This window comes from Peromyscus eremicus, chromosome 3 (genome assembly GCF_949786415.1).
Source record: "Peromyscus eremicus chromosome 3, PerEre_H2_v1, whole genome shotgun sequence".
NCBI lineage: Eukaryota > Metazoa > Chordata > Mammalia > Rodentia > Cricetidae > Peromyscus > Peromyscus eremicus.
The window spans coordinates 37,298,598-37,370,686 of record NC_081418.1 but is presented as its reverse complement, the minus strand read 5'-3'; the positions used below and the strand labels follow the sequence as shown (position 1 = coordinate 37,370,686).

At 38.3% G+C, this 72,089-nt stretch overlaps 1 protein-coding gene across 1 annotated transcript; it reads left to right on the top strand.

Annotated features, from left to right (window-relative positions):
• Positions 1 to 33,844: 33,844 nt before the first annotated feature.
• Gpr37 (G protein-coupled receptor 37) lies at positions 33,845 to 56,198 on the top strand. Its single transcript, XM_059256537.1, has 2 exons — positions 33,845 to 35,275; positions 54,852 to 56,198. The coding sequence occupies exons 1-2, from the start codon at positions 34,274 to 34,276 to the stop codon at positions 55,668 to 55,670; spliced, it is 1,821 nt and encodes a 606-aa protein (XP_059112520.1). The 5' UTR covers positions 33,845 to 34,273; the 3' UTR covers positions 55,671 to 56,198.
• The last annotated feature ends 15,891 nt before the right edge of the window (positions 56,199 to 72,089 follow it).

The window sequence follows — 72,089 nt, the reverse complement described above, 5'->3', positions numbered from 1 at the left end:
AAAATGTAAAACTAAAGAGAATGGGTACAGAGGGAAGTCAGAAGGTTCTGTCAGGGGAAATGTGTGCCACAGTACAGTGTGGTGATGATACTTTATGACAACTCATCTTTTTCTTATGCACAAGTAGATGAAAGGAGTCCAAGGCTCCAAACATGAAATTATAAACATCTACAGCTGCTAATTATCTTGATTTGATCATTACATTTTGCAGAAGTGAACTAAATTATCATGGTTTATACTATAGACATGTACACTTACTATGCGTTGTTCAAGAAATGAAATTGGAAGTGGAATGGCAGATAATATTGGGGACAAAAATGGCAAATGTCAGATAATATAGTTAAAAAGAGACATCTGAAGAACAACAAACAATGAAGATGCTTAAAACACCAAGAGATTACCTGCAGGGGAAAAAAACCCCAACAAATCAAAAACGATATAGAAACAAGGAACAGAAAATTATGAAGGAAGCAAGCTCACTGTACACAGTAGAAGGAGAGATGAGCTAGAAACCTAAGAAAGGAAGGAAGCACACACAGTACAATCAGGTATGTCTTTGTCTCTTGTTTAGCTGGGAGGCTGGAGATGCAAGACTCCGAGGAAATGATTTCCAGCCCTTGGGCACATACTAATTACTGCCCACAGGGAGCCTCTATGTTTCTTTCTTACTAACATAGAACAAGGTACAAAGATAGCAATGTTCCTGTGATCTGGGAAATCAACCTTCATTGCCAATGTTTGCTTGTAATAGTTTAGGTTTTTTTTTTTTTTTTTTTTTTTTTTTAATGGCATTTGACTTTCTCCTGAAAAATTTTAAGAAGATTTAAAAAAAACAAGATATCTTGAATGGAATATAATTTTAATAAATAGCCAAAGACCAGTTTTCCTACTCTTCTTTAGACTCAGCCGGAGGTACCCACTACACTGAGATCCTTAAACAAGAAGTTCAGATGATTTTCAGCTACATTTACAATGCAAGAAGATCTCAGAGTGCTTGTGCCACAGCAGTGGAGTTCCCAGTGCACAGTCTGATTCTAGCATTGACAAAGTGCACACTCAGGAGCATTGTGATATGTATATGTTCTGTGTTTGCAAATTGAGATGATTTCTCACAAGTAGTTCTTAGTTTTGAAAGAATTAGATTTAAATTCTTGAAGATACATGAAGATGGACCTCCAAAAGTCACTTAGATTTATGTTGATAACATCAACATCCGTCTGATTTCTTTCATGTAGATTTCCAGTGAATTACTCAACATCGATCCTGCCAAAATCACATGAAAAGGAAGAGCCCCTTCACCAGTACAGTTATATAAGGACTAGTGACAGTATTTTCCAGAAGCACCGAAATTCCTACTGCATCTGGAGCAAACAGAAGAAAATAAAGGAAGGGCAGACGTGATCTGGCACCTCATAGCAAGCATATCTGGGGAGGAGTGCTATTGCTGTACTTGGCATCATCAGCGTTTCCCAAATGCCAGTGTGTTAAAGCCATGATCCCATGATGATGCTATTGAGAGACTGTGTTGGTCTGGGCGTTACACAAATATTGAGGATGAGGCCACCAAAGTTAGATGAGTAGAAGCAACTTTATTCCATCATCGCAGGATATAAAATCTTCTAACTAGTTACAGCCACAGGCAGGTATCTGGCTCTGTGACCCCGAGAAGGGGCCATAAGCATCTTTTTTATAGCAGAAGACTGTGGGACCTTGGTCGCCTTCTTCTGTTCCCTAGATCATGATGTAAGCAATTTCCACTCTGCCAAGCATTCCTGCCAGGATGTGACTCAACACCACAGACTCAAATCAACAGAACAAGTTGGTTATGGATTGGAACCCCAACCATTAAGAGCCCAAATTCACTTTTTGTGTTCATTATCCTAGGTATTTTCTTATACCAATGAAACACTATTCTTAAAGAAATCTTTGGTGATGTGTGCATGGATAATCTAGGATCTTATCTGGAACCAAAGCTATAGTAAGTATTTTCATATGCCATATTTAATTATGTGGGACATAACTGTAAATCAGACAGAAACATTAGGATCATTTATATGAAGGAACATGAAGATCTTGGTTTACAATTAAGTGCTTACATTAATACAGTACTACAAATGTAACAATAAATAAGATATACTCATATTTGATTGTATGTACACATATATGCACATGTGTGTGCACACAACTTCATCCTAATTAATTTCTGGCTACAATAAAAGAAAATGCACTTCCAAAGAAAACATGTTCACTCCCTCACTTTCTCTAGCCATCTTCTCTTTAGGTTGGTTAAATAAATGTACAAACTAATTTATCCCCTTCCTCTTCTTTTGGATCACAAAGATTCAGACAGGGATGTTACAATGTCTAGCAGGCCCTACTAATAAGGCTTCTTTATATGGTGAAATGAACAGAAACAGAAGAGGTCATTATCAAATATACAAAAGTGTCTTCTAATTTGCAAGCAAAACACAAATATTAGCCTATTAAAATGAGTGCACTGAACAGCGGGGAAATTTAGAAAATATTTTCTATTTAATTCAAAAAATATGTGAGATATTGTAACCAGAAGCATCATAAAGAGTATTTCTAGTTTAGCAAACAAATGACATCTCTTCAGAGTAATCTAAATATCTATCTCTATTTTCTCCTTTCCCATCTAAGCTTAAATATGTGGCAGCCAGCAATCACAAGATGTTGCTTCTAGTTTGGGCTCTTCTGTCAGCTAAATGTTATCTGAAATGTGCTTGCCATTCTAATTTATAAAAATGAGAGAAAGTATTCTATGAAACGTTTGGATCAGTTAATGTGAAGCTTACACAGAGTGTCCTATATGAAAATGTCTACTTCGTGGAAGAGTCTAACCACATTTTAGTTTCTTTTCTTTCATTTCCCTCTGATTTTTCCCTGTACATTCTCTTCTCTTTGTCTATTTTCATTTTTCCCTACTTCATAGCTACATTTCTGTAACATGCATGCTTTATTTTCTCATTGTAATTCCATTCTCTACTTCACACTGCAGTAGCTCACTGAAGCCCTATCGCTTGTTAAATTATTCTCTGCCCAGATCACTTTTCTTTCCTCCTTCTTTTTCTTCTTTTGTCTGATGAGACAGGAGCTCACGTATCGCTATGGTTGGCCTTGATGTTGTAGAGCTGGTTCCACCTCAGAGACCTTGTTTCGGCATACCCAGTTTCAGGTTACTCCTCCTCCCTTTTGAGTTTTCATTATTTGTAATATCAAGATAGTCTTTGTCCTTAAGGAAGTCGTTATTGTGGAGAGGGAGTGCTTGTGGGTGCTACTGTAAACTGCAACATCACACTCATAAACCATTCATCTTCCAAGAAAATGGCAAGGAAGTGTGGAGAAAGCAAGTGTGAAAAGAAAGTGAATGATTCCCTCTGAAACAGGTTTCACATAGTGTTTCTTCCCGTGGGGTCTGGAGCCCCACCTGGTTTACAAACAGGGCTCTCTACTTTCAGGCACTCTGAGGTTGACCAGGTTCATTCTCTTAACCTCAGTTTGTCACATTTTCTAGAAATATTGAGATTTAAAGAGGATAATGGATCTGAGACAATTAGCATAATGCCTAATTGGGCTTCTGAGGCAATGCTAATTCATGTTGCTTTCAGGATCTCCCAAAGGAGTGATGGGAATTAAAAAGCCCAACTGATGGATACAACTGAAAATTCCTTCCATTACCTATATACTTACCTTTTATCTCAGGCTTCTTCACAACTCTTTTCCTTCCTTAGGAACCTTGTGAAGTTCCTAACAAAGGTGATATGAACTTCCCTTTTGGCATTCAGAAACTGTAGTACATTTTAACATATTTATGAAGAGAAAATAATTCAGGATGGTCATTTAAGCAGACTCATTTTAATTCTGAATACATGTCTAAAATCTTTAGTTACTGAAATGAATAACATACCAGCATCTTGCGAATAGAGGTGACAGCTGAGGTTTGGAGCCCAAGAGTGAGGACTGAGTTCATGTTGCACCTGTTATCAACAAGGAAAATGTATTAATCTGGTAACTATTCATTAAATTTTTATTTCAGTGTTTCTGCGAGTAAGGCAGCTTTTCTCTGTAGTATGTATTTTTTCATTGCAAGACTAATGCCTTAAATTTTGATATTTAGTATTTTTACATATGTCAAAATGCGTTCTAAATGATATAGAAACATATCATTTACATGCTGATTAACTGTCACAATTTTCTCTTAATGAGCTCATAACTGAAAGTGCACATAAATTAACAACTACACAGATTTCTACTCATACCCAAAGTTAATGTAAAATAATAATTTTTTTCTGAAGAAAATCTTAGCCAGTGTGCAAGTTACACATTTTGTTTAAACATGCAATTTATAATGAATGTTCAGTTGTGAATTTATTTATACACAGATCTTGGACTGTCAGATGAAGACTAAATACAGAAAGTTCCAGGCAATCTGAAGTGCCAACTCAGTGTCATCAAATCAAACACTTTGGAAGCCTAAAGCTAGAAAGCTCACTGTGGCATTACCGACACTGAGGCAGGTGAGGGAGCTCTTTCTCACAGGATTCTGAACTGATCTAGAAATAAATGGAAAGTGAGACAGCAGGCATCAGCTCACAAACTCTATCAGCAACTCTGCAAACGTGTGTTCAGAGACCTCCAGAAACTTAACTGGCTCTGTCACAGCTGCTGGTGTCCAAGCCCATTCTAATCCCCTGCACAGTTTCAGAGACTCCAAAAAGTTCTGGAGGAATGCTATAATTACAGTGTCCTCTCAGAACTGTGCAAGAGTGGATTTCAGCTCTGAAAACCATCCAAGGAAATGCTTAGTCTGTATGTTCAAGCGTGCCTACGGGTACCCATGCTGATCTGGTAATTCAACACCCTCTCATTAGAATCCCAGGGCTCCTAATGTACAAGGGAGTTTAACTTTGGAGTCTGGACTCTTTCATTCACATATTTAAAAAAACCAAAGTTCTTAATACAGCTAGCAAGATGGCTCAGCAGATAACACTTTCTGCCAAGGCTGATGACCTGAGTTTAATCCTCAGGGTACACATAATAGAAGGACAGAATGAACACCAGCATTGTCCTCTGACAGCCACACAGATGGCACAAGTGCACTTACCCCTCCCCCAACACATAAAGTAAATAAATGCTTTATAAAGTTCATAGTCATTGGAAGTTTGAAACTTTGAAATATCTCATTAAAGAGTAATGTTGCATGTGTATTAATAGGGACTTACAGAATCTTCCTACCTTCTTTTATTCTGTTTTAATTTGTACTAATTGCTCCTAGTCTTTTCTCTTTATCAAAAACATTGTTGATATCATAGACACACTTCTTCATTTTGGTTAACAATGAGAGCCAACACTGCCCACTCACCAGCATTATCTAGCTACAATGTGACTGTGTTAGCAACATGAGTACCTTTGTCAAAGAATTGTCTTTCTTAACTGTATTCTAATGAGTTAGTATTGTGTGTCATACTCTAGAACCTTTGAGGTGGTCATTGTTGAAGTCACTGTCCCTAATCCCCAAGTAAAAGTGAAGTGAGAATCCACAGAAGTCTGGTCATTAATTTATTAAGAGATAAAATGGGAATAACACCCACAAATACAGAATGAAGGGGCACCGCTGCCTCCTCATCCACCAGGGAAGGGTGGGGAAAGCTCCATACCAGCTCACTGAACCATGGCATCAGGAAACCTTCCAAGTTTCAGAGAGAGCACGACCCTCCTCCTCAGTCCTTATCTGGTCACATACCCAGACAAGACCATGCCCTAGGGCTAGTCAGCCCAATACCATTGGCTGAATGGATCGAATTCCCACAACATAGAAGCATTATGTTATTCTGTTTAGTAAACCTATGGCATTTCTTAGTTTCTGCAATGAGCTGAAATTTTTTTAAAAAGTCAATAGTGACTTATGATAGAATGAACTACATAGTTCATATTGAATTTGGCTTCAGACATAAGTAAGAACAACATCAGTAAATAGATTATCACATTGAAATGATGACATCACTCTGTAGGTTTCTAGCATTTGTGAAATAACCAGGAAAGAATTTCATGGGTTTGTTGTTGTTGTTGTTGTTGAGTTTTACGTTTTTAAGAAAAAGAAAAGTGGAATCCAAATGACATTTTACTGACACATTGCTGTTTTTCTGTTCTTCAACTAAAATCTTCAGTTAGGGAAGCAGTTTTCAAGTTAGAGAAAAGAGGCTGAAGAGACCTGGACCCTGTGTCCATTACTCATGGCCATAGCAATGCACTGTTCCTTTCCTATGTGACTCTCGGGCTAGAGTTGTCAAAGGCACAGGATCAGGCATAGCAGATGTGTGCAAAGACCATTGGAGAACTCAGTAGTATTCAAACTTGCATAATGTTCAATAGAAAAAAAGTGAAAGTGTATGTATCAATACAGAAAACATCTGCTGATAATGATTATATACATATACAGGGTCACATAAGACAATGTAGGAAACAGGGAATGAATGTTACAGAAGATAAAAACAATTTATGAGTGATGGATAGTAATAATTCTCTTTTCATTTTCTTCATGGTAAAATTGCTTCCAAGTTTTTGCATTAAAATTAAATGCAATACACACATGTATATCTGTTCCATGGAACATACTTTTGATCATTTATAAATTGAACATTTGTAACAAGTCATAGAGTCAGATAATTTTCCCAGCTGAAATATATATTTTAATTGAGAATTTTACCCAGCATTTAAAAAAATTACACCATGCAGCTTTGTCTACATTGAGCAGCTCCCAATGACTAGTGCACTTACAGTCTGATTCCAGGGACAAAGCTTTGCTGCCTCCTTCCCCTCTGCCTCCTCTTCTGCCTCCCTTTCCTCCATCTTCTCCCATTTTTCTGCAGGCCACCCTGTTTTTTAATACCTGGATATTTCTTGATCCATTTATCTATCATATGTATATGCTTTTTTATTTTTCTCTCAGCCTTCCATATTTCATTTTTTCTTTCCTGATTTCTCTTTCTTTCTCCTTCACTGGAAGGAGTGTGTGTGTGTGTGTGTGTGTGTGTGTGTGTGTGTGTGTGTGTGTGTGTTTCTAGTCTCACTCTAAAAGTGGATATTTTTAATTGCATGTATGACTAAAAACAAAATCAAACCAAGGTGGGTATAAGAGTGGTGTGTAGATGGATGTGCTGGTGTATGTGACTACCTGTCACACCTGTGTTTTGTCTCTCTGATAGCTGGCTAGGTCAGTGCAGTAGCCCAAGACAATGCCAGCTATCTCCTGTGTGCCCATCCAGATCCACTTTCCACTCTTCTGCAGTGTGTGCCCTCTGTCAATGGACAGGTGACAGACACACCTGTTACCTTCTTTGTGATGAGGCCACATTAGCATACACGTGTGTTTAAATCCATTGAATTGTTCCCATCAAACAGCATCCTTTAAATACGTGAGGTTTGTATATCAGATAAATCTTCACCATGCTATTGAGGAAAAGCAAACAGCAGAGTAGAGAGCTTGTGTCTTTAGGTTTAGGCTTTCGCAGGCGGAGCCAAGGAAAGGTATAGGAGGAAGACTGTTCCTCTGTGAAAATGGGTCTCCTTTTCCCTCCAGAATCCTAGTAACCTCTATTTCCTTCATCTGTGTCTTGGGTTCCCATCTGGTCACTTGATTTTTCCAGGCACCTTACTTTCTACTTATATCTGTGATAAACTAACTTTCCTCCAATCATCATAGTTTGAGTATATTTTTTCCATTAGAGTCTTGGTGTACACAATAATATTAATTTCACTCATTCATTCATTTGTTTGACAAACAGCCCTTCAATATAAGCAGCAGGAATGAAACCAGAATGGAGCATATGTAGAGTGGTCATAAACTATCATACCCTTTGATCTCAAAGAGATTAAAATTTAGAGTATAGCGGTCTACCTTGGGGGGAGAGCAATTGGAATGATATGTTCATTTTTAAAAATGATATATTTGATCTAATCTAGCTCAAGATTAATATAAATGTCACCCCAAGCATTGTGCATGATTGCCTTTTCTTCTTAATATACTTTGTAACAGACATTTTGCTGAAGAACACATGGGAGTAGCAGGTGCAGGTATTTTCAGATAAGAACGTAGTAATTAGCTCCTAATAAGTTCCACCTGGCTAGAGGCACCAGCCAGTTCTCTAGCAACTTTTTCCAAGCAGATTAGTCCAAAAGTGTGCACACATCATAGTGTGGGCCTTCTCATTGGAGGTGTCTATTTTTGTCATCGTTTCTTTGCAAGGATTTCGTGTTTCAATGTGTGCACATCTAACAAATTGCCATCATCAGAGAAAATTAGTCCACACAAATTTGCTTAAAACTTAAGGAACATTACAAAATTTATACACATCAAATATTTAACTGATCCTAGCTACAACCATCATAGGTTCCCTCATCACCCTCAGGATAGTTGCTGAGTGGAAAAATGTGATGAAACTACATTGTTGGTGAGAAAGGATAGTGACTCTCTTCCAGTTGGGGGAAAAAAAAAAACATAAAATTACCATATGGCCCAGCCATTCTACTTCTGGTTACACATCCCAAAATACTGAAAGCAACACAACAAGGCAATATTTACAATGCCATATCCATAGGACCACTATTAACAACAGCCAAGAGGTAGAAGTAGCCCATATGTCTATGGATGGATGAAAAAGCTAAAACATAATATGGCGTACAAACACAATGGAGTATTATCATCCTGAAAAAGAAACATGCATATTGCATGTTAAAACATGGCTGAGCCTTGAGAACATGCTAAGTGAATAAAGACGGTTGCAAAAACACAAATACTGTATGACTCAATGCAGATGGACCACCCATGATAGTCTAATTCATAGAAAAAGTAAGTAGAATGGCAGTTTCTAGAAATAAAGGGGTGATGAGGGCTGTTTTTAATATGTATATGCAATTGTGCAAGAAGAAAAAGTACTGAGGTAGATTGCAGAATAATGGAAATGTACTTAAACATTTGACTTAAACTTGTACTTTAATAGGGTAAAACAATAAATTTTGTTATATATATTTTAAAACAATTAAAATGTGCTGTGTATGTGTATGAATAATTACATACATACAGTTCCAGTTTTATATATTAAAACTTGCAGCCTTAACTAGGAGTTCCTAATTTTGAAATGCTTAATAACTAATGTCATGATTGGAAAAGAAGTATATGACAGAAATTGTATCTGACCTTGGTGCCTTTTTTTTCTCACTGATAGTCAGAAGGAAAATTTTCATAAGAGACAAGAAACTGTAATTTCAAAGTTTCCCTAGGTAGAATGGAAAGTTTCTGCATCTTTTATAACTGGTTGAGTATAACGCATTTTAGGTTTAAAGTCATTCGAGAAGTTCAGCTTCTTTAAAAAACAAAAACAAAAAACAAGAAAACATGCTTAAGGAAGAAAGAGTGAAAGAGCCAAAGGGGATGGAGGACACCAAGGACACCAGGCCTTCTAAGCTCAGCAGGACTGATAGACACATGAACTTGTAGACTGGCAGCATGCACAGGGTCTCCATGGGTGTGCTGCACATGAGGTCCCAGTGCTGAGAGGAGAAATGTATCCAATTCCACATCACTAACCCAGACACCATCTTCAACGGATAACCACTTGCAAATTAAAAATTAGTTTTCTCCGAGGGAGTTGAACTGGGAAAAGAAACCACTCTTGAGGGTAGGCCGTATGCCCACCACTAGATGACCAGCATAAAACAAACTCAAAGGCATCTTTGGAGGTTCCTTGTCTCATACGTTGTGTCAGGACATTTTTTTTTTTAACCTCATAGGTCCTTTATATAAATATTTCATTGTATATTATATATGACATAATATAATATATTATATGTATAGTTCCTGTGTATTCAAATGTGTGTCTCTACATCTATATGTGTTTCTTGTGCTTTTTCTCTGTTTTTCTTGTTTGTTTTTTCCTATCCTGATTTTTTTGTTTTTGTTTTATTTTCCTTTATTATTCTTTAGATGCCTATTTGTTTGCTAAGGAGAAACAGAAAAGGTGTGGATCCAGATGAGAGAGGAGGTGGGGAAGAACTGGCAATGGAGGGGGTGGGGAAACCATAATCAGAATGTATTGTGTGAAAAAATATATATTCAATAAAAGAAAAAACATACTTAGCTTATAGAGAATTTTTTTTATAATTCTTAACCATCATCAAAATAGTTTATTTTTTCTTTTATTATTAAATTTTTTTTATTCATTTTACATACCAACCACAAATCCCTCTTTCATTACTCCTCTTGTTCCCACTCCCCCCCCCCCCCCCCCGCCCCCGTGCCTACTCCCACCCTCGACCCACCCCTCATCTCCTCCTCCAAAAGGATGAGTTCTCCCATGGGGGGATAGGAAAGCCTGGTACATTGAGTTGAGGAAGGACCCAGCCCCTCCCCTCTGCATCAAGGGTGAGCAAGGTGTTCAACCATAGGTAATGGGATCCAAGAAGCCAGCTCATGCACCAGGGATGGATCCTGATCACACTGCTAGGGACCCCTCAAACAGACCCAGCTACACAACTGTCTCCTTGCAGAGTGTCTAGTCCGATCCCATGAAGGTTCCACAGCTCTTGTTCTAAAGTTCGTGAGTTCCTATGAGCTTGCTTCAGTTGTCTCTGTAGATTTCCCCATCATGATCTTGACAACCCTTGTTCATATAATCTCTCTTTCTTCTTTTCTCCTGGACTCCCAGAACTCAGCCTAGTGCTTGGTTTTGAATCTCTGCATCTGCTTCCATCAGTTTTTGGATGAAGGCTCTATGATGACAATTAGGGTATTCACCAATTTGATTACAGGGTAAGCCAATTCAGGCACTCTCACCACTATTGCTAGTAGTCTTATCTAGGGTCATCCTTGTGGATTCCTGGGAATTCCCTAGCACCAGGTTTCTCCCTTACCCTCTATCAAGATATCAGAGAAATTTTCTAATGATTGCAATCCTAAGCATTTTGTTGATGCCAGGGCAAATATCACAGCATACATTCAGCATATCTGGACATATAGCACTGCCTTTGGAGGCTGTCAGTCTCCCTGTATTCCTGCTGTATGAACAGATTATAAGGTCACTGTTTTGTCCTTGGCTCCTATGGCTCCTACAACTCACAGAATCAACTGACCAGGGCTCATAGAGGCTCACAGAGACTGAACCAATAATCAGGGAGCCAGTATGGGTCTGACCTAGGTCCTCTGCATATATGTTATAGTTGTGTAACTTGGTGTTCTGGTGGGACTCCTAGAGGTGGGGACAGGGGATGTCTCTGACTCTTGCCTGCTTTGGGGACCCCTTTCCTCCTACTGGTTTATCTTGTCCAGTCTTAATATGAGGGGAGGTGCCTACTCTTATTGCAACATGATATACCATGGTAGTTGATATCCCTGAGGGGGCCTGCCCCTTTATGAAGGGAAGTAGAGGAGGAGTGGATCTTGGGGAGAGGGGATGTGGGGGGAGGGACTGGGAGGAGAGAAGTGAGGGGAAACAGCAGTCAGGGTGTAATATATGAGAGAAGAATAAAAGAAATCACTGTTTTGGATAGAGAAATATCAAACTTCATTTGATACTACCACAGACCTCATTCAAAATCAAATATTCATAATATTAAATTTTTCATATCAAAGATAAAGTAGATAAAGCATCAGGGACAAAGATTTACTATTGATTCTAAACTTCCAGATGTCCAAGTTAAAAGAAGAAGTGTGTTGTATTTCTTTGGCTAATAGTAGAAAGAGGCAAACAAGTTATGCCATCATTAATTTGCAGGTGTTGATTATTGTGCCATTTTCTACATGTCCCATGTATTTTGGCTGTCTTCTCATGCATGAGTCTCAACTGAGAACATTTGCCTGGTTTTCCTGGTTCATTCTTTATGTACATATGTTCTTGTTCATGATTTCTCTCTCCTTACCTACCCTAATCTAGTTCTTCCATCTGTTGTACCTCCTTACCAACCACAACTTTTTAGTTTCTATATGTGCCACATGTGACCTTATGAGCACTGTGTCTTAATTAGGGTTTCTATTGTTGCGAAGAGACACCATGACCATGGCAACTCTTATAAAGGAAAAATATTTTATTGTGGTGGCTTACTTTTACAGAGGCTTAGTCCATTATCATCATGGTGTGACATAGTAGCATGCAGGCAGACGTGATGCTAGAGAAGTAGCCAAGTGTCTTACATTCTTGACTTGCAGGCAACAGGAAGTGATCTGAGACACTGGGCGGTATCTTAAGCATATATGAGACCTCAAAACCCTCCTCCACATGACACACTTCCTCCAATAAGATCACACCTAATCCAACAGGGCACACCTCTTGAGTGCCACTCCCTTTGGGGGGCATTTTCTTTCAAAGCACCACACACTCTTTCTAACCTGACAATAATCCTTTTAAGATATATCATCACCCTTATTTTAAAGACAAGAAGTCTGTGACCAATCTATAGAAGGCCCCTAATAAATGCTTTTCATTAGTCATTTGCACAGAAATGTTCTGCCTCTAGAGATTTCTGAAAGTACTTTGCTCATTTTTATGTTTTGCTTTTTTTAGTGATGCATCAACTACCTGCTCTACATAAATGAGAAGAAGCCAAGAACCAGAATGCTGTCACTCCATTCCACAGTTTATCAGCCCCTAAAATAGTGCCTGCAGCTAGCACAGATGCCAGCATGTATTGGATAAATGAGTCCCTGAATCAAGCCGTGAATAAAATCCAATAAAAAGTATAGTGCATGGCCCTTGACTTTCCTGCCCCATGCTTTTTCTACTCCATTTTGATGGACTGCACGGTACTGAATATTATACACAGTGAAGCACAGCCGAAAAAGGTAATGCTAATAATGACTTGGGATTTCCTGAACCCCCAAACCCAGAAAACAGAATTCAAAGGTTATTTAAATAGAGAAAGATATTTATTTTAATGGATTAGCTCAAAACATAATTAGCCTGCCACATTCACAGTCTGTGGGATAGACTAACAGACTATGGAGCCAAAGAATACGCTGGTGTCACAGCTGAAGGCCAGCATGCAAGATTGAGAAGCCTTAGACTTTTGCTAGACTCAGAATTTTGCTTCAGTCAGGACTTCAACTCACTGAAGTGGCCCGCTTGCATTATGGAGGGTATATAGATTAACTCAAGTGCACAGGCATAAATGTAAGTTTCACTTAGAAATACCATCACAAAATACTTCTTATAGTATCTTCCCATGAAACTGAATATCACAGTTTCACCTTAGTGAAATAACTTACATCAGAAGGCATTTTGGAATGTAAAGATATAAATGTTCAGTGGATGTCACAGCTCTTTGTTTGCCATTAGTCTTAGTGAGGTTAGTAAAGTAAGTAGACTACCACAATCACTGAGCTTATTCACATGCATGCTGTATAGGCATGCATAATACCACATTGATACTTTCATGTACAACATGGAAAGACCACCCCAGCCTTGACACTCAGTGCCACAATTGCACATATGTGGGTACAATATTTTTCTCAATCAGGCTCCATTCTCTCTTACAAGGTTGGACTTTTCCAGAACACGGAGGAGTTTTGCAGAATCTCTTTAATTTGAATGAGTAATTGTAATGTCCAGAGCCTCAGTTTCTTTATTTCTGAAACTAGTGTAATAGTATTCCAAGCTATCACAATGGGATAATGATGTGATTGACAGGGTGAAATGAAACTTCAAGGGCAAGTGGTGACAGAATTCAGAGTCTGAAAAAAAGAGAACAGTTACACAAAGCAGGGGGTAATACAGTGAATTTAGGAGGCAGCTCTGACCTTGCATACTGTGGAATGATACAACCTAAAGAGAGTAAGGATATAATCAGGTGGGGGAAGCTTCCTCTACGATCATTAAAGGACACACACACACACACACACACACACACACACACACACACACACCACTAACCTGGCTGGTCTGGAGATTCTGGCTTTATGCCTGACTCCTCACAGGTGCAAATAGCTAACACAAAATAAAATTATCACCTTCTTGAGTATTTACATGGGGTGGGATGAAGCGAGGTTCTGTCATGCAGGATCAGGCTTCAAACTTAATGAGCGTGCCTCCTATGGGCAATGTTCACAAAAATACAACATGGAGATGCCTTGAACATAACTGACATTGTTTATATTTCTGTAGGTATATTACTGGATTGCCTTTATTGGAATGTTCTACAAAACAGATTCTCATTGCTATAATAGTACACCATCATTACTCTGTATATCATTAATATTATTCAATGTACTATGCACAGTGTATGTTTAGAGTTTTCATATTCCCAATCTTTTGCACATTCGCTATATTCAACATTATAAAGGAATACTATTCACTTTTGCATGTAACTAATGTTTGCAGTTACAGAATATTTTACTATACACTCAGAAGCAATACTAACAGTCTTAAAGTTGATGGTTTGCATATTTGATTTGGTTTTAGAACAAGATTTCTCTTTGTTCTTTTCATGTTAAGAATATCAAATCATACCATTTCTGAACAAAAATCGTACATGTTATCCATACATTAAGCAACATTGGTACACACATTAAAAGATGCAAAACTTTGAGCTGTATTTTTATGCATACATGTCTTTAACACTTCCTTATATATGATGCCACATTTTTGCTTTCCACACTATATGTAAAAGAGCTTTATATCTGTTTCCCCAACCACAACCGCCTAGAGCCCATCACTGTGCATTGGAGTGGCAGAAATCTGATAAATATTTGTAAAATGGATGAATGAAAATGAACCATGTGCAAAATCATGTAATGTCAGCCATGTAGTTATACTACTGGATCATCAGAAGAAATATAGATGACTTTTTAATGTATCTCTATGGAATTTTTAAATCAAAAGATTCCAGTGGATGTTCTTTCCCATCTTGATTTCTCAGGGCATTTACTAATTCACCAAATGCCTTCAATGAAAATGTTAGCATTTTCTTTGACATTGTGTCTTTTCTTACTACCCTTGGGGAGAAGAATGGCCAGCCTGACTCTCTCTGACAGATCTACCATGGCATGTCTACTCTGATAGAAAATTCTTCTCCCCAAAGGCTTTGCCTCTCCTGCAGAGAAAGCTCATGAGCAAATGCTGTCATCAGCAGCCGTGCATTGGTGAAGACACACAGTGAGAGAAGATCCCAGACTTTGTTTCAACTCAGGGATTTTAGCAGAAACCCAAGAAGACTATTCAGAATATTATCTCTCAACAAAAACAATAACCTTTCCCCTACATCCCGAGGCTGCCCTTGTCATTGTGATTTTCTTATTTATTCTTGACTCTCTATTGAAGAACAACTGATTTTTCTCTTGTCAAGGATGCATTCATGTGATAGGGATATTTAAAGCTATGTTATGGGATTTCGTGTCTTTTTTTCCACAGCCTGTTTCTTACCTCTTGGTTTAAAATGATTAAAAGAAACTTTTCCTGTAACTAGGACAATAGGCAGATCAAGCTTCTTTATATAACCATTTTTGTTTTGCTTTTTATATACACAGAAGCACTACTACATAAAAATACTCAACATTTTTAATGAATGAATGTAATACTATATATTGTATGTTCATCACAAACTACACAGGAAACAGTAATATTTGAGTTTTTAAATGTATAAAACAATAAACTGTGACAATAAAGCTATTTTCTGCCTGAGAATCCCAAAATTGAGATAATGTAATTATTTGACCATGTAGTGAATTCTCCTTGAACATGACAAGAATTAGAACAGTGAGATTATTGAACATGTGTGAATGACACACCCAGGAAAATGGTTTTGAGGGTGTTGTAATTTGTGGATACCTGTGACTTTTTGGTAATTAAAGGATTTAGAAAGAAAGGACATTTTGAAGATCAAATATAAGAATCAGTAAGCTAGGTACCATGAAATGATAGATCTGCTGCCATCGGTGTAAAAAGCTGTTATAGGAACTTTAATCTATTTTGCTTAGAACTTGTAACCATTATTTAACTGGAGGGCAATTGTTTTAAAAGTGGTTAATATATACCTTAAACATTTTTTGAAATTAAAACATATAAATGCTTATTCATTAATCTTTGAATAGGTGGCCAAGAACATGGGTTCCACTGCTGAATCAAGCACCTCATTCTCTTTCTTCTTTGTGTGTATGCACGCGCGATGTATGTGTGTGTGTGTGTGTGTGTGTATTAGTGCACATATGTGAATTTGTATATATATATATGTGTATGTTTGTCTGTGTCTACACATGTGTGCATGTGTGTATGCACATGCATATATGTGTGTGTGTGAGTGCCAGAAGTTAAAGTTTTTCTTTATGTATCTACACCTCATTTACTTTTTGAGGCAGGATCTCTCACTGAACCTGTAGCAAACTGATTTGGCATTGTGAGCTAGCTAGCCAGTTCCAGTTTTCCTCCTGTTTCTGCCCCTCCAGCACTAGAAGATCACAGGAGCCCATTGGGCTCACCTTTTTACATGGCACTGGGGGTCCACACTCAGATCCTCATGCTTATACAGAAAATATTTTACTGATTAACACTTCTACTCAGTCCCCTCCGTTCTTTTTCTTATACAAGCGATAACCATAACACATTGTTTACACTTCCAGTTTGAATCTCACTAGAGTGAGAACTTAACACTGGTGAAGGAACATGGAGACATAAATGTTTGAACTTCTTACAATATTTTGTCATCATCTCACATATAATTTAAAACATTTTGAATTGACTTTATAAAATGCTCAAAGCAAATAGTTCTTTCTCAGTCACATCTCATTTCTTTATATAATGCTTACTTACATAACTATAGTGACAAGTACAACTGGATTTCACAGATAAGGAAACAGATTTTCAGGCAAAACAAGCCAGTGCTAAAAAGACAAATACGGCATGTTTCCTTTCATATGTGAAGTTTAGATTTAACAACAACAGAAAGGCATGGGAGTAGATTACTTAAAAAGAGGGAAGGGACAAGGAAGATGTGAGAGGGAATGTGAGGGAGTAGTGGAAGGACGAATAGAACTAAGGCACTTTAGTACATAGACATATATACTTATGAAAATATTGTAATAGCACCCATTATTTAGTCAGATTAAGTGAGAGTGAATGGGAAGAAAGTGGGATGGGAATAAGATGACTGACCTTATGAAGCAAACAAGTTCCAGTTGATAGTGTCTACAAAAACGTCCCAGTCTATTGCTGAGTAGCTCACCAGTGATGTGACAGACCATATTATATGGGTGGAATGAAGAGCAATGGGGAGTCCTGGTATAGAATAGGTAGACTATAAATATGATAGGGTGAAAGGGTAGATTAATGAGCCTACTTTTAATGAGCAAAAACTTGTTTTAAAATGGTTTACATTGTTATGGATTTTAGCTTATTGATACAAATTTAGAAGAAATTTTTTTATACTATATTTATATTCTTGTTTAAGGTATTATGTTTATGTATCTTATTTAGATTGTGATGGATAATTAAGAAATACAGATTAATAATTAGTCTTCTATGATAGTCAAACTCATAGTCATGTTAAGTTTTCTAGGTATACATAGATATAATTCAATTAAGTAAGTAATCTTCAAGCACTTCAAAGACTTACAGAATATGGCATTGAAAATGTTTCAAAAACTTAGACTTTCTGGACAGTGAGACATGTCTGCTCCTGGTAGCACCAATTTACTTCAAAAAGAAAGATGGGCATCGAAGACACTCCATATGGAGTTTATCTTCTTCTTGGCAAAAATAGCCATTTGGGCAAGAAACTGTTCTTGCCTGGACTACTTAACAAAACGTTGTGTCGACTGGACATGCAGGACCCATGGGAAGGTGACTACTGAACTTTGCAAGTTGAGATGGTCCTTCAGGTTCCTGCTTCACAGAGGAAACTGCCAAACATTCTCCAGGATGCAGAGAGAAATGACTGAGAGACTCTAGCCCTGTAGGCTGAAAAATGGATGCCCCAACATTGCAGAAGAACTTTGGGTAACTGTCCAAATGACAAGCAGCTGTTTCTGTCATTCTAGATTTTTTGAAGTTGCTTACAATGCCCTTCCTATTTACTTAGGTAACATTATATCCTTCTGGGGTCTTTGATGTAGTTAAAGACTAGATAGTTATAATTATGGTTATGGTTATAATTATGGTTTGCCTTGGTTATGATAAGAGATAAGATAGATAGTAAACCCTAGACTCACAAATATAGGATAGATAGAATATTTTCTTTAATTTTGCCAAATACAAATAGACTACATATTATAACTGTAATTCTTGCTTTATAACTGTTTGTTATATGTAATTTACTATGTTAAAGTTAAACCCTTCCTTTTTTTTAAATGTAGGGTTTTTTTTTGTTACAGTAACATTTTATTTTTTTCTTTTATAATTTAATTTAATTTTACATATCAGCCACAGATTCCCTTGTTCTCCCCCCTCCCGGCCTCCCCTCGTCGCCTTCCCCCCAGCCCACCCCCCATTCCCATCTCCTCCAGGGCAAAGACTCCCCTGAGGATTGAGTTCAACCTGGTAGACTCAGTCCAGGCAGGTCCAGTCCCCTCCTCCCAGGCTGAGCCAAGTGTCCCTGTATAAGCCCCAGGTTTCAAACAGCCAACTCATGCACTGAGTACGGGACCTGGTCCCACTGCCTGGATGCCTCCCAAACAGATCAAGCTAATCAACTGTCTCACTTATCCAGAGGGCCTGATCCAGTTGGGGGCTCCTCAGCCATTGGTTCATAGTTCATGTGTTTCCATTCGTTTGGCTACTGTCCCTGTGCTTTATCCAACTTTGGTCTCAACAATTCTCACTCATACAAACCCTCCTCTTTCTTGCCAATTGGACTCCTGGAGCTCCACCTGGGGCCTGGCCGTGGATCTCTGCATCCGGTTCCCTCAGTCATTGGATGGGGTTTCTAGCACGACAATTAGGGTGTTTGGCCATCCTATCAGAGTAGGTCAGTTCGGGCTGTGTCTCGACCATTGCCAGTAGTCTATTGTGGGGGTATCTTTGTGGATTTCTGTGGACCTCTCTAGCACTTTGCTTCTTCCTATTCTCATATGGTCTTCATTTATCATGGTCTTTTATTCCTTGTTTTCCCTCTCTGTTCTTGATCCAGCTGGGATCTCCTGCTCCCCTAAGCTCTCTTTCTCTCGACCCTTGCCCTTCATTACTCCCACTCAAGTCCATGTTGTTCATGTAGATCTCATCCATTCTCCATCATTGGGTGATCCCTGTGTCTTTCTTGGGGTCCTGTTTTAAATAGACAGAAAAGGGGAGGTGCTGTGGGATGTTCTGTATGCTGTGAATGTGTTGCTCTGATTGGTTGATAAATAAAAAGCTGATTAGCTAGTAGCCAGGCAGGAAGTATAGGCAGGATAAAGAGACAAAGAGAATTCTGGGAAGAGGAAGGCTGAGTCAGGAGATGCTAGCCAGCCATCTAGGGAGCAGCATGTAATGACACACAGGTAAAGCCATTTAACACATGGTGACATATAGATGAACAGAAATGGGTCAAGTTTAAATGTAAGAGCTAGTCAGTAGTTGGCCTGAGCTAATGGCCAAGCAGTTTTAATTAATATAAGCCTCTGTGTTTACTTAGGTCTGAGCTGCTGCAGGACTGGCAGATGAGAGAGGTTTGTCCTGATTGCCAGCCAGCCAGGACACAGAAAAACTTTCAGCTACAGAGTCCACCAATTGCTTAATTCTGACTATGTAATTTTCTTTAAAACATTTATGTATTTTTGGTTTTAGGGATAGTATATTTATTATAGATATATAAAAATATACACACAATGTACCACTTAGAAAATTACTACAAAAATTTAAACATTTGTAAAATATTTCTAAGTATGTAGTCTTTTAGGGGGATGGAGAAATGGCTCATCACTTAGGAACACTTCCTATTCTTGTAGAGGACCAAAGTTGTTCCCCAGCATCAATACCTGGTAGCTCATATCCACCTGTAAGTTCAGTACTTCTGAACTCTACAGATGCCTACATTCAGGTGCTCTCTTGCTCTCTCTCTCTCTCTCTCTCTCTCTCTCTCTCTCTCTCTCTATATATATATATATATATATATATATATATATATATATATATATATATATTTGTACCTCTCGCACACACACTCATATTCACATAATTATAAAATAAAATAATAATAAAAGAACAGTTTGGTTTTCATAGTCTTTTATGAATGGATCAGTACAACACAATCATTTAAGCATAGTTCATGTTAGTATCTAATAATGTATACATCATATAAAAATAGGACAGTATACATTTATAAGGAGACATTTTTTATAACTCTTAAGTGTCTGAATCAATATAAAATCTATAGGTAGATCTCTGGGCCATCGAGTCTCTGGGTCCTAACACTCCAGCCAGTGCCAGAGGTGGACTCACTCTCATGGCATAGGTCTGAGGCTGGATCAGTCATTGGTTGGCCACTCCCATAACCTCTGTGTCACCCTTACCCAAGCACATCCCATAGGCAGGACAGACTGTAGGTCGAAGTTTATGTGGCTGGGTTGTTTTCCCAATCTCTCCACTGGAAGTCTTGCCTGGTCACAGGAGATGGCCACTTATGCTATGTATCTATATGTATCTGCTATTGCTAGGAGTCTTAGGTGGGGTCATCCTTGTAGATTTCTGGGAGTTTCCTTTGCACCAGGTTTCTATCTGACCCCAAAATGCACCCCCTTTCTTATCATCTTTTTCAGTACTCTTCTCCTCCATTCACTCCCATTGTGATTCCTCATGTTTCCATCTCTACCCACCCCCAATCTACCCATGAGATATCTTCTATTTTCACTTTCCAGGGAGGTCTGAGCATCCCCGCTTGAGCCTCTCTGGGTCTGTGCATTGTAGCATGGTTATCCCTTACTTTACAGCTAATATCCACTTATAAGTAAGTACATATCACGTTTGTCTTTCTGGGTCTGAGTTACTTCACTCGGGATGATTTTTTTTCCTTCCATCCATTTACCTTTAAATTTCATGTCATTGTTGAGTAATACTCCACTAAGTAAATGTAACACATTTTCTTTATCCATTTTTTCATTGAGGGACATCTAGGTTGTTTCCAGGTTCTGACTATTATGAATAAAGCTGCTAAGAACATATTTGAGCAAGTGCCTTTGCAATATGATTAAGCATGCTTTATATGATTTATAAGCATGGGTATATGCTCAAGAGTGGTATAGCTGAATCTTGAGGTAGATCAATTCCCAATTTTCTGAGAAACCACCATATTGATTTCCAAAGTAGCTATACAAGTTTGCACTCCCACCAGCAATGGAGGAATGTTCCCCTTGTTCCACTTCCTCCCCAGTATAAGCTGTCAATTGTGGTTTTGATCTTAGCCATTCTGATGGGTGTAAGATGGAAGGTCTAGGATAGAACCAAATGCTACTGGAGAAAAAAATGTCAACATAATGACACCTTAGGATATTCTGCTAAACACAAAGATTGGTGTCTAGCCCAATTGTCATCAGAGAGGCTTCCTCTAGTAACTGATGGAAACAGACACAGAGACAGAGACCCACAACCAAACATTAGGCTGAACTTGGAGGATGCTATTACTAAAGAGAGAGAGGAAAGATTGTAGGAGCCAGAGGGGTCAAGGACCTCACAAGAACCCCACAGAATCAACTAACCTGGGTTCATAGGAGCACACAGAATCTGAACTGACCTCCAGGGAGCCTACATGGGACCAACCTAGGTCCTCTACATATATGTGAAACTTGTATAACTTGGTCTATTTGTGGGACTCCTAACAGTGGGAGCAGGGGCTGTCTTTCACTCTTTTGCTGGCTTTTGGGACCTCTTATTGGGTTGCTTTGTTCAGCCTTAATACAATACCAGGTGCTTAGTCTTACTGTAACTTGATATGCCATGCTTTGTTTATATCCATGGGAGGCCTGCCCCTTTCTGAATAGAAAAGGAGAAGGAGTAGATGGTTAGGGGACAGAGTGGAAGTGGAGGAGGGAATGGAAGAAGAGGAAGGATGGGAAACTGTAATTGGGATGTAAAATAAATAAATAAATTTAATTAATAAAAATGTTTCTATAGGTAAATATCTAGATGTTTTTCTTTTGAATAAATTCACAAAAGATAAATTGTAATAAACAATATGTGAAAAACATGTAAACCATGTAGGTATTTAAATAATTATTTACTAGCACATGGTTTATTGCTCTTTCAACAGTTTCCAAATGAGGATATATTAGTGTAAAAAGATTAGAGAAGTTCTGAAGTTTAACTCTATGGTCTAACTCACAATATAACTCAAGAGAGAAAACTCACAACTGTTACTGAAGTCTGCCCTGTGTTGTCTAGTACTTACTGGTACTATATTATAGAATACTCAGTTAGACCTAAGTAGTGGCTTGGGAACATAGATTTCTTCTGAAATTTTCTTCAGAATGAAAACATCAAATTTCATATATTTAGTGTTAAATATGTAATATAACATTAAATATATTTTCTGACAATAGTTTCAGATTGTGGCAATTTCTTTACAAACAACTACAAAATAGCAAGGACCTGCCTTGGAATAAAACAAAAAAAAAACTCTGCATAAATTACAGAACTTGCTAGAAATAAAAAGGTAATATTTTTGGTCTATTTTGTCTCCAAAATTCTGGGTATAATTTAGAAAATGATGAACTTCTTTGATACAGAAAGACAAGCTGCACACGACCTCACTCATCTATGTCACCTAAAAATGCAAATCTCATGGACATTAAGGGTAGGATTGTGATAACAGATGGGGAAGAGCTGGTCAGTGAGTTAAGCATGTGTAAGGAGGTAGTGAGGGCAGTGATCTTGGAAACCAGAAGAGGGCGTCTGAGATCCCCTGGAGCTGGAGTTACAGACTACTATGATCCACTGTCAGATGGGTGCTGAAATTCAAGTCCATGGAAAAGTAGTACTGGGCTCTTAACCCTTGAGCAATCTCCCCAGCAACCAGTCAGTGAGTTCTAATTCATCGTTAAAAGGAGGTAAGAAGTTCCAGTGTGCCAGGTCACAATAAGGCAATATAGATGATAATGCCCAGAAAATTAAGGGGGGGGGGGGCTAAGTCAGAGGATTTCCAGCAAGATCTCAAAAGATAGATGTTTACCTAAATTTGAATTTAATACATTGTATACATGCATTGAAATATATAAAAGCTCTTAAGTCTGAACAGAGTTAAGCTGGGCATAGTGATGCCTGTTTTATTCCTAGTACTTGGGAGGTTGAGACAGGAGCATCAAGCATTCAAGTACTGGGTCACATAGCAAATTCTCTGCCAATCTGGGCTATAGTTTGAAACCTGTCAAAACAAATGAGTAGATAAAATCTCCTATTAAGTTGACAATATAGATTGAAAAATGAACAGCCTTGGCTTGGCTTGGCTTGCCTTCTGGTATCAGCACAGAATCTCACACAAATGGGATATGTGAGGATGGTTCACAGTCTTTTTTTTTTTTTTTTTTTTTGTTTTGTTTTGTTTTGTTTTTTGAGACAGGGTTTCTCTGTGTAGCTTTGCGCCTTTCCTGGAACTCACTTGGTAGCCCAGGCTGGCCTCGAACTCACAGAGATCCGCCTGGCTCTGCCTCCTGAGTGCTGGGATTAAAGGCGTGCGCCACCACCGCCCGGCTGGTTCACAGTCTTTAGTCATTGCTTTTTGTGTGTGTGTGATCTCTAAGTCTTTCTTCAATACTACACTTGCTTCATTCCTCTTCAACTCAAGCTCAAAGAAGAGACATGCTTTCTGTACCTGCCTCCCATCCTCTATTTAAACTCAGATAAACAAAGCCCAGGCCACAGGTTTTCTCCTGTACCTCCTGGGAAATGGGGCAAATATAACTTCCCTTGCTAGGACAGTTACACAGAGGGCATCACCTCTAACTGGGCTCTGATGATTCACATTGTCCAGGTGAGAAGGGATTATGATGTCTTTTTACTCTTCTTCCTTGAGTCTATGGATGCAATCTGTTTATGTACCAAACCCTGTACGGGGAGCAGACACCACATATTCTTGCTTGTTGATGAAAAGTCAAGAGAAAAAAAAAAACAAACTTTTATTCAGTCGGGTGGTGGTGGCACACACCTTTAATCCCAGCACTCAGAAAGAGGCAGAGGCAGAGAGATCTCTGTGAATTTGGGGCCAGCCTGGTCTACAAAGTAATTACAGGACAGCCATAGCTGTTACACAGAGAAATTCAGTCTCAAAAAAAAGAGAGAGAGAAAGGGGGGGGGAGAGAAAGAGAGAGAGAGAGAGAGAGAGAGAGAGAGAGAGAGAGAAGAAAAAAGAAAAGAAACAAACAAAAACACCCCCCCCCCAAAACAACCCTGCCCCCCCAAAATCATTTTTATTCAGATTTAACAATCCAGGATCAGGAAAAGGTATTTTGTACAAACCCCCACTGTTATTTAAGGCCACAACTGCTGTATACCTGCTGCATACATCGTTGTATGTATTTCACATGCGTTACCTTTTCCCTTTTCTATCATCAGGACAGCATTTAGAGTGAAAGAAGTGGATGTGCCTTTTCTTGCTCAGAGCTCCTTCTTGGGGGAAGAGCCTCCCAATATCTCTGTATGTGAATGTGATTCTCTGCATAGCACAGCTGTGACAGAGCCACACAAGCCGCATGCAGCTTCACCTTGCACATCTCCGACTACACAAGAAAAGTCCAGGGATGCATTGAGCCCGTTCCTGGAATATTAGACCTAAATAATTAGGTCATTTTCTTTCTTTTATGACTACCTTTCTCAAATCTTAAATAAAGAAGTGTTGGCAGGTTTATTTTGTCCCACGCAGGATGTACAAAGAATGCAGGAAGAAAGAGCAACAGTGTATCAAGAAGCAGAGACAAAGGATGGTTTGGGGCCCAAATATTTTCCTATACCCCCGCTGCGCTCTCCTGCTGTAGGGAACTCTGTGGGACCTCCTGTGGGGCCCTGCATTGAAAATGGGCACCTTGCGAGTTCATTCCCAAAGGCCCTTTAAGACTCTCTGCCGCCTCAGCCTCTATTCCAAACCCCACTGTACTCTTGCCACGTTTTTAGCTTTATCCTGTCATCTGTGTATCCAATCGCTTTCTCTCTTTCTTCCTTCCCATTGCCATCTGCACTTAGAATTCCCAGTTTAAAATCCTCTACTTCACGGACATCAGTACGTGCTGGCCTCCCATCTTTGTAAGACAATTCTGTTGTCTTCCCAGCATTCCTTATCCTACTCTGCAGCTAATTTTTCAAATGGTATCTTCTTAGGAAGGGCCCATGCTTTTTGAGTTCTGTTTTTTCAGGAGATCCTGGAGGAGGATTCTGGCCACAGTGGCTTTGTTCACGACTCACTGACGAATGTGGAGCCTATATAGCACAGTACCTCACTGTACTGAATACCTCGCTGTACTGACTACCTCACTGTACTGAGTACCACACTGTACTGAGTACCTCACTGTACTGAGGTAGATAGTAAATATTGTTGAATTAAAAGATCCATGTCAGTGTAAAGATCATCAGATTTAGCCCAACTGGGTGTTTAATTTAAACAATGACCTTAAGTAGTGTCCTAATTAACAACTCCACTGAAATTAAAATGTTAACTTTTCTTAAAGGATAAGAATTCTTTTACAAGATTCCTAACAATGCTAGGTTCCATGTGCTTTATCTTTTGTTTGCCCAGTCTTTTCTGGATCAATCCTTCTTTCCTCAATGTCAATAACAGACTATAAAAATAATTTTAATTGTAGAAGGACTTGACTGTAAATGAAATTACATGGGCTTCTCCCCCTTCCACTTCAATATCTAGCTCTATGCACCTTCTGCAGGAAGTCTCCATGACTTCTGATGACTTTACTCTCAACACCTTGGTGGTCTTTTAGTGATTTCCTTCCTTCCTTCCTTCCTTCCTTTTTGTTCGACTGGCACTATTAACGATTAAGAAGTTAACCCCATATACTTGGCTCTCAGTTTCCTTATCTTAGAAATGAATAGGCTATACTATTGTATTGACTTTTAATTTCTTATAGTTAAATTCTTTTCTCAAATATGCTCCCTTATGTTAACATTGGTGGACATTTATGATAGATATAATCAATCAAATCTCTCTCTCTCTCTCTCTCTCTCTCTCTCTCTCTCTCTCTCTCTCTCTCTCTCCTTTTTCCTTTCCCTCTCTCTTCCATTAAACTAACAAGGACTTTGGAATCTGGGAGAGGAAAGTGCTCTCCACTGCACTTTCCAGACAGGCCACTCTCTGGATACCCTGAAATCACCAGGACAATTTCTTTAAAGGATCGAATGCCTTGGGGTCATTAGTCATATGTCTAGTCTGACTAGGTGTATAGTCTGACACAGAAGGAGAAGGCCATTTCTTTGCTACAGCAAAGTCTTCTCAGGAAGGCTACTGAGTTCCTGAAGGGGGACACATGACAAAAGAATCCCAAGAACCAATTTAAAAGCCTTTGTATAGAGAAATCAAAAAATTGAAAAAAAAAGTTGCCTTAAGTATCTACATGAATATGAAAATAGTTACCTTAACTATCTTAATCTGATCACATTTGGCCAAACTTGGAAAATTTAAATTTAATATTCAAAATTTCTATGATCGGTCAATTTGTTGTCATGATACTATCCAGTTGTTTCCTTTCCATATCTTGAGTGGATTACAATGTAGAATAAAGCAGATCTACCCACCATGAGAACTTGCCAGGAATGCCCCTCTTTGGATATTGACTCCAACAGACAACATATTCTGGGTTGAAAGCCTAGTAAACTTGAGATCAAGTCAGTATATTGAATGTACTTTTCTGTTCTTGATCTATCTTTAGAATAGGGTTTTACAACTCTCACAAGCAAACCTCATTCTAGTACCATTTATATTTCAACTATGAATCAAGAAAATAATTGCTAGAAGTGTCAAGATGCAAGGCTTAGGTGTGTACATTGAATTGATTTCTTTGCCATAGCTAAAATTTAATAGGTTGCCAAGAGATCCAAGTCACTGGTGTATTCACATTTTAGTTTTGTGCCAACTTGCCTCACTCTTTGGCTTTTCATACACAAATGCATGCCCATCCTCACTAACTCAGTATGTAAAGAGTACATTCCAGTCAGATTGCTGAAGATTCAAATTAACCAGGCATTTGTTGTTTTCCACAATGACTCTTGCTTCTGCTGTTTGGCTTACGTTGCCTTTGAACTTACAACAAAATGCTTAAGCAAAATGCTTCGTAGAGACAGAGCAACAGAATAAGAAAATGGTTTGTTTTGAAAAGTCTTAAGAATAATCTTATTGACAGAACCTATACTTGGACCCACATAGAAGAAAGAAATAAAATGTATTTGATATTGCAATTCTTCTGTTTACAATGATATTCATAAGGACTAAAACTAAAGTAATGTAATTGCTAGAGCCAATCCATCACTTGTGCAACCATGACAGAATGAAGCCTGAGATGCTCTGGGCTCCTGTTTAGATGATGATTGGTTCAAGGCTGAGTAAGTATCAAATTATCTGTTTCTCTTTGAACTTTCAGTGAGAAAAGAGGCTGTGTCTCTTGAGCAATTGCATCTATAACAAAAGTTGGAAACATTTGATCATACACATATTAATTCATCTTCAATATTGCTTCCTTTTGCACTCTTGGCTTTTCACATAGTGTAGTATTGTGGGACAAAGCCATTTTATATCATCCAGGAGCTACATTGTTTTTCTGCCATAAAAGATAATTTTCATTAAAAAAAAGTTTTATTTTCTTTCATTTTCCTTTTGAGACAGGGTCTTATGTACCTCAAGATGCTCTAAATATAAACACTTTAGTTTTGATTTTTAAAATATAGGTATAACTATATTGATGTTATAGCTCTAACAAAATTATTTTACTATTAATTCTAATTAAGCTTTCATATGTGAAAAATAACAATGGATAGAATAATATGGGTAAACAAAGCCTTCCAAAGTAATAATTGATAACTAAGGCCAGAAAGAATTTAAATCACAAATAGTCAAAATCAAAACAGGACAGTTGAATCTCAGATAATGATCTATTGGTAACATGTTAAAAGTCCTCTTGTGGATGTAGTGTTTTATTAATTATTTGAAGGGAAGAAAAATTATTTGAAACGTGAGTTGGCCACTGCATAAATTATCTTCTGTTCAATGTTGTATCTTAAAACTTGAAATAGTAATTAACTTTAATATGTTTTATTTCAGCACACCAAATTCTAAATGGAGTGTAATAGATTGTTTAGAAATACCAAGACATATAGTAATTTATGTGTACTCTTTTTTTTTATAAAAATCAATACTATGTAATACAAAGCTTGTGGAATGCTTGACATGGAAAATACCCATGACCAAAAACAGTCCTTTATGTAAAGATAAATGACCTCAGCTTTAATTCAGACCCTGAGTAGCTAACTTCTTTTCTGATATTTACTTCTGAAGTAGAAACTACAGAAATAGATGAGCTGTGACTATTCCTATTTTTAAAATTATAGCAACAGCTGAGAGAAACTTTGGGAAAGCATTTGAAAGGCATTTGTTTTACATTTTTTTTAATGCATTCTAAACTTTCTTAGAAAATAAACCCATTAACTCAAACTTTTATGTATCACACACATTACCAATTAAGGCTTATATATTCTTAATGGTTTTTAAATTTTGCTAAGAATTACAACTACCTGGACTATCAATGACATTGAAATTTTACATTTTATACAGTTCTTTCATATCCACTTAATCAACATAATAAATTGTGTGAGCAGATCTGAAAGCAGCTGTTTGCATCCTTGTATTTCAGAAGAAAAATTATATTTTTCTGAAAAGTTAAATAATTGATGTTGTGCCTGGATCCAATAGAGCTTCCGTGTTTTTTTTTTTTTTTTTTTTTTTTTTCACGGTGACTGTGAAACTTAAGGAGGTGGGATATGGCATCCATCCAAACAGGAAGGCGTCACTGTTGAGGAGGGGATGCTTAGGGAAGAGGAGGCAGCAGGCAGATGCACACAAGCAGCCCTCCAGTGCTTTCGTAAGCCACAGAAGCATAAGCTGTCTGCTTGGGAGCTGTGTTCTGCCACTTTAACAATGCTGGCTGGACCTTCCAGGAAGAACGTAAGGGGGTTCTCTCCCTATAGTTCAGCCTCTATTCCTTTCTGAGTGCTATGAAAGCTAGTGACACATTTAAGTGATCCAGAGGAAGAGACTCGAAAAATTGTTTACATATATAACCCAAACTTAAAGGCTCATTTAAGAGGGAAAACAGTACTACAGAGTTCATTTTGGTATACTCCACCCCCCCCCCCCATTCTACAATTAACCCTGTTCTTGTTTTGGAATTATCTTTTTAAAAAACAAAATACTTTAATTGCTATAGAAGACTTTTCACATCACATCCCTATTCATCTGTTTTTGAAGAGACTAATAATCCAAAGAGGGTGTGTTCTTTTTATCTACCTATCTTATAATATGCATAATTCAGATGGTGGCACAGTATAGCAAACCTATTGAATTCTGATCCTTTTCTCTTATATTCATGGTTTGTGGATCTGTCGGGTTGATATGGCACACATGTCTAGTTTGTTTTTATTACATATACTCTAACGAAAATGTCCATTCCTATCTTGGTTGTCATTTACATTGTTTCCATAGGATTCTGGTTGTTGTTGCTCATAGAAATAAGTGGGAGGAATCTTTGTAAGATATACAAGGGCTCCACAAGGGTTTATTCTCCATCTTGTAGTTTGGACTCATAGGATAAAACCTGTAATATTTTAAGGTATTGACAAATTACTTTCTCCTTCAACAGCAGCATGTGAGTTCTCATTTCTTTCCAGCCTCTCAAATGGGATTGTCTTCCTTTTTCATTTTTTTTTTACAGTTTAAAAGAAGTATATTTTTATCTGTATTTCTATTCGCAGTTATCCAACAAGCTCATGTTGAACACTTTCTCCACTTTGACTTGCCATTGGGACTTACCTTTTGTGAAATCCTCATTTTATTTCTTGATCATCTGTAGCTAGAGTTTTCCTGGTCCTGCCTGGCCCACAGTCAAGACAAATCTCTCTCACCTGCCAGTCCCGCAGCTGCTTAGACCCAACCAAAACACACAGAGACTTATATTGCTTACAAACTGTATGGCTGTGGCAGGCTTCTTGCTGACTATTCTTATATCTTAAATCAACCCATTTCTATTAATCTATAAGTTGCCACGTGGCTTGTGGCTTACCGGTATCTTAACATCTTCTCATGGTGGCAGCTGGCAGCGTTTCTCTGCCTCAGCCTTCCACTTCCCAGAATTCTCTTCTCTCCTTGTCCTGCCTATACTTCCTGCCTGGCTACTGGCAAATCAGTGTTTTATTTATTAACCAATCAGAGCAACATATTTAACATACAGAACATCCTACAGCAACCATCTTTTTTTTTCAGTCAAGGTCTTTCGCCCCTTATCACTTTTGCTTGTTGGGGCTGTTGGCTACAAGTCTTCCTGTCTGAGCCTCAACACAAGAATAAAATTATGAAGAGCTTCATAGGGTGTCATCTTTTAAAGAAAATGCAGAAATGTAGACAACAATGTAACAGCATTCCCAGGCCATGCTATGACACTTGCTCCTCTTAGTCCCAAGGTGAACTTCAAAAATTATTAAAACACTTTTCCACTGGATGTAGGACCCGTAAAGACCTCCTTTTAGTCTCTTTAGGAGACTTATCAACATATGCTGTATTGGTCACTTTTCTCAATGCTGTGACAACATACATGAGAAAAACATCTAACAGAGTTGGAGTCTATCTTGGCTCACAGTTTAGAGGGGAGACAGTTTATCATGGCAGGGAATGAGGTCCCAGGCACATTGTGTCTGCAGTCAGAAGGCAGAGAAAAAGGAACCTTGATGCTCAGCTGGCTTCTTCCTCTTTATCCAGTCCAAAACAGCAACCCATGAAATGGTACTGCTTACATTCAGGGTTATTCTCTCCTCTTCACTTAAAACTTTCTGGAAATATTCTCACACAGAGTTTCTACTGGATTTCTCATGGCAACTGTGATCTTGCACCACAGATGTGCTTCTGCCTCACAAGACAAACTAAAGCCATGCTTTTCTTTACCTGGTCCACAGCATGAGATCCCCCTAATACTCCCAAACACATGGAACTCCAACCTCTGGCTGGATAGATGGTGGCCTTACCTATTCAGAAATGGGGAAACACTGAGGTAGTCATATTTATCATTATATTCTTTTATTCTATTGAGTTTAACAAAGCTATTTTTACTCTGATGTGGTAATGACATTGTCTTAACTATCCTCCTCTAAGCCTTAAATCCTTACTTTTGTGTTGAAGTCTTTAATCTGAAGAGGGTTTTATAGGCAGCACAAGGAAGGAAAAGGAGAAGTCAACGTTGACTTCTTCAAAGATTCCTACTGCTTGTTATGCTAGTGCTCATCAAATTCCTGTACACGCTTATGCATACCTCTCTGTTTACTGTTCCCCTGGGTTATTGACTATCTTGTGACAATTTATGCTACTTTTAACACTGATGCTTTGCTTGCATCTAGGAAGGGACACCTAGATCCTATGCATCTACTGAGTGCTGACCTTTTCTAGCTACAACTCTATTTCCCTAGTCTTCCTTTCTCCATAGCATGCCATCCAACATAAAACACAATGCATGGTACTTATTTGTTTATCATGTCTTTACCAAAAGAATATAAATTCAATAAGAAAATAAGTTTATTTTGTTCACTGATCTGCTCTAATTAACTTATCTAGAATATTTTGTTCACTACTTAACAGCTTTGAGACAATTAACATGTATAAATGGATCGATGAATGTGATGGATCCTATAGGTTCTAATTTGGAATTTGTTTCTCACTGCCTGGTGTTGACTAATTATAACGTTACTGTGACTTCAAAGAAGAACTGAATACATTCCAGACATTTTGCACAAACGTACATTCAGTCCTTAGACTACGTATGTTAAGGCCCAGAACTTTCTCATGAGTACATATTGATAAGTGATTTGGTCTCTTTTATGTGATGACTTTACTGTTTCTGCAGTTTTTATTTCCCTTGAGCTATTTTGTGGAGTTTGTATTTTTTTCTGTAAAATTCATCCTGTTGTTTATATTTTCAGATTGATTTGCTCATTAGTATCACTGTTCTGAAAATAAATGCAAGGGTAAAATGCAAAAATGGGTTCCAGAAGTCAGAGGTAGGAATTGGTGGGGCGGGGGGGGGGGGGACACGACAGCATATTTGTGACCCTTATTTCAGTTCTCATTCTTTAAGCCTTGTGGCCTGGTTACATCTTCTCATTTCTGCCCATTCTCTTGACCTTTCTCTTCTTGGGTCCCGTTGTAACACACCACTTTATAACCTATGACACTCTTTCCATCTCCAGATATTTAACTGAATCTCATTGTCGAGTCCCGTTTGCCATGCAAACACATATTCACAAACGCAAGTGCTTAGGATGCAAAGAATTTGTGGCTCTTTACCACAATTATCATATTTTCTCTTGTATCCTTAGATAGTCCTTCTGTCGTTGTCTTTGTCTCCATTTCACAATGTTAACACCCCCCCCTTTTATTTTTTTTCAGATATTTGTCTGTTTTATTAGCTATACCATGATGGCTATATAAGGTTGTGGGTATATAAAGGTTGGAAAGGCCTGGTCAGCGTGCTGGGAGTTTGGTCTCCCTCTGCTGTCAGTTCTCAGTTCTCAGCTCATCAAGGATGCTGCTCTTCTTCTGCTCCAATGATTTGCCCTAACTCCCACCTCCGGGCAGGATGCTTTCAAAGTCGATGTTAAAGGCAACGGGGCACCTGGAGCCTGCTCACGTTACACCCCTCTTTCTCATTGAGTGAATGAAACCTATGAACTCTCTTTCTCTTCTGCTTCTGCTCTGGGGAATCTAAGGCTGTGAATGTGTCACGATTCCCTGGGGTAGTCTGAGGCCTGAGCATGCGCACCGGCTGCTACCAATTGTTGCAGATCGCATGAGTCTCGCCCTTTCTACGTTCTCCAGGGATCCCCGCCCGCACCCCGGGTCCTGAGATCCTCCCCTCTCCTGGGTGGTGACTGGTTAGGTCGGGCTGGTTGGAATACCTAGGGAAATAACCCACGGAGTTCACGTCCTTGCCTCTAGCCGCGCAAGCTCGGCGGCGCCGCCCTTGTTCCCTGGTCGCTCCCAGCTTCCGAGTGAAAGCCGCTGCGAACGGCTTGAATGAAATGTGTGTGGGTTTAGTGTGTGGTAAAACCACCAGGGGATCCCGTCTCTCCACAAACCAGAAGCTCTGTTAGAAGGAGGACGAGAGGGAGGAGGCCCGGAGCGAAGCGCGCGCAGTGGCTGAGCGGCTGGGAGAGGCCGGGCCACCTCCCCTGGCGACCACGCACCGCTCCGCCCGCCTGCGGCGGTTCCAGGCACCACGCTCTCCGCCCGGGCTGCGATGGTGGTGGCAGGGACAAGCTCCTGCACCCCACAGCACTGTGCACAACCCAGCAGCGCCCTCTCCTCCCTCTCCCTCCACCCCACGCTTTCTCCGTCCGTGCACTACGCACAGCCGTCGGCGCCATCCCCTTGTCAACTTTGAGCTGAAGGAGCAGCAACTTTGACAGCGGCCGCGGGTTTCGAATCTGGCTTCTCTTTGGCAACAGTAGCCTCGAAAGTGGCCGGAGTTAGACCAGGCAAGAGTTTCCTCTGAGCATCAGCGGTTGCCTCTGTTTGCAACGGGTTCCCTGTCAGCCGGGAGTGGGATTGTGACAGACAGTCCCCTGGTGGAGGGGAGTTGTTTTTCTTTCTCTCTAGAGACCTCGACTAGCTACTGGATAAAGCTGTACCAAAAGGATGTAAATAGCAGAGCAACTGTTACCAAGAAGGCAGCCACCACCCAAAGGAAGGGAGGAACGCGGGGCTTCCTCCAGGCTGCGCCCAGTCGCAACATTAGGCAACAATCAGGTGGTGTTCGCAACTTTTCAAGGTCAGCCTGGTGGATCAGCTATTTCCCTCGGAACCTTCGGGTGCACAGAGCTTGGATTAGATTTGGCTGCGAAATGCACAGGACGCCAAACGTGGAAGGATTGTAGGGGGTGTGTTGATCACCCCCGCTCCCCCCTCCCCAGCTCTGTTCTCTGCTCTCCCAGAAATCTTCAGCTCCCCTCCACTACCCAGTGGTGAGTATGTGACATGTGTCTAACTCTCTGCACCAAGTTTGGCAGCAGGTGTCGGTGCTAAGCGAGAGCGGGGCTTCTAGGTGCGCCCTCGCCGAGCCATGCCGGCCCGGGGCGCGCCTCTCTCGCGTACATCGCGGCTGCTGCTCCTCCTGCTACTGAAGGTTTCTGTCTCTGCTGCCCTGAGCTTTGTCCCTGAGGCCAGGAATGGAACTTGTCTTGGGGAGAGCTGTTCCCCACTGCTCCAACGCCGCAGCAGGGATGCCCGGGGACCAGGAAATTCTGCAAGAGACTTTCTGCGAGTCCGTGTGCCCAGGGAGAAACTGGAAGCAGAGGTGAGAGGGGCGACCTCCTGGGACCTCCCATCGGCCAGGGGCGGCAAGACAGGTGTGAGTGAAGAGGCTGCAGGTGCGGCAGCTGCTGGGCCCTTGGGTTCTCCAACCAAGCCACCTGGTGCCTGGAGGTGGAAAGGTGCCCAGGGTAAAGAGTCATTCGGAAATTTGGGGAGAAAGGATCCTACGGACCTCCAACTCTTCCTTCAGACTTTGGGGAGGGAAGAGATGAATCCCAGGGGCGCTGGCATTCCCCGGAGCAACCAGGAGCAGAGTGTGAAAACGGAACCTGAACCCAGAGATCTTTTTTACTGGCCACGGAGAACTGGACCACTCCAGGGTTCTCACCAAAAGCCTCCAGCGGGGCACGAAGGGAGAACCATTGCTCCCCCAGGCAGGGCACTACCGCAAAACGGGTCTGTAGATGACTGGGTCCCTGACCAAGGGGGTCCACGCCGTGGAAACAGTACAAGCAGGCGCATGAGACTGAAGAACCCTTTCTACCCCCTGACCCAGGAGTCCTATGGAGCCTATGCAGTCATGTGCTTATCTGTGGTGATCTTTGGGACCGGCATCATTGGTAACTTGGCAGTGATGTGCATCGTGTGTCACAATTACTACATGAGGAGCATCTCCAATTCTCTCTTGGCGAACTTGGCCTTCTGGGACTTTCTCATCATCTTCTTCTGCCTACCCCTGGTCATCTTCCATGAGTTGACCAAGAAGTGGCTTTTGGAAGATTTCTCTTGCAAGATCGTGCCCTATATTGAGGTAATACCTTCTAGCTACCGCCCTTATCTGTTTCTGGAATTACAGTAAAAGAACAGCGGCTGGATGTACCCACCTGGTGGGACCCCTTGCTTCTTTCTCTGAATGTCTTCTCTTTGCCTCAGTCACTTATGCATGTGTGTATATGAAAGAAAGCAGCTTGGCCAAGTCACCTTCCAACTCCTCTGCCCCTGGCCCGTGGGAAAAAAAAGGTGATCCTATACATAACGTGTACAACCATGCTCTGGATATGGCGATATTTCTGACTTAGCACCCATCAGAGAGCCCAGGGTTAAGTAAGGGCCCTCCCACCCTTGGCTGTCCTTATTGGATCCTAGTAAAAGGGGCAGGGGGGGGGGCGGAGGGAGTCCTTAGCATTTATTTACTAAAGTGTTTCATTGTGACTCCTCCGACTTCCCATCCCCCGGGGAGACTACTGAGCATTTTCTAAACTACCAAAGCTGGAGTTATATTTTATATATAAAAGGAAATCAATCTTCGTTTTCTCAGTTGGCCTCATGATAAATTAGGAACCTCCCGAATTAGTTTAAGTTGGCTAAGCTGCCTATTCTACTATTTCTTCTAAGTTCTTATGTCTTCCTTGTTTCCCTGTGGATCCTTCTTAACTTTTAAAGACGATTCATTCTTCTGAATGAACGTAAACAAAAATTAGACATCAGCCTCCATCCCTGGTAATCTAACATTTACAGAGTATATAATACAAATTGGCTACTACTATGGCTGTGAAGAATAGGCTATTTTTTAAGGGATTTACTTTTAAGATAAAAACATTTCTGAAGAAAACAGTTAGCTTCCCAACGTTGGAAATGAAAGTTATTTGAGTAAGGAAAGGTTTTACTGCTTCGTGTTAAAACTATTGTACCAGTCATTGCTCTGGTAGTGGGAATTTGCTCTGTAAATTGGCCTCTCTTTAAACACCAGCTCTTGGAACCTGCCCAAGTATTTGGCTGCCAGTTGTGGTTTCAGCCAGCTGGGCCTTGATTTTCTCCATTCAGTCTGTTCATTTCATTTATGGAAACACAAGAAGGGAAACTGTAAATATTCCAGAGCCTCTGATCTGTCTGGCACCAGGGCCAGTTGACACTATGTTCAACATTGTCTAAGGCTTAAAACTCCAGGGTAAGTAAACAGAAAACAGTGCCTACTTAGAAGGTCTAAAGCCAGAGATAGTCAATAAGACCCTCTGTTACTCTGTCTGGGCTCAGATGTAGGACCATCCATGGCTGTGAAATCAGCTGTTGCTACTTACAGGGATCCAGGGCCTCTTTTGTTGCCAGCCATGGAGCAACTTTGAAACACTGTCATTTACCGAGGAGACAGTTCACTTTTTAATTTGAGAGGGCATAGGTAAATTATATAAAAGAATATGTGTCGATTTACAATTTTCTTTTCAAAGTCAATTTTAGTTTAGGCTTTCTCTGGTTCTTGTTTTTAGTAATGCAAAAGACTTAGGCAAGAAGGAGAGTTAAGAAATAAAGTGTGGAGTTCAATAGGAGAGGCAACCTGCAAACAGGAACTGTGTTGGCTTGCCTCAGTGGGAACTGAAGTGTTGGGGCAGGGGTCCATTTTTCTACATTGGGCATAAAAGCAATAAAGAAGGTAGAAAAAAGACAAGAGAAAGAAACAAATGGCCAAAGTTACTGAAGGAAAACCACAAGTGAAAAGTGAAATTGTATCAAACAGAAGAAAGACTATAAAAACTTAGGTTAGGTTAGTTTTTATATTCTTTCTCCTGTTTGATACAATTTCTATAAAAACTTAGGTTAGTTTAATAAGACCTAACTTTTCTAAGTAATGGTGTTTCTTTTGCATTTAAATTTCTTTCTCACTAATTCTGAAGTTTGTATTTTGCTTTGAGTTTTTTGAAACTGGGTCTCATGTAATGGAAGCTGGCCTCAGACTTACTGTGTAGCTGAGGATGTTCTTGAACTCCTGATCACTCTGCTTCCACTTCTGGAATATGAGGATTACAGTTATGCTTCATCATATCTAGCCTGGGAGTTTACAAACATATAGTAACACTTAATTCTATTTTTTCAACTTTGTTTCCTCATTAAGACTTTGTGGGGGAAAAAAAAAAAAAGAAAAGGCAGGCAGTGTTGGCAAATGTCTTTAATCCCAGCACTTGGGAGGCAGAGACAGGCGGATCTCTGTGAATTCAAGGCCAGCCTGGGCTACAGAGTGAGTTCCAGGAAAGGCTCCAAAGCTACACAGAAAAACCCTGTCTCAAAAAAAAAAAAAAAAAAAGAAAAGAAAAAGAAAGAAAGAAAGAAAGAAAGAAAGAAAGAAAGAAAAGGCTTTGTGAAAGCCTCTTTTTCTTGTTAGGAAAAATCTTCCCTTTCTGTAGTTTTGCTTAGTTTTTGCTATTTTTATAGCCTAATCTCTTTTCCATTATGGATATTTGATTTTATTTTTCTAGAGAAATAAATACTTGCTAGAAAATATTTACCGAAAAACAATGGTTTCTATTACATATTTGTGGATTATATACTTTTACTATTACAGTATACATGGCAATCAACATATCACTACATTTCATTCCTTTGAAATAATTTTACAATACTTTAGCATGTTTTATAAAATAATTATTGAACCATGGTGTCAGCTTCATAATTTCTAATTTCTAAGTATAAAAGCTACAGTTCAAAACTCAAATACAGCATTTTTACTATTTTCAAAGAAGGAAAAAGGATTTGGTCACTCTCCCAAGTCAGATTGCTGAATATACAGACCCTGAGATGGAGCTTTTGTGTGTATGGTTTGGGGTCAGGGAGGGGATGAAGTTTGTTGGGGCATGATCAGGTTCCACATTTGTTTGGTATTGAAGTGCAACTGGGAAGAGGGAGAATTTGTACTATTTATGAAGTTGCCACAAAGACCTCAACTGACACCAGGGGCACTTCCAGTGTTAGGGTGGCCATGAAGAGAAGTACTGAATTGAGTAAGAAGGCCTTTGTAGTCTGTAATGAACCTATCATTGGATAGAAACTGCTTTCAGAAATGGGGCATAACCTTGAGTTCAATGAATCCCTTTGGTGAAGAGCAGTTCTAGAGAGGGCTGCAGTCCATGGCTATTAGACACCCATACTACATTATCCAGAGGAAGCAGTGTTTCATCCCTGAAAAAAGAGTCAGTAGCAACCTGGGTAGAGGGCTACAATATCCACTACACTGGCTTTACACTTTCCAAATTAAATCAGATACAGCACTCATGGTTCTGTCTTCATTTTAATGGTGAAGGAAGGCATTTAGCAAATGTACCTAGGCAGAGGTATCCAGATCCAGAGATTCAGCAGTCTAGGTTGCTTTTTCCTGGTTAGAAAATCATTTATAAGGCAAAGTTATATCTAAAGATTTTATTTGTACTTCTTTGCATCTTCTGAAAAATATCCCTGTATCAATTAGATAAGAAAATGTAATAAGGCCAGTTAACACCATTCAGTATGTGAACTTCATAGCTTTTGCTATTCATAAGTTTTCATCCTGTTTCTGCAATAAATTCCATGGTTTCTAGCTGATTTATTTTTTAAATTATAATAACCATGGCTGGGCTTAAAACTAATGGAAATGAAGGGCAATAGAATGGTAGGAAAATGGAGGTGGAAAAGAAGTTGGGGAAAAACTTGGATGGATTTGGGAGCTATCGTCATTGACACATCAGTTTAAGTTGGCCTATCACATAGACACCAGGGAAAATAGTATCAGAGAAATAGATACAGTGCCTTCATGTGGTGGAGGCTTGGGTTTGGGTTGTAGAAGGAGAATGGCGTGAGAGTTTCCTACCATCCTAGCTACTCAAAGATGGAACATGTGTTTAAAGCCAAATGATTCAGACACTGAATATGGCAAGCAGAACAGCTCTTTGCTCATTAGTTGATGGATGGAAGCCAGTCAGAGCCAGTGTATCAGATGATCCCAGACCATTGCCAAACAATTATTTCTGTTTAGATGTTAATTATGGGTTTCAAATGATATAAGTTCCCCTGTAGTTCACACTTTCATGGAAGGGCAAAAATCTTTCAGTAAGTCTCAGGTCATCACAGATTTTACTATTTTATTTTCCTGGGATTCCAGATTTGTGTATAGAGATAAAAGGTGAATCAAGGGAACACATCTCACCAGGAATTCTGATCAGAAATAATTGGTGATAAATTTAGAATATTTTCTCATGGAGAGAGATAGCATTTCCAATGGCTCTGGAAATATTGGTTTTAAACTATGTAAAACAAATGATCCCTTCATTGCTTTAGCTTGTACTCAACACCAACAAGTGAGGAAAGGAGGGGTAATTGGATGCTGAAAGTGGCATGGCCAATGAGTGTGCAGTTCTACATAGAGTTTCCTAAACCCCACATTCAAGTAATAGCACATTTACCACAGCAGATGCTAAATTTGCTTTAATGGCGGATTAGCTATTAGGTATTCTGATGGACTTTTAAGTGGAAACATGCAGTTTTATGAGCAATTTGAAAGTTACTAATAATATTCTCTGGGAAAATGGACTCAATCTGTGAGAATGGTACTTAACAAATATTTTATGACTTCCCATTAATCCTGTTGTAATGCTTTTCTACATTTCCAAGCATGAGAAAATATTTAGCTGGAGATTCCAGCAGGAAAGAGAATCAATTTCCCCAGATTGTGCTTTCATTTACACCTCTATCCTGGAATAGTATATGGTGAAGCTAATTGAATTTGGAGTTTAACAAATGAAGAATATAGTAATCAAATTTCAGCTTCAAATAACTGACAAGATTGTTGTGAAAATGAGACCTTTTTGGAAGCTCATCAGTGGCACACGCACGGGGAAATGTATTTTTCTTTGTTTCTTTCCTAGAATTATTACCTGACATTAAGCTCTTAAGGTTTGTGTATAAAACAATAGCACCTGATGACTAAGAACAGTCTGAATAATTCATTGGTGTCTATGAGCCTTTTCCATATATGCTGTCAGGCTTCCATTGATCTACCGATTATTCATCCATTACACATTTATTAGGCTTCTCTACAGTGAAAGGCAATGTGTTAGGAGAGATGGGAGGAGGAAAAGGTGTACAACCTTCTAAAGACAAATATCACAGGTAAGCTATGGTTATTAAAGTTTTGAAAGAATAATATAATATTTTAAAGCATAATTAATATGTATTTTAAGGAAGCATTGGGGAAGTTCTGGAATGGTCTCAGATGGACCATTCTGCAATCATAATGAATTATGACCCAAAATGGAGAAATTCAGTTGAAAACTCTGCTCCCTATAATGTTCTTTTAAATTACATTATCACTACTAACTTAAATTCTTCCACTGCTTAGATCCATGTTGAAAAGTCATAATTATGAAAATCTTCTAATTCTTGTTTTCATAATGTCATTAACTTTCTTGATACATAAAATGGAAAAGAAATTGACAAAATAAGACAGAGGAAAGAAAGGGACTAGAAATTTCATTTAAAATACAAAAATTATATAGATGCCAAAAGAACTATCTTTACTTAATAACTATCAGTTCTGTTCATCTGTACAAACATTAACTAATTGAAATTGTATTTAGTAATGCAATAATACATTAAATTGGGTCATTTTTTGATAACCTCAAAGCCATGCAATTGCATTTAATAGGACCTTAGAGAAACTAAGACTGAAGACTGACAAAGGAGATTCTTTGCACACTATTATAAAACTGGAAAAAGGAAGCAATAAAAAATGGAGTTATAAAAGAACTGGGTTAATTTGTGGAGTGCCCACTCTGAGACTTTGAGTTCCTGAGAGGTTCCAAGGTATCCTGAATCTGTCAGCATAGTGTCTCTTAACAAAGAAAAAGAACCAACTATGGCCACAAAACAAAAATAAAAACAAAGAAAAAAAACTTTTGATCTTCTGAATATAACCAAGAGTGGAGCTGTTTATGCTAATGTGTGGACCTTGATGGTGTTACAACCATATTTACTTCTGTTACTTTGGAAGCACATAGACCTGCATCTGAGATGTAGATTGTGGAAGGTAAGAGATGGACACACGTCTATTCACCAAGGTTTGTCTTTGATGTTGTAGTCATGTTCCCATTCTTCAAGGGTACTTTCTCATTTTATCTCTCAAGAACTTACCTGACAAGGTCCTATAATTAACTCAACCTTGTTGCCAAGACTTTCTTTTAAGTATCCTCATTAAAATATTATTCTTTGTGCCAGAAAAGATGATGTCATATAAAATTTCATGGTAGAGAATGAAATTATTACAGCTTCAAACTCTGGGGTCTTTCTCTTTGCAAAGTGGGTATTGATTTTTGAGATCATTTCCATAAAAGACAAGCTGTAATCTTAGTACCAAACTTACTATAAAGAGCAGATACTTCCTGCTTGTGAGTTTATGATTGTTTTCAATATTATTTTTTCTACATACTTAGGTGGTCCATAGCATTAATGAAGTCTAGATCACTGATTTCTTCCTTGCCTAGAATGCCTTACTTTCATTGGGTCTATGACTCTTTTAACAGCTGCTACTTTGTTGCAAAATAGCCCTGTCTTAGCATGCCCCACCTTCCTGTCCTCTTAGCTATTCTGTCTTATGTCTTGTCCTTTCTTCAAATATCTTTCTTACAGGACAGACGATCTGATAAATTAATTTACTTCAAGATGTCAGCATTGCAAATGTTTGCCTTTTTTAAAGAAGATGGAATAAAGAAAGACTATTTTTTATCAGATTACCAATATTAGAGTTTTAGTTAAAAGCTAAGAAATTTCATGTTAAATGCTTTTTTCAGTATCATTATAAATGGCAGAAATATTAAACTGCAAGTAATTCTGTTTTTAGTTCATATTCACTATCATGCAAATAGATTTAAGTAATGACAAGAGAAAGAAGTTGAAAATCTGTTGCTTATCCTTGGATACATACCCAGCTGCAATTCCAGGTCCCATTAAGTTGGGAGAAAATCCTCATAATGGTAGCAAGAATTGTAAACTACACTGTGAGCTTGGGAAAATGACATTTTGAAACAGTTTTCTAATTATTGGGAATAAATATGGGATAGAAAAATTATCTTTTAATTAGTTCATTCGAAATGGTAGCTTATATCTTAAGACAAATGGTGTCAATATTGCTTCATTTTCTTTTTTTAAATTAATGAAAAATTGACATATATTTAGCTGAGTAATGTTAGGTAAGACAAATTTAACTTACTTTTTTAATACAGAAGGAATATAGTGTGCTATCGAAGTTGGAGTTGAAAGGAAACCTTAATTCAAGCTGGAAGTTGAATCAAAAAATATGGGATCAAAACAATTTTTGAAGTGATGTGTTGGCTTTAAAATAGTCTTATTTGATTTTTAAATAAAGTGAATTTTGTTCAGTACATTTGTTGCTGAAACAACAGCAAAATATGCAAGAGGAGGCTAAAGTGTCAGTCAGCAGTTGATGTCTTACGTATACTTTTCTCAGTGACATTAGAAATCACATATACATAAAATAGGATAGACGTGAGAGACTAACTTTGGTTTGTGCTAGATGCTGAAGTGTTAAATTAAGTATCAAAAGGGCAAGAAACCGTCTCTTTCTGGACTTATGGTTGTGAAGAAGAACCCTTTGATTTTGGAGCTGTATGCACTCATAAGGAGCAAGGCTTATTTCTCCATTGGTACCTTTTGGTTTTAGAAACTCTAATCAAAGCATGTTCCTGCCAGAGTTATCATCTGTACTCACTCTAAAATGAAGACCTTTTTGATAAAGGTCATCTTATTTACAGCAGTCTGATCAACAACAGTTCTATTGAATGTGCACTCCCATGGTGTGCAGTATCCTTTTCCTGGTGAAGTTGCCCTGAAGTGTTGCAAGGATGAAGATTACGGAAAATGCAAGAAAAAGCCAAAAGCATTCAAGTTCCAGCCATTTAGAGCTTGAAAGGAAAGTACCCTGTGCTCATCCTGCCCCTTCCTGACTGGGTGTTATTCCTATAACCACTGACTTATAATAGATTGCCATTCATGGCCCAAATGAATGGGTTTTCTCAACAGTAATGCCCTTGTTCTCTAGGGTTACTTGTAAACAAAAGATGCTATATAAATAGATGTATTGAACATTTTAGATATGAAAGCAAAGTTAGAATACAGTTTTCATGACCTTGGTTAGAAATTTCCCTATTTAGTTATTTAAGCAAGTAGATTCAGTTTCATATGAAGGAAACTGCTTAGAACTACACCAATCTTTCTCTGCAGTAGTATCAGATTCTAATGGAAGTTTTAGTAAAAGATGCTTTTTATTTCATAAGAGTTTTCCTTACTTTATGTGCTTTCTTGCATGTTTCACAACTTACTCTCCATCTTGATAGTTCCTTTACTCTTTATTCATAGTGAGCTTTGGTAAAAACCACCAACAGCTTACATAGGATCTCCACAGAACACCATTCTTGTAAAAGATTGACATGCTCTTTTATTTTTTGTTTTCATTTTATGGGTGTGAGAACCCGCATGTATTTATGTGCATCTCTAGTACCTGAAGAAGCCAAATGTGGGTATCAGATTCCCTGGAAATGGAATTACAGATGGTTGTGACCTGCCACGTGTATGCTAAGAATTGAACTCAGGTCTTCTCTAAGAGCAGAAAGTGCTCTTAACCACTGATCTAACTCTCCAGCCCCCTATGTTCTTTTGGCATGGTTTTTCTAAAGGTTAATTTCATAAATTACTGTACAACAAAATAGGTTTCAACAGGGCATCTTCCTATATGTGCCTGTATACTTTATTCTCACTCATTGTTTCCTGCTACAGCCAATTCCCTTTCCTCCCCAGTCAATACCACCCTCTGCTTTCTTATCACGTTTATTCTATTACTCTATTTCCCAACTCCTTTAAGATGACTTCCTCCCATCTTATGACCCTTTTCTAGTTTCATAACCTATAGACATACATAACACACACACATGTGCATGTATATATTCACATATAGAATTTTAAATCTATGTTCTTCATATGAGAGAAAGCATGTGGTATTTGGTTTTTTTAATATAGCTTATTTTGCTTAACATTATAATTTCCAATTCCATTTATTTTTGTTTGGAGTTTTCTTTATGTTTGCATAAAACTCCATTGTGTACAACATTTTTTAGTTTATTCTTTCTCGATAAATGTCTAGACTGGTTCCATTTCCTGGCTATTGTTAAAATGGAAAACTAAACATAAATATTCAGATATCTATGTGGAAGTTGACTTGGATTTTATGACTGTATGTCCAAGAGTGCCATAGCTGGATTTTATAGTAATTTCTTTTGAGTTTGTATTTTTGAGGAATCTTCATACTGATTTCCATAGTGGCTTTACATGTGTAAGTTCTCACCAGCATTGAATGAAGTTCCCTTTCCACTCACACCCTTGCCACATTTTTTGTCCCCTCTTTCCCCTTCTGACTAGGGTACAAGGAATCTCAAGGAAGTTTTCATTTGCATTTTACCAATGGCTAAGCATGGTGCATACTTTTTAAAATATCTATTGATTGCTTGTTATTTTTTCAAGAACTGTAATTCAGTCCATTAGCTTGTCTATTTCTTAAATAATTTTTCAGTGTTTAGTATTTTCAATTCTTTATATATCCTGAATATTAACCCTTGTCTGATGTGCATTTGGCAAAACATCTTTCTGTATTTTGTAGACTGTATTTTTTCTCCCATTTTCTTTTTTCTTTTTCTTTTCTTTTCTTTTCTTTCTTTTTTTTTTTTTTGAGACAGGGTTTCTCTGTGTAGCTTTGCACCTTTCCTGGAACTCACTCTGTAGCCCAGGCTGGCCTCAAACTCATGGAGATCCACCTGGCTCTGCCTCCCAAGTGCTGGGATTAAAGGTGTGTGCCACTCCCACCCGACTTTTCCCATTTTCTTTTTAACCTCTGTAGAGGATGCTGTTTTTGAAGTCCTTTCACATGGTGTTAGGGAAGCTCTCTGCAGGGTTTAACATTTGCTGAACTACATTCTTGAGCAATGAGGACAATGCATCCTGTTATATCTTGAATTATAAAGTGTGTCTTCTATTGTTAGCACTGTGATTACTGCTTTGCCTTGTTCTGTTGTGTTTGAAAAAAAAAACAAACTAGGAAGCCATTGACCTTCAGAATCAACTTGTGATTGAAAGAGAAATCCTTTTTTTTGTTTTTATGCAAGAAGAGAGTTTCATGCTGAATCTTTCCTTAAAGACATTGTCATCCACACCTTGTTCATGTAACTAACTCCTCAGTGGTATAACATGGCTGTATTAAATTGGTCGTCAACAAGGCTGAGCAGAAATTTGGGACTCATGGTATCATAAACATAAATTCCCCCAGAAGAACAAGGGATTTGATAGTCAGAGCCTATCTATGAGTTTCATAATCATTCAGTTGAGTTTCTTTAGTTAAGTCTTGCCAGTGATAAGGGGTTTCCCAAAGAACATTGCAGTTTCTAGGCAGGGGACAATATCTGTGTTGTTTCATTATGAAGTATCTGTATTGATTTGGTTAGCTTCTATAATGAAATTTAGATGCAAGCTCTAGAAGCCATTCCTTAAATGAAGCCACTTCCAATCTAGTTTTAAAATTCTCTGTATTGCTTATGCTTCTTTTATTTCTTTGCTCTGGTATGACTTCCTAGAGTCCACAGTAAAGGGAAGAGTCTACGCTACCCTTCTTATCAAAGAGGGTCAAGGGGAGGATGATAACTCATCTCTCCTGGTATTAGATGTGAACTGAACTATCTGGGTCATTAGCTCATATGAATTCTACCCTAACTACAATTGGGAATAAAACTTTTCATATGAATTCAAAATGGAGTCCAGTTTGGGTTAGTAAAACATTCAAAATATAAAAATACCATGTAACTTTTCTAATGAGTGACTTCAATCTGGAGTATTCCTCCTCAAGCACTTAATAAATCTTCAAATTGGCAAATGTTATGAAAGCACCAGCTTCATCTCTAAAATATACTAGCATGTAAGAGAAAAGTCAGTAACCATTCAGACATTAAATTGTCCTGTTAATGATGAAAGTGGCAGATGAAGTGATGACCTCTGTTCTGAGCTATTATTTTCCTAAAGAAGAGAAAATCTTTTCAACTTTATGAGGGTCACTGTACATGTCAGGACCAACAAAAAGCATATTGAGAGCTAAATTCTGGGTGGTATTCAGAGTCTTTTGCCTGTATGCTTCATCCTTTCAGCTTACCGAGTTGAATGAAAGCCTTAAGGTACAATTCATGACTATCTCGATTGTTAGCATGTAATTTGAAAAGGCCAATCCCAAATGTATCCCAATTTAATATCTTAAGTAGCACATTGGTGTTATTTTCCAAGACATAGACCATAACCTTTGAAAATGTATAATATGGAAAGTTTTATTATTCAGTCAGTTTAGGAAACCAGTTAGACATCTGTAGCCATTTCCTTAAGGGATATTTGGAACTTATGCTTCTCTTCCTATCTCCTTGAGTTGACTCCTCAAGTGGATTCTAAAAAACATGAATCTATCCCAGAGTAAGGGTAGTCAAAGAAAACATGCTATAAATTGTGTAAAGTCAAGTCTATCCATCCAGTAGAGCCATTCCATACACAAGCCTACTTGCTAGATAGATAGCAGCAGGTAGGAGGTAATGAAGAAATTATACTGTTTGTTTGATACCACTTGATGACAAAATATATATATCTTGTTCACTTTGATTTTTGCCAGGAAGCATGATATAACATGTATAGTTCTATAGGTATGTGTATATATACATTTGTATATATGCATATGTGTGTGTGTGCCTGTGTGTGTAGACAAGCACTCATTTTTATAGTATTGAACTGATAAAACATTAACACTCTCTTTGCTACTAAAAATAGAATTCAATAAATCCACAATGATGCTGAAATTTTAACAGTCACATTGTAAGTTTAATTAAGGAGAGTTACCCTTAAGCCCATACTTTGGTACTGTATCTACAGCATCCCTGTGTCAATTCTCAGACTTGGACTATTGCTGCATCCCTCTGTCCCTTGGAGCCATGCTGTAGATGGCTACAGCTCTCTGAATCCTCCCTACACTGGGTGATGACAGGGCAGGAGCTGAAGGAGCTTTATTGTTGCTCTTCTGGGATACAGAGAACAGCAGGACATTGTTGTTTGAAAGAAAGATCTTTGAGATTTTTATTTTGATTCTGTTGCCTTTTCTGAATTTTGATACCAATCCTGTAATGACTTGTTTCCCTAGTATTTAAAACTCTCCTCTTCTAGCTTTTCTCTACTCTCAAAAAATAGTCTTATCTATTGAAAATGTTTACCACTTCTGCTTTTGTTGCTGTTAATTATTCCCCTCATTCCATTTTATTCATAAGAGACTACATATCACTCATCCCATCTCAGGGTGTTGCACCAAAGAACTATCTATCTAAGCCAACACCTGACAGCTTTCCCCCCAAGAGCATGCTTCACAGTGATTTCAGCCATCAGATATGGTCATTACATGCAGAAGATCTAGAGTTCATGATACAGTTTTATAATTGCATATAATTGAACCATTCGTCTTCATAGAATTTTTAATAAGCTCTAGGTAAACAAGTGTATTTAAAATTGTGATAGTGATCTTTCCATGTTATCTTAACATTTAGGCACTTTTAATTACATGGGTAGATTTTATATATGAGTATGCAGAAACTGGGCCAATGCTCCTTATTCTGATGATTTTTATCAATTTGTCTCTGAGATAAACAGCTAAATCTTTACATGTGCTAAAGCCTCCTATAAATAGTCTGGGGAGTTACTTAGCAGAGCCTTTTGCACATTTCTTTTTTCTTTCACATCATAAAATTTAGTGCATGAGTGAGTTTTCAGAAAATATCTGAAGTAATAGGGCTGCAGGTGGTGACAGCAGGGGAGCAACGGGGTCTAAGACTGACATTTGGGTTGCGGTTGCTGTTGGCAACTACGTTTCAAGGGCTATCAGCCTTTGGGATAGCACGGCTTTCCCCACTGTCTCCTTCAATAATTCTTCCTGATGCTCTTGTGACCTTTCTGGGTTCACAGTGTTTCTGCTGGGTCTCAGCTGTAGAGTATGCTATCAGAGAGAAGAATGATTTGTAAACAAGAAGCTTGATAGAGGAACTATGAATTTTGTACATGAAAACTGGAATGATCTCTCATGAGCTCTCAAGACAACTACAGAAGAAGATAGATGCATTTGGGATTCTAATCTGATACTGAAGCTTTGGGAATGTATCTGACTATCTTCCAATCAATAAAAGAAATAATGAGCAAAGAGTCGGAGCAAATGTAGATTTTGCTTAAAATTTGTCCTGATATTTGTTGTGAGATGAACTGCATGGAGCCTGGGAACCATTTTGCCTTTTGTTTTCTAGTCAAGGAGCATGTTCTCATTAAGAGGCCGCTTCCACAGTCTCTGTAGCTGGCAATCTACCACTCCCATTTAATACTTATCTTCCCACATGCATTTGCTCTTACTTCTTATGAAATGCTCTGAAACTGACTCAGAGTTAGACAATAGCACTTGGAATATGTGGCTGAGAGTTTAGAACTTTCTAAACTAGCAATCAGAATAAGGGAAAGAATGTGCTATCCATTGCACATTGTATGTTCTTTGTAAGTAATGAAAGAAAACTACCAACCAGTAGGTGTGCTGAGCCTCTAAGAGACTGCATCGTCTCAGTCTCTGGTCTCTGTATGACTGAGAAGCCTTTTATCACAAGCACTATTCATCATTTTAAAAAGATTTTCAGCATAGAGAAAACCCAGGGGCTTCATATTTGTGCATGGACTCTGATTATTAGCGACAGTGGTGACAGGGAACCATGCATAAAATGTCTCCTTAGTGAGACTACACGGAGACTCTCGGGAGGATTGGCTGATACCTGAGCATCTGAGGGTTTATTTATTTTACATTATTAAAGGAAACAAATCAAAACACATCAAAACCTTAAATACAAATACAAAATTTAAAACAATCTGTAAAGTATTATAATTCCACATGATATTATTTGATGGAGGCCTTTAGATAATAACAATCCCTCTTAAAATTCCCTCAGTGTTTGGTTACTGACTCCTGTGGGATGTATGGCAAATGTGTTGCTGATTAATCAATAAAACACTGATTGGCCGTTGGCTAGGCAGGAAGTATAGGCGGGGCAAGGAGGAGAATAAAGCTGGGAAGTGGAAGGCTGAGTCAGAGAGACACTGCCAGCCGCCACGATGAGAAACAGCATGTGAAGATGCCGGTAAGCCACAAGCCATGTGGCAAGGTATAGACTTATAGAAATGGATTAATTTAACATGTAAGAAAAGTTAGCAAGAAGCCTGCCACGGCCATACAGTTTGAAAGCAACATAAGTCTCTGTGTTTACTTGGTCGGGTCTGAGAGGCTGTGGGACTGGCAGGTGAAAGAGATTTGCCCTGACTGTGGGCCAGTCAGGAAAACTCTAGCTACAAATGGCATCCAACGTGGTGGCAAGAGTTTCCACCTAAAAACCGAGAAAAAAGATTCTAAAACGGAGCTAAAAACAGTTCCTAATTGTCTCTCTCAAATGAGCGGCAGCTGCTGGTTTCAGCTACTGGTGGGTTCCTGGCGTGCGTGCTCAACCTGCAGTATGGCAGGAATCAGGCCTCTGCAAGTGGCACATTAAGCTGCGTGGTGGATTTAGCCTTTGCAGGTACAAAACAAAAAAAGAGGTTTTTGGGCTACACGCTGCTTGGATAAAAGCATAGACCCACGATAGCTCCCAGAGCTGGCGGTAAATGTAGCCATATTGGGAAGCTGAGGTGGGCAGAGCCAGCAGCCACAGCTGCTGCAGTTTAAGGCAAGAGATTTACAATAAGACAGATTCAGATGTAATAGTTTACAATGTGTGTAAAAGATACGTAGGCTTGAAAGAGACAAAAAAGGTGATATATAGAGTTATAGAAACAAATATATAGTTTTAAAAAATAAAGTCATTAAAGAGACAGTAAAGGTAGTATAAAAAATAAGCCACGTAAAAATGGATATTACACAGAGAATCTGGATTGTGTTGTCTTTGGGATTTTTAACTGCAGAAAAACATTTGATTGTAAAAGCTGTTGAGTTATGCCAAAATGTATATTTTAAAGATATCTTGACTTCAAAATTTGAATGTAAGGATATGTTACTTTGGAAAGGAGTCTCTGCTTTTGTTCCCACAGAAAGCCAGAGGCTATGGATTTGTTCAAGATTAAGATACATCAGGTTTGACCAGCCAAGACCCCCTGAAGGTCTCCAATGACACCATGGCCCAGATGATCCAATATCCAGAATGGTTTGAAGGCATCTGGCTCAGATGATACAGCCTCATGGACTATTCCATAATTCTAAAATTTTCTTTGTTTCCCCATAAGATACAGCGCCCCCTTCCAGCAGGAAGTAGTAAGAGAAGCTACGTCCAAATTCCCAAATTATATGTAATTTTACTTTGTTAAGGTTAAAACCTTCCTTTTTGAAAAAAAAAAGGGGGGGGAAGTGCTGTGGGATGTATGGCAAATGTGTTGCTGATTAATCAATAAAACACTGATTGGCCGTTGGCTAGGCAGGAAGTATAGGCGGGGCAAGGAGGAGAATAAAGCTGGGAAGTGGAAGGCTGAGTCAGAGAGACACTGCCAGCCGCCACGATGAGAAACAGCATGTGAAGATGCCGGTAAGCCACAAGCCATGTGGCAAGGTATAGACTTATAGAAATGGATTAATTTAACATGTAAGAAAAGTTAGCAAGAAGCCTGCCACGGCCATACAGTTTGAAAGCAACATAAGTCTCTGTGTTTACTTGGTCGGGTCTGAGAGGCTGTGGGACTGGCAGGTGAAAGAGATTTGCCCTGACTGTGGGCCAGTCAGGAAAACTCTAGCTACAACTGACATTAAAAAAAATGCCAAACTAGAAAACAATAATGGAATGTGGACCTCAGGTGTAGAATTGTTTAGCATTTGAAGCAGAAATGAGAAGCAAATATCCATCAAGAGGAATGACTCATTATTGTAAAAGTTAATTTTAATCTTTGTTATTTATTTCTAAATTGTTTGAGAAACTTATACATGAGCATCTACGTTGCTGTTGACTCTCTGCCTCCCTCCAATCCTTCCCATATTAGAAAGTTAATTTTTATGAGGTGGATTTTCATTTTCTCAACTATGAAAGATGGATGTTTCTTATATGGATATTTGGGAGAATTTTACAAAGAACTTGAAGAATTATGGCCATAAGCTCTATCATAAGCTCTTTATCTGCCTTGTCTGGAGTTCTGTTGTAAATTTTTCTTGCCTTTTGCTTTTCATGCAGTTAAAATGTTATCATGTCCCATTTTAAGATTATTTTCACCAATAATAATAAGAGTAGTCATGACATGGGCGATGACAATATTTTATATTGGAGCTTAGGGAAGCTGTGTGATGTGTCATGTGTGGGAAGAAGAAAGCATATTGAATAGAACCTACCAAGCAGGTTGGCATAGCTCTGGGGACATCGGCAGCTTGAATGTGGCAGATAACAAATGTCAGAGCATTAGAATGGTTTTACCATCATGATCCCATCAGGTAAAACTCATACTAACATTATACTTTTAATTTCCTTGCTTTTTTTTTTTTGGTTTTTCGAGACAGGGTTTCTCTGTGTAATTTTGGTGCCTGTCCTGAAGCTCGCTATGTAGACCAGGTTGGATTTGAACCCACAGAGATCCGACTGGCTCTGCTTCCTGAGTGCTGGGATTAAAAGCATGCACCACCACCACCCAGCTTGTAACTATATTTTAAAACATTCTCATCAGGCATGGGAAAAACTGCACTTAACTCTATTTCTGGGGCAAAGCCCAAAGCATTTCATCTACCTGAAGACTTTTCTTTCTAAAGCATCATTAACATTTTTTATTTATTGTTCTTGTTTAAATCTATAAGAAGTTACCACATTCATTAAACTCTAAATTGCTTACATTTCCCAACAAGTATCTAGGTAAATTTTGTTTCAGGTGATGGCAGTGACTTAGGATTACTCTATCACTCTTGAGTGACTGTGAACTTGAGGAACACCTGCTTGTTCCTATCTAAATCTTTAGTATCAAGCACAGTGCTTGGCTTAATGTTGGTATCAACAAATATGCACATGCATTGGTTGTGTATTTCTGTGTTTCACTAGAATATGCATGATGCATAAGGAATATTTTACAGACAAGTGACAGCCTGTATCTTTGTTCTTTTGGCATTGCTGTGACCAAAACTTTTTGACAGAAATGATTAGGGAAGGACTCATGGTTTCATAGGTTTGTTCTTAGGTGTTTGGGCAAAATATCACAGTGGAGGCTTAAGCAGAGCATCATGGTTATGGGGAGCCAATGTGGAGGCTTGGGGAGAGCATCCTTATTTCACCTCTTGACAGACTGAAGCAAAGAAAGAAAGGTTAAGGAAGCACCTAGATGAGATAAAGCTCTAAGGACTTTCCCTTCAATGACTTACCCTCCCTCAACCAGGTCCTTCCTCTCACCTTTCACCACCTGTCAACAAAGACATCACATTATGAGCCCATCTAGGATTCAATGAATCATTAAGTTAGAGTCCTCAGAATCCAGCTGCCTGAATACAGACACAACCATGTGTGTGCTTCCTAGGTCCTGTTGGGTATTTCTTACCCATCCAAGTTGACACTCAAAATGAACTGTTACACTATTTTAAATTAGGAACATGTATTCTTGGAAAAGCCTTGCTGTGAATGACAGGAATACGTTTCTGATTAAGCTTCAACTATTGACTTACTTGGATATCTGACCATAAGCACACAAGAGCAGTGAATTTTGGATATGATATCCTATCTGTCAAATGCTTTCCCAATATGAGTATTTCCTGTGGTTAGAACAAGACACCTTTTTTGGCTCCTTTATGTATTTTTCATGGTTATTTTATGTGTATTTTTGCCTTATTTAAGCATTTCATATTTTTTTTTACATTTAATGGATGTTTGCATTTGAGTATACTTTTTCATGACTAATGTATTTTTTGTTTTATTCTGTGCACATGAGCCCAAAGAGGTAATTGTGTTTTGTATATTGTGATTTTGATTTTGTTAAATCTTATTTCCTTTATGTGATTTCTCTGAGCCATTCAAGAGAGTTTTTATACTTGTCTCTATCAGGAATCTTTAATGATTTTAAATTCTATTTTTAATTTTTCCATCCAACACAGTTAGTGCAAATTCTAGCCTTCATGTCATGTAAGCTGAACTCTTGGTTTCAATTTGACAACCTCACACCACCACCAGTTTACCGTGATTCCCATGATGCCCATGTTATCATGAAGTTAAATTTCCCCAATGTCTGTTGTTTCCCCCACTTTACACCCTTAAAGGTGTCAGTATTGGAGGAATCTCAAACTCATAAAAGTCTTTGCTCCAATCCCTACCCACTTTTAAAAAGAAAATTATATTGCATTTATTTATTTATTTATTTATTTATTTATTTATTTATTTATTCATTTGCTTATTTATCTAGTGTGTGTACACATGTGTGCCACAGAGTGCATATGAGCAGAGGTCAGAGTACCACTTGGAAATGCCAGGTCTCTCCTCACAGAAAGTGGGATCCAGGGATCAATCTGAGGTCATCAGGCTTGGCGGCAAGCAAGTACTATGCCATTTTCCCAGTACCCTGGTCTTGGTTTATCTTCATTGGTCCTAAGTTTATCTTCTACCTGTGTGCATCTGGACACCTAGCGCCCAGCACCAAAATTGTCTGGAAACCCCATGAAGAAAGGAGATGTTAGTAACTGACTTGAAATTTATTTTCTCAATGATTTTGGTCGCTGGAGAATTTCTCTTTCTTGTTTTTTAGGAGTTTATGCCTTGGAAAAGATCAGAAAGGATCCTTTATTTTGTGTTTAGGAAACACTGGGGGGGGGGGAATATCTCCAGTCAAGGAGCTTGTGAGAAACAGTCAACTCAGAAGCAATGGCTGTGTGAGGCAATCCTGAGTCCACCTGGGAAAACATGACCATCCTTTGAAGTAATAAAAAACGAGACATAAGCAAGTCTCTGCTGTTTATCTAGATGTCCTGATGGCTGGCATTTTCACAGTGACTGCAATTCTTCCAGCCTCCGGAGGTTCTTATCTGTGACAGAAAAATCACACAGGACTTGCTGACCTTTATAGATGCTCCCAGCAATCTCTACTACAGCTCCTTGGGGTGTGTGTGTGTGTGTGTGTGTGTGTGTGTGTGTGTGTGTGTGTGTGTGTGTACATCACCCCAGAAATACTACACTTGTTCTTTTTATCATGCTCAAATAATTTACCTAAGCGATTCATCCAGTTTCCCCCTTCCCTCCCCAATCTTCTTGTTCTTCCCCTGCTTTCAGCTCCCCAACTCCAGTTCTCTGTCCCCCACTGCCCTGTTCCTCCCCTCTCCTCCTCTGTCCTCCCTTTTCTTCCTCCCTCTCCTCCTGTCCCATGCTTTCTTCTACTTTTCCCTTCCCTCCCTGCCCCTGCTGTCCTCTCCCGCCTGTTTTTTTGTTTTGTTTTTTTAATTTTATTTTCCGGTGCTATGATCTCTCAGAACCTGTGCCTTCCTTCTGTCTCCCCCACAGGTGGCTTCTCTGGGCGTCACTACTTTCACCTTATGCGCACTGTGCATAGATCGCTTCCGGGCTGCCACCAACGTCCAGATGTACTATGAAATGATCGAAAACTGTTCTTCCACCACTGCCAAACTTGCAGTTATCTGGGTTGGCGCTTTGCTGTTGGCGCTTCCGGAAGTTGTCCTCCGCCAGCTGAGCAAGGAGGACTTGGGCTTTAGCGGCCAGGCTCCTGCAGAACGGTGTGTCATAAAGATCTCTCCCGATTTACCAGATACCATCTATGTTCTGGCCCTCACTTATGACGGCGCGAGGCTCTGGTGGTATTTTGGCTGCTACTTTTGTCTGCCCACACTTTTCACTATCACCTGCTCTCTAGTGACTGCGCGGAAGATCCGCAAAGCAGAGAAGGCCAGTACCCGTGGGAACAAGCGGCAGATCCATCTGGAGAGCCAAATGAACTGCACAGTGGTGGCCCTGACCATTTTATATGGGTTTTGCATCATCCCTGAGAATATCTGCAACATCGTCACTGCCTACATGGCCACGGGCGTTTCACAGCAGACCATGGACCTCCTCAACATCATCAGCCAGTTCCTCTTGTTCTTCAAGTCCTGTGTCACCCCTGTGCTCCTCTTCTGCCTCTGCAGACCCTTCAGCAGGGCCTTCATGGAGTGCTGCTGCTGCTGCTGTGAGGAGTGCATCCAGAAGTCTTCCACCGTGACCAGTGACGACAATGACAACGAGTATACCACGGAGCTGGAGCTGTCGCCCTTCAGCACGATCCGCAGGGAGATGTCCACCTTTGCTTCCGTGGGGACCCACTGCTGAAGCTCCCGGCTTGCTTAGCTCGGATTTCTTCAATTTTCATATCCTGTGAAAATTTTTACTCCATATTTTTTCCATACGGGGGAACGATGCAAACATTTTGAAAAGCAAGTAGAGGGAGACCTATTAACTACTCTAGAACTGATTTTGCAAATTAATATTTGTGCTCTGGGAATAAAATGTTTCTATTTAGTTATGTAAGAAGAAGGTGGCCAACAGTCTCGTCATTTTTCCTGCTATGGTGCTAATATTTTATTCAAAAGTTACTGCACCTTAACAATATTAATTGTTGGATTTCTTTCTTTCTTTCTTTCTTTTAAAAGCATAATCATTGTATATTGAAGGTGGGCTTGTGGTTTCGCTAGTTATTTTGTGTTTGAGTTGTGATTGAAAGTACATTGTATCTGAGATGATTTGTACTTTGAGCCATGCAAAGTAGCACCAAATAAACTCCCCATCCTTCTTTAACATGACTGTCAATCTACTTTTAATCAAGACTCAATAAATATTTTAATTGCCTTAAACACACAATTACTAGTCTGATGCACAATTTGAAACTGGCCTTATTGTTTTATAATTATATCTTCCTGTAAGGCAGGTGATCACTATGTTATAAAGATGTTTTCCAAATAATACTATTTATATGCATAGCTCATAAGACTGTATTGTACATTAAAATGAAACTATATATTTTAATATTCACACATAGCTGTAAAATCACCTCTGAATATTTTTTTTTAATATGGACGACAGAAGAGTAGGTGGAGAGTTCTTTTTCCTTCTATAGATCTATTTTAAATTCACCTTTGAACTGGCACATGGAGGGACAGGTTCTCCCCTGAGGAATTATGGGCAGATCAAGACTGGGAAACAATGTGCTTGTCATCTGATTTCCACTGAACAATAGCCTCTGAAGTTTCTGTGGCTTATATGTGAAGTGCTCTGAATTCTAATACTCCTTCTCAACTCTTTTATTTCATTTTTTAAATTTTTTTGAGAATTTCATAGAGTACTCTATTTAAACTATTTCCAACCCTTCCTTCCCCTTGCAACTCTTCCCATTTGACTCCCTCAAATTCAAACTTTTAAAAATGAACCTAATTAAATCTCTGTGACTTGAATTTTTATATGTAATGAAATTACAGTCAAGTATATATATATGTATATATATATATTGATTAGAGTATACAAACACTCAAATACTACCTTTAAAGAGATGTTCAATAAATTCCCCCACCCCAAACCCTGCCCATTCAGTTTATTGAGTCACATGTCCAGATGAGATGGCAGACTCTGGACTGGAAATAAAGTTATTTTTTTTAAAGCTCCAAGAAAAGATGGGTTATTAAATGCCAGTGCCTTCAGCAAAACAAAAGGATTAGGAGCCCAATTGTCTGTTTGGAAAGTGTTCTTCTAGTCAGTTTCTGTGCTTTTCAGCATGACCAAATCTGTGCCCATCTACTAGAAGGTAACTTGATGTTATTTAAACCACTGATATGCAGTAGTAGAGTTGACCCAAGCCATTTATGTCCCCGATAAAGCCCAGGTCAGCAAAAACCATCTTTCTCTTATCTTCTCCTTTCCCTAGTCCAATTCTCCAGATGAGATTATTTCCCACACTGTCCAGGGAATTAAGGGAGGATTAAAACAAGGGATAATTGTCTTCTGACAATTGTGGAAGTTCTTTGGGAAATTCCTCAAGAAGACATCTGAGGACATCTGGGCTTGGGTTGAAGAACTGACTGACAACTGATTCCATAGTACCTTTCTCAACACATAGGTGGCTTCAGAACCGAGAAACCCATTTTATAAAAGCCTCTATGCTACTGCTTGTGGTACTTTTGAGTAGAACTCATTCTCAGACTGGTCAAAAACCAAGGAGAGGTGGGTGTGTAGAAAGAACCAAGAGAAAACATGAATGAGTACAATAAGAACTTAGGGCTGATGGGTACTGGACAGAATGGGTAAAGTTCTATCCATTCACAGGAAAGATTGGAGTCAGAGTTGAATAAAACAAGAAAGATTAATATTGATGGGCATGCCTGCATGAGGAGCGGATGGAAGAGTTGGTGAGTAGACAGTCCAAGTGAAGAGAGGTGATTTAAAAAGACCAGAATAAGAAATCACGGAGTGTGACTGAGGCATGAGTGAATGGTCTAGCTTAACTACTGCACTGCTCATATACAGAAACTGCTTTAATCTGGATTTGGTTTAAAGTTTTCTCTTTAAGCTTCTTGAACTAGAAGCTGGTCCTAGTGTAGGAATTGTTAGAGCAATTAGGAGGTAAGGCCTAGGGGTAAGCAGATCACTAAGGTAATACTGTCAGGACTAATGATGTTCATGAAAGTTCTAGTTCCCACAAGCCCAGATTAGCAATGAAAAATATGAATGTATTCTTACAAAAAAACCCTACATGACATGTTTGTTTTCTTCTGCTCAGAGTTTTTCCCTTTTTCACTTTTCTGCCATGTCTTGCAGCAGCAAGGGAGCCTCATTAGGGACCAGACAGATGCACAAGTGAGCCTGATCTTGGACTTTTACCTTCCAAAACTGCAATCTAAATAAACCTCTTTACTTTATAATTACTGAACCCCTGGAAATTTATTATAACAACAAAGAAGACTTGTGAGAAATCATGATGAATTTTCACTGAAGCAGTCTACTAAGAATGCCATTGTGATGGATAAATGTCAGAACTCTACAACAGGAAGATATTTATAAATAAGTAGACAGGCAGGGAAGGTTTGACTATGAAAAATTAACTAGATACAGGCCGGGCAGGTGGTGGTGCACACCTTTAATCCCAACACTCTGGAGGCAGAGGCAGGCAGATCTCTGTGAGTTCAAGGCCAGCCTGGGCTACAGAGTGAGTTCCAGGAAAGGCGCAAAGCTACACAGAGAAATTCTGTCTTGAAAAAAGAAAAGAAAAGAAAAGAAAAATTAACTAGACAGTTATAACAGGTTATTGAACTGTAATGTAGGCAGTGGAACTAAAATTTACTTTTTCTTTTATGCTTGCCTTTTGATGACCAGTAGTCGATATATAGACCTTTTATTGCATTCTATCCTTGCCACTTTAGTATTAAAACTAAGCTGTCCTAAATAGAATTTGATTTGTATGTTTTCTCATAGACACATTTTCAACTGAAAGAAATTTCTATAACATACATTTTGTTGCTAACTCTTTTTGTTATATTTTCCTCTACTCACTAAGAGAAAAAGAAACTTTACTCAAAATTTAGTCTAACAAAATCATCAGAACTCTAGGAATGGTGTTAGGTTATTTAAGTAGAGAATTTTTTGTGGTTTGACAATAGGTAATATAAATACTATCAAATATATCTATACTTACAACTATATATCATAGTAAAATAATGTAAATTTTTTTGATGGTTTGTAATTCTGAAGCCTTAAAATCCATGACTTTAATCCTGAATACTTTGGCCACTTATATAACTTCGTACTTCATACAAGGTTAGGTAACAGATATCATTTGATTTCCTTTAACCTTTATATTTTTGCATTAAAAATAAAATTGAATGTGATAAGTGCAGTGTAGATTGTATAGAAAATGATGGAGTGACCACAGGAAGGTGAAAGTGTTGTTCCTCTCTCTGAGAGTCAGAGGCCAGATGGCAAAGAGACATTCACTTTTCTACTTCTTAAAAGCAAGTTGTTTCCTAAATCTAATTTTATTTGTGTTATCCTAGCAAAATTATGGTGTTTCTTTTTAAATATACCCCAACTAATTTGTCATTACTTGCCTAGTTTTCATAAAAGTAGAACTAAAATAAAATATCCGGTTCTGTACAAACTTTGGTAAAATTAGCTTTAGCCTATCACAAAAGAATGTGAATGGTGTTAAGTAAAGATCACTGAGCTTAGTCCACTTTTTGAACAGGTGTCAGTGAGGACTGTTATACGTTACACACTCTGAGATGCATGTGATGAGGGCTGTAACCAAATCTATAAAAAATGTCTGCTTACTCTTGGTAGAAAAGATACCTATTAAACACAAATGAATAAACTGACAAATTACGTGTTTGATTGAAAAGTACCACAGAGGAAGGGAGATTACACCAGAGTTGATTATGAATATATTATTTTCAAAGGTGACAGTGCAGTTAAGTCCAGAAGCAAAAGGAACTGCAGTACAAAGACTCTGAGGCGGGACTGTACTGAATAGGTTGTTGGGATGTGAAGTGTCCAGTGTCATTGGAGAAGACCAAGGTATGGGGAGAAAAACAGTAGCTGAAATGAGAAAGCCGAAAAGGCATTCTGAGCTATTTTAATGGACTTTCCTTTTTATTTCAAATGAAAGACATTTGTATATAATGACCCAATTTTCCCCAAATGACATGTTTTATTTAATTTTAATATGTAATTTGCATAGAATAAATTCACGTCATTTAACATGTATCCCTAAGCCTATGTGGTTATATAACCACTGTCACCAATACACAACAACTATGATTCCTGAAAATTTCCTGTATTTCTTACAGCCAATCTTATTCTACCTCAGTCAACTATTTTCTATTTTAAATTTTTTGCCTTCTCAAAATGTCCATATAGATGGTATTAGGCAGTATGTGGCTTCAGTCCAGCTTTTTGCCTTGCACAATACATTGCATACTGATTCATGTTGTTGATGTCAGTAGTACATCTTTCTATTGGTGAGCATTATGGCATTTTATAGATATATCACTATGTGTTTCTATATTTCATTCCTAATTGAGTTTTGTATTAGTCAGCTTTCCACTACTGCAGCAAAAACACTGAAAATAATCAACTTAAAAAGAGGCAATGCTTATTTCAGCTCCCTGACTTGGAGATTCTAGTTCATGGTTGGTCCTGTTCCTCCTTGACCAATAGCACAGACTGTTATATATCCATAGCAGACTTTCCACATCTGAACCATTATGAAATAATCAAATATCCATGGGTAAATTTTTAATGTGAAAATGAGTTTTACACCTCTGGTAAATAACTAGAAGTAAGCATTTGGAGTGATAGAATATATATGTATGCGTTTTAACTTTGAAAAGGGTGGCACTGTTATCTGGCGATCCCATGAGCACTGTGTGAGAGCTCTGCTTTCTCCAATTGTCACAGCATTCAGCATGGATGACTCTTTAAGTTTTGCTAATCTAGTATGTGTATGGTATCTAATCTTGGTGGTTGCAGCTCTGGAGCCAACTTTTTTTTTAAGTTAAGTAAACATAAAAGTTGAAGCACTAGACCAATAAATGCATGTTTAGTGTTTAGCTAAAACCACACTTCCGTTTACCCAGTTTCAAAGTTTGTTTTACTGTTTTCTCATTTAAAAAAAAAGAGCCACAACAGACATTATTGATTTCTTACTTACAGACAAGTCAGCATGTTGTCTCAAGGAACAAGATTTTTTTCTGATTTACCATCATTATCAGAGTGCGGAAATGTAACATTTGAACATTATCTACAATACACTAGCATAGTAATATGCTAATATAATGTCTACTGCCATCATCTGCTAATATGCAAATACCCAGTAAAGCTCTTGGTGTGAGTTTCCGGTATGGGAAAACCCTCCCCTCATCTCACCAATCTGTCTTCATTTTTAATGTGAGGTCACTACACTTTCAACTGAGAGATTCCTTCAAAAGCAGATTCCAAGAACATGATCTGGCTGCCTGTGTTTTTCTTGCCACTTCCTGTCATCTGTCTTCAGGACTTTGGTTTCCACTTTGTTCTTATCACTTCTTTCTCTAGCTTTGGTATCACAGTTATACTGTTCTTATACAATGACCTGAGAAATGATTTATTCCTTCTGATGTAACTTATGAAGAATTAGTATTTATTTTTTCCACTAAATTCAGAGAAAGTCTTGATTGGGGTGTTTAAGTCTTCATATTACTGATTTAGTTTTATTAGTTCTTGTAGTTATATTCAGGTTTTATAAATCTGCTGCAGTTAGTTTTAGTAACCATGTCTTTATAGGAATGTTTTTCCTTTTTATCTAAATTATCTAATTTGTTAGAATAAAGTTATCAATAACATTCCTTAACATATTAATTACGTGTGTCAACTTGACTGGATAAAGAGGTACCAGACATCCAGATAGCCCAGCTAAGTTGGGCATATGTGTGTGAGTATGCATCCAGAAAATATATTAGCAATTAATCAATATTTGTACTTAAACATCAGTATCTGAAAAATACTATAAAATCATTAATGTAAGGTTATTCTTTAAGAAGCTGAAAATTATGAGCAAAATAAACCCAAACAAGGCTAAGAAATATAATAAGGATTAGAGTAAAAAAATCAATGAATTCTAAAATATGAAGATTACAGAAAATAATGAAATCAATGCTGCTTATTTGAAAGCTTAATATATTGGCAAACTTTTAAGCAGACTAAGAAGAGTAAAAAAATGACAGAAACTATTAAAATCAGGATTGAAAGTGGAAACACCAGCAGATCCTACAAAAATAAAACAGTAGAAAGGGGACAGCCAAGAGAAAGAGCTAATTTAGATAAATATTAAAAGATGATGGGTAAAGTGATAGATAGAAAGATAGATAAATGAGAGATATGGAGAGAGTAGTTTATTACAGAAATTGGCTCACACAATCATGGAATCTAGAGAAGATCACATTTTGTCATTCCAAGAGCTAAAGAGCCAGAAACTCTGGCAATGTCAAACAGTTTTGAATCTGTAAGTCCAAGATCTAGAATAGGGCACAGAAGGAGACTGTTGGTGTAAGTTTGGGGTCCACAGACCTGGGAACAAAGCGAGTTTATGACCAAGACTATGGGATGGATGTTCCAGCTTCATCATAGACAGCACACTTGATCTTCCTTCACATTCTTCTTCTATTTGGACCCACATCAGAAAACATGATTCTCACCCACTTTTGCTAAGACCTTCTCTATTCAATCTATTAATTTAAATGCTATGTATTCTAGACATGCAACCGTTAACATTCAGAGAAATAACGTTTTGTCTACTACCTGTATCCTTTAGTTCACTCAAGATGTCACAGAAAGTTTATAATCATAGATCGTATAACAAGGAACTGGTTGGTTTCAGACATCAAAAGCCTGTTGTCTGACAGTTCTTGAAGGCAGAAGTCCAAAAGTCAGGTGCGGGCAGGACTGTGCCCACTAATAATCCTTTAGAAAACCTTCCTTCATCTTTTCCAGCTTCTGCTATAGCCCCCAAACCTTGACTTACAGCATTTTAACTCCAGTCACCACCCTCAGCTTTACAAGGTCACCTTCTTCCTGTGTATCTTCTCTGCTTGTGAAGAAGCTCAGACAAGTTGGATCAAAAGTCCGTATTGTTCCAGTATGACTTCTTTTAACTAGTTGTATCTGTAAAACTTGTTTTAAACAAAAGTACACCCTTATCCTCTGGGGATGTCAATGACAGTATATCTTTTTGAGAGGTGGAACTCAGTATTCCAAAGAGAAGACTGAATGATATACCCTGGGAGTGTAATGACCACATCTCTAGATTCTTGGAGTTTCCCACACAGACTGAATTGAACTGCTGATTTCTGTTTACATTTGTCCAAATCAGAGATTGCAGATTGTGAGATTTTCAGTTCTGTATTGCATGAGCCAATTCCCACAATAACCCCCACTTACACATCTATCTATCTATCTATCTATCTATCTATCTATATCTACACATGTGCACATGTGTACATGCACACACTCATCTTATTCATTCTGTGAATAAGGTCAGGCACTCAGAGTTTGGATTTTAGATAAACTGTACATATGGATGTAGCACTACATCAGACAGTATGTGTAAATATAAAACAATGTTTATATTTTAAACATGCTGTAATAAATGAGAATTTTTAATAGTGTTTCTGTATTATTTCTACATTTCAGTTCATGAGACATGTCTTTTGTTAGTGAAATTCTTATATCTATGTTGCTTGTTCCTATACATATTAGGCCATGTTATTAATTTCCGAGTCTCATAAAATAGATAATTTATCCTAATATATTACTGTCACTTTGTGTTTTATCCAGTTTCTTTAATGAGATTAGAACTGTCATCATAATATTGATGATAGTATTAATCATGATGCCCATATCACCATGTTGAGACGATTATATTTTAATCCTCTACTTCAAATCTTTGAGTTTCTTTGTACAAGAAGTTCATTTTTTATAACCAGTGGATATTCAACATTCATAAAGTTTCTGATTTCCTGCTTTTCTTCTGCACTTGCTTTGTGATAGTGGTTAGCTGGAGCTTGATATATGGGAACATGCTCCCTGGGAAGAAAATTTAAGGTCTGTAACTTAAAAGCACAAAATACTCTTGCTTCTGAGAGTTAATTCTGAAACACTGGATCAGATTCTGTTTAGCTCTGTGATGTGCTAAACATCCAGGAATGTATTTTGGGCACCTAAGTTTCCCCTACATACCATTTAAAATATTTATCTGTTCTGTTTAGTATTTTATAATTCCATAGAACTTCCATGTCCATCTGAGTATTTTATAGTTATATAGACATGCTCTCTTGCTTCATAGTACTAAAATCCAACTCATATTAAGTTTAAATGCATTAATGCATGCAAAGAGTAGTATATTTTATAGAAAAATCCTTATTGAAATCTAGTCATTATTACATCTCACAGTTAATATTACTGATCATATTTCCTAGGGGTGATAGGAACTTTGAAAAAACTCATTTAGTATTTTTTCCACCTCAGGTTGCTTAGTGTTATCCCAACTGTTACCAACCAAAACACTTCCTTATGTTTGAAACAACCTGAATTAAGAATGAGTCTGATCCCACAGAGGATTTCTTTAGGATATTAAAACATAGTCCTATGTTCATGTAGACTAGTCCATGTTCTAATACTAGTGAACAGGCAGTTATTTAGCTTTATATCTTTGGAATTCTCAATAATCTTTGCATGAGAGACCATGCTGTATAATACCATTGCTGTATAATTCCTTGTGTAAGATGGAAGTGTGTGTAGCAACCCCCTTCTCCCCATTCTCCCACTTCCACCTTGTCTAACTGGCTGTCAAAAACACTTGGAGGGAAACTTGCTTCTATTGAAGACATTTATAGTCTTTCTTTCCAGAAACCAATGGCCAGATCTGATTTTTTAAATTATTTCTTTTATTTTTGATATCATAATATAGTTACATCATTTCTCCCTTTCCTCCTACTAAACCATCAAATCTATGCCTTCTTGCTCTCTTTCAAATTCATGACCTCTTTTTTCATTAATTATTTGTTATATGAATTTATATATGTATACATATATTTATATATGAATCACATCCATATATATGTACACACACACACACACATATATATGAATATAACTTGCTCAATTAGTATAATATTACTTGTCTGTGTTTTTCCAGGGCAGACCATTTGGTATGGGATAACTAATTGTTGTGTCTTCCTGGAGGAAGATTATTTCTCCCTCTCTCATCATTCCTTAGCTACCTACAGTTCTTTGTGTAGGGTTGAGGTCTCTTGGGCTTTCCTCTATCCATTTTATCATGTCTGTTGTTATTGTACTTACGCAACTCATGTTTAGGCAGTCATGTTGGCCAATCTTTTAAAATTTAAAATCACTTAGCTTAAGGTCCATGAAATACGATGGAACTATAGTGCATTGATTTAAAGAGAAGTATTATTAATATTTTATTTACATATGCATAGTTGATTATCTGCACCATGGACTGATTCATTAAAAGCCACACAATTTGACCTTAGGTGAATAATGGCTTAACATGAGGGTGATAAGAATAGAATATTGTTTTGTGAATTTAAACTCTTTTCACTTAAGTAGTAAACTATTTAGAAAAAAAACTTGATTCAATAAATACTTATTCAATAAAAGATAAACAAGTCTACAAACTGGAAGAACATGCAGAAAACACAGCTTACTCCAAATACAGAGTTGACAGACCATTACTGTGAATTAAGATTGTCTTGTAACAATGATAAGACCACAAAACTGGTTGTTGTATGTTAAAGGATGCACACATCTATGACTTACACGTGACACATGTTCTAGACAAATTGACATCTGGGTGCTCTCACTGAGTCATGACTAGTCTCTATCCACAGTCATTAAGTCCTGGGATTCTAAATGTGATTTTAGACCTTGTCTTTTTGCTTCCTTCTTCACTCACTCCACTCAGTCAAATACCTATTTTCTTCTAAGTCTTAGGGAGAAAATTATGAATACCTTAGACAGAAAGTGTCCCTCTTGCAGTTAAGAGCCTAACCTACAGATAGTAAGCACTCTTTACTCAATCAACTGTTTAGTGAACACATGATTGCTGTGGAGAGAAAAGTGCTCTAGGAGTATATAACTGAGGACCCTGTTCTAATTGCCGTGTCAGAGAAGTTTCCTGGAGGAAGTTCTAGGAAATCTAGGGAGATGGAAAGGGAGAGAGCACAAGAACAGGAAAGTATTACATTAAAACTCTGGAGGGAGACTCAAGAGAGCACTGTCAGATAATGGAGAGGCTATGAAGGAGCCGTAGCAGGATACTAAAGTTTCCACAGAGCAAAGTGCTGTTCATTTGTCATGGGCTTCTCCTATACACAGGCAATATACCATCCACTTATTATTGTTATGTTGGCCTCTCTAGTTCACAGGAGACCACCCATCACTGTTAGAAAATAGATTACTTAAATATCCAAATGTTTCAGCCTCACAACACTCAGTCCTAACTTTTCAATCAATTAAGCTTTCTACAGTTTACCCAAATATTGTAATCTTTAGAATAAAAATTCATGGAAGAGACTGTATTGGTTTAAAAAGAAAGTAATTATTATTTAGTATCATAGTCATAAGCTCATTGGCTCTTTGAGTGCTGGGGCTAAACTGATCTTCCATTGCACTCTATAGATTTGTAGAGAGAGAACGAGAAGTTTTTGAGGCCGAAATGCAAAGAATTCTAAGTGCAGTTAATTAATCTCACAGTGATAATTCTCTTGACCTAGTAATATTTGTATCAGCCACATGGCCATCAAATGACATTTCCATTTCCTTTTGGTCTCATGGTTGTGAGTTTTGAGCTGTGTTCATATCATTTATATTAGTACAAAAAGGGATTTAGAGCTTTAGTTTGACATGATTCTTTTCCTCTAATAAAATATTTTACAGTAACAGCAATTTTGAACTTGAATAAAAATTGAAATTTAGACTGTCTTAGTTAGGGTTTCTATTGTTGTGAAGAGACACCATGACCACGGCACCTCTTATAAGGAAAACATTTAATTGGGGTGGCTTGTTTACAGTTCAGAGGTCCAGTCCATTATCATCATGGTAGGGAGCACGGCAGCATGCAGGCCAATGTGGTGCTGGAGCTAAGAGTCCTACATCCTAAAGGCAAGAGGAAGTTAACTGACATGCTGGATGATATCCTGAGCATGTGAAACTTCAAAGCCTGCCCCCACAGTGACATGCTTCCTCCAACAAGGCCATACCCATTCCAACAAAGCCACATCTCCTAATAGTGCCATTCCTTATGAGATTATGGGGCCCAATTACATTCAAACTACCACACAGACTCAGAGTAAATTTTGAAATTTAGGGAAACATCTTTCTTTTTCCAGAGAGAAGCAACACATACTCACACTGAAAAACATATATACATTTACATATGCACACATCCACACATAAACATTCACATACCTACATGCAGGCACACGAACACCCATACCCATATGTGTGCATGCACACCACATACACATACACATACACAAAAACACATACTCACACACATACTTGTACATGTACACAAAGCCCCAAAAGGCACAGTTATGATGACTAGAGTGAGTAAAGGTATCAATGCACATGAAGGAAGGCTTCAAGTGCTTATAAAATGATGCTGTCATACTTTCATTCCTTCCTCCACTAATGACTTTTATTTCTGAGTAATTTATTGTTCCCAGTCTTGTTTACCAAGAAGAATGGCTGTTATCACAACTGCTTTGAAGGTGGTTTATAGTGATTGGAATCTTAAAATGCATTAGTAATGGGAAGTTACTCTGGAATATACAATTGTTTGGTTTAGTCATTCTGAAAACTCATCTTTTTTTTTTTTTGGTTGTTTGAAGACTTTTTATAGCTTGTTTGGATCACACTGACATTTCAATTTTAAAATCTAAGGAGCCTTAGGAACATTGTGTGAAGAGGGATGAATTTATTTTTTTTTTATTTTGGTAAATTACCAGCCCATAGATAGGAATAACATTGTGAATCACATTTAAGTTCCCGAGTTATGCTGCTCACATATCCTTTCATGATGGAAATGTGTGTTGTCTCTTGAAGATAGTGTGATATGGACAGAATTTGGTGTAGTAAGCTTTAGTCTTGAATCAGTGTCTTGGAGAGAGGACATTTTGCTTTTGTTTGAGTTTTACTTACCATATTTGACTTTACTCTAGTGAGCATCATTCTCTCCTGACATATTCAGATTTGAATTCCAAATTTATTGAACAAACCCTACATTGATAAGTTGGCATTATTCTGTGGAAACAATGTGGTGATTGTTAGAGAAGTGTGGCTTCCAAGTCCACCCAGGGTAAAAGGCCCTTTTGTTGCCTCTGGGGGTTGGATTATTTTTCTTTGTCTTACTGATTTTGAGATTGTTGGATAGAAGTTTTACTTTTTCTGCTTTCACATTGGCAAGAGATTAAAACATCTCAGCAAAGTTCTTCAAAAGGCTTCATTGACTCTTAAAAAACTTTGTTTCTGAATTAACTTTTATCTCCTGAAAAGCTTTGGGTAGGACAAGCCAGGCATTTACAGAGCATTTGCCACTGTTACACTGGGCCCTATCACTGGTCCCCGAGTTTTCCAAGGGTTGATGCTGTAATGCCAGTTTGATGGTGTGATTGTTTAAACCTCCCTCAGGATTTCAGCTGAAGAGTCTTTGTCTAAAGCAGGCCTAGGAACTCCAGCTGCATCTGTCTGGAGAATTGAGAGCCTTTGTGTAAATGGTCAGCCCTGCTCTGATATTTGATCAGCCCCTGTTTATATTCCAACCTATTTCCACTAGTAAAATGTGGATATGATGTTGAGCTTTGTAATCCAGGTTAGAAAATGTAGAGATATTTAGAAGTTTCCATAGATACTGCCACCTGGCATGATAGAGCTAATAGAAAGAAGATATATGTATTCAATCAACAGCACAGAAAGACTGATCTACACCAAGCAGCCAGGGCCATGGATTTGTTTCCAGCACTTGTTTTAATTCCCCATTGACTACATGAGTCAACTAGCTTTCCTGCTTTGATTGATTAGTTAGAAAATTTGCAAATTCTTTTTAATTCCTAGGGCTGAACTGGTTTTATTCACTGTAATTTGAGAGCAGAAGAGGGAGGAAAGAAGGTAGAGAGAAAAGAAGAGAGAGAGACTTCTAAAGTGTAAGGAAACACATATAAAGTTAGAAAGACAGTAACCCACCTTCCACACACACACACACACACACACACACACACACACACACACACACACACACACATATTGCTATACATACTGCAAAGCTAACTAAGCAAGTCATACCACGTACTGACATTTAAACAGCAAACACATTTAAATCTCCAGTGTCTTTTTACTTTAAATCATCAGCCAAAATCTGTCCATGTTCAAGCTGTGAAGGTGTTGTCTTCAGGAGTGAGGTATTGCTGTCAGTTTGTGGAGAGCCTTCACACTCACATTCCAGTATCTTTAGTACAGGAAGGTACCCTGTAGGCTACCAAAGAAGAAATATAAACACTGCTGCAAATCCTTTGGTCTACAGTGGTGTACTACCTGCAAGTCATATTAGGGCAATGGTGGCACAAATCTTTGGCACAACCAATAACTGATTTGACTTCAGGGACCACTCCATGAGATAGAACCTGTACAGGTGACCAAGAACCTAGGAGACTAGATAGGCCTGGGACCTTGGGTAAAACCAAATAATACTGTTCTACACAATGAAAAAAATGTAGCGATAAAATAACTCATAATATTATTCAGGTATACTCATTGAGCAGTACCTTGTTCAGCCATCATCAGAGAAAGCTTCCTCTCACAGTAGATGGGAATATAGAGAACCCATAGTCAAACACTGCACAAAGAGTGAGAGACCTTGGAACACTCATCCCTAAATGGGGTGTCTCCACCAAACCTCTCCCTTCTGAGCTAAGGGAACTATAAGAAAGAGGAGGCAGAAATAATGTAAGAGCCAGAGGGGATGGAGGACACCAAGATAACAAGTCCTCTAAATCAACATGAGTAAAGCTCATATGAACTCACAGAAACAGAAACATACACAAGTCCTGCATGAGTCTGTGCCAGGCCCTTTGTATATATAATGGCTTCCAGTTTAGTGTTTATAAGGAATTCAAGTGTGCAAATGAATGTGTCTCTATTTCTTGTGCCTTCTCTTGGGCTCTTTTTTTTTCTGTTGGTTTGTCTTGTTCAACTTGATAATTATTGTTTTATCTGATTATATTTGACTTTGCTATATTTTAAAAAACTGAATGAATGAAATCCTAGTCATTAGAGTAAAGGTTAACAACTGAACTACCATTTATATCTGCTGGGAGAGGGAAAAGTCAGTTTTCTCCAAGGGAGTGACACTTGGTATATCAACCACTCGAGGACAGACCTCACATCCAGTAGTTGATCAACATATAATGAACTAAGTAGTTTTTTTTCTTTGTGTGTGTGTGTGTGTGTGTGTGTGTGTGTGTGTGCGCGCGCGCGCGCGCGCGTGCTTTTATTTGGTTATAGTTTGGTGGTTTGTTTTTTTTTCCTTTTTGAGTGGTGTTTTAGTTTGTTTTCTTGGTTTGGGGGGGTTTGTTGTTGTATTGGATGTTTGCTTGTTTTTTTTTTTTCCTTTGTTCTTTGAGAAAACTTAAAGTTGGGTGGACTTGAGGGGAGAGGATTTGAAAGGACTTGGGGGAGGGAAAAATATGATCAAAATACATTTAAATTTAAAAATTTGTTTTTAAATTAAAGAAAAGAAAACTAAAATATTTAAATAAATATATTTGGTCATTTCTGTAAAAACAAACAAACAAATAAATCATCAGCTCAGAAAGTTGCAATTGATTCTCATTTCATAAAGGACTAGAGACAATGTTTATCAGACACATGATTAGCATTTGGCCGAAGAGTCCTTTGTTGCTTTCTGGGTGACTTTCTCACTGTTGTGACATGTTTAATGTACCCAACTCCCCAGACCTTAGACACTAGTGACAAACCTCTGTCTTGTGGCAACACAGAGAGCCTCATTTTTCTCTGACAGCCCATGTTTCCAAGTTTCACTGCTCAGCTGTGGATTAGGGTCAGATCAAGCAGATTCAAAACTGCTACAGAGCAGTGTGGCTTGTGGAATAGGCAGAAGAGTCTGGAAGCCTGAGCCCTGTTTACAGTTTGTCATATGTTTTGGAAACTGAAATATGTAATAAGTAATCAGCCTTCAATTGTTTGAAACCTGTGAACAGCTTCTGAGTTTCAAATGTTAGCTCTCAATCTTTAAATTTATTTACTATGACTTCATACAAAAATTTCCATAGAAATGCTGAAATTTGTGAGCTTCATTTAAGCAACTGAAGATTCTTTTCCCTTTTTTTTTCTTTAAAGAGAAAAATCACAATGTTGAGAAGTGTCGTCAGAGAGAAAGGGGTTCTAGACAACCGGCTTTGCAAAAACTCGGTTTCTTAGCTTAGGACCCTTTCAATATAATTGAAAGATGTGCAAATTGAGTGGGTAATCTCACTGATTGAGATGCTGTAGGTGTTTTAATCATGCATCTACTTTGTGTATCTAAGCCTTTACTCTTATCCCCATCTAAGATGTTGGATCCTGATATAAAACTCTGGGGATTTGTATTAAAAGTGCATGGCTGTGTGGCTACTGGGAACTGGAAGACACAATCCTCTGGGCTAGGAGGGTGCCCTAGCTAGTGCTTTCTTCATAACTGAAACACCATATCCCTCCAATTCTGGGTTCTGTCATTTGGATAGGAATAGACAAACTGCAAGAATTTACATCTACTTACCTGCTTTAATTTTACTAATTAAATTCAATGATATATATATATATATATTCCCCCCACATGTTTAGGAGGGATTTGCTGGCTTTGATTTGGGTTGATATTAACTTAAATGAAAACAATATTCATCCTTTCTCAGATTTATTCTGGAAGAAACTTAGTCACCTTGCATTCTGCTTGTACCCACTACATATTAAGGGTCAAAAACCAAGTATTTCATGACATTTATTGCATGTCAAAATAAGTATAGAAGTTATAAAAATGGGTCTTTGAAACATACACATATCTAGAGAACTCTTGAAAAATCTCAGTGGGTTGAGGATAATAGGACACATTGGAACAGGTTGCTGTGAAACTTGTCTTGAGTTCATGAATCTAAATTA

Excerpts from the sequence above, each read along its gene's own strand:
- Gpr37 (XM_059256537.1), top strand. The coding sequence starts at position 34,274 with ATGCCGGCCCGGGGCGCGCCTCTCTCGCGTACATCGCGGCTGCTGCTC. Across the intron at positions 35,276-54,851 it reads AGATCGTGCCCTATATTGAG|GTGGCTTCTCTGGGCGTCAC; the intron begins GTAATACCTTCT and ends TCTCCCCCACAG.